The sequence below is a fragment of the Solanum stenotomum genome, chromosome 7 (assembly GCF_019186545.1).
Source record: "Solanum stenotomum isolate F172 chromosome 7, ASM1918654v1, whole genome shotgun sequence".
Taxonomy (NCBI): Eukaryota; Viridiplantae; Streptophyta; class Magnoliopsida; order Solanales; family Solanaceae; genus Solanum; species Solanum stenotomum.
The window spans coordinates 1-66,014 of NC_064288.1; the positions used below are offsets into that span (position 1 = coordinate 1).

The 66,014-nt window shown below is 32.7% G+C and overlaps 6 protein-coding genes across 7 annotated transcripts; 3 read left to right on the forward strand and 3 right to left on the reverse strand.

The window, feature by feature from the left end:
- Positions 1-7,161: 7,161 nt before the first annotated feature.
- LOC125871205 (uncharacterized) lies at positions 7,162-11,096 on the reverse strand. The gene is made up of 3 exons (XM_049551805.1): positions 10,854-11,096; positions 7,533-7,673; positions 7,162-7,459 (listed from the first exon to the last, which is right to left on the reverse strand). Exons 1-3 carry the CDS (start codon positions 11,094-11,096, stop codon positions 7,283-7,285), a joined length of 561 nt encoding a protein of 186 aa, XP_049407762.1. The 3' UTR covers positions 7,162-7,282.
- A 12,530-nt stretch (positions 11,097-23,626) lies between these two features.
- Positions 23,627-25,029, forward strand: LOC125871155 (transcription repressor OFP12). The gene has a single exon (XM_049551749.1). It carries the CDS (start codon positions 23,672-23,674, stop codon positions 24,332-24,334), a length of 663 nt encoding a protein of 220 aa, XP_049407706.1. The 5' UTR covers positions 23,627-23,671; the 3' UTR covers positions 24,335-25,029.
- Positions 25,030-36,414: 11,385 nt separating this feature from the next.
- LOC125870896 (preprotein translocase subunit SECE1) lies at positions 36,415-36,992 on the forward strand. Its single transcript, XM_049551445.1, has one exon. It carries the CDS (start codon positions 36,451-36,453, stop codon positions 36,988-36,990), a length of 540 nt encoding a protein of 179 aa, XP_049407402.1. The 5' UTR covers positions 36,415-36,450; the 3' UTR covers positions 36,991-36,992.
- Positions 36,993-37,476: 484 nt separating this feature from the next.
- Positions 37,477-42,977, reverse strand: LOC125870555 (cysteine synthase). 2 transcript variants are annotated; one of them, XM_049551011.1, is made up of 11 exons: positions 42,895-42,977; positions 42,222-42,278; positions 42,009-42,118; positions 41,798-41,855; positions 41,346-41,609; positions 41,135-41,272; positions 40,939-40,990; positions 39,239-39,318; positions 39,039-39,098; positions 38,758-38,838; positions 37,477-37,813 (listed from the first exon to the last, which is right to left on the reverse strand). In XM_049551011.1, exons 2-11 carry the CDS (start codon positions 42,261-42,263, stop codon positions 37,721-37,723), a joined length of 978 nt encoding a protein of 325 aa, XP_049406968.1. In that variant the 5' UTR covers positions 42,264-42,278; positions 42,895-42,977; the 3' UTR covers positions 37,477-37,720. The 2 variants fall into 2 exon arrangements, with proteins under 2 accessions (XP_049406968.1, XP_049406969.1); XM_049551012.1 differs by lacking the exon at positions 42,895-42,977 and adding an exon at positions 42,751-42,813.
- A 7,062-nt stretch (positions 42,978-50,039) lies between these two features.
- LOC125870652 (histone-lysine N-methyltransferase, H3 lysine-9 specific SUVH1-like) lies at positions 50,040-52,776 on the forward strand. The gene is made up of 2 exons (XM_049551135.1): positions 50,040-50,178; positions 50,405-52,776. Exon 2 carries the CDS (start codon positions 50,481-50,483, stop codon positions 52,494-52,496), a length of 2,016 nt encoding a protein of 671 aa, XP_049407092.1. The 5' UTR covers positions 50,040-50,178; positions 50,405-50,480; the 3' UTR covers positions 52,497-52,776.
- A 5,364-nt stretch (positions 52,777-58,140) lies between these two features.
- LOC125871951 (FRIGIDA-like protein 4a) lies at positions 58,141-61,622 on the reverse strand. Its single transcript, XM_049552669.1, has 3 exons — positions 60,653-61,622; positions 59,287-59,462; positions 58,141-58,727 (listed from the first exon to the last, which is right to left on the reverse strand). Exons 1-3 carry the CDS (start codon positions 61,554-61,556, stop codon positions 58,263-58,265), a joined length of 1,545 nt encoding a protein of 514 aa, XP_049408626.1. The 5' UTR covers positions 61,557-61,622; the 3' UTR covers positions 58,141-58,262.
- Between the last annotated feature and the right edge of the window lie 4,392 nt (positions 61,623-66,014).

Consider the following 66,014-nt stretch of genomic DNA (forward strand, 5'->3'; position numbering starts at 1 on the left):
AAGCTCATTCTACTATTTCATATCATGCCTTGGCAGGTGGTACTTCTCACGCTATCCCTCGTTTTAATGGCTATGCATGGGGTTCCCCTGTGCAATATTGGTTGATGGGGGAAGCACTGGTGCAAGCACGAGTTGCCAAATTTCTGAATCTGTCTTTTGAGCCCGCACCTCCTTTTTCGGTGATGGTTGGCAGTGGTCAGCATCTTCGCTGTGATGGGGTGGTACGACAAGTCCCTTTATCGATCCAAGGGTGTGATCTTGTGCTTGACTTATATGTTCTTTCACTACATGGTGCAGATATTGTTTTGTGGGTATCTTGGTTGAGTTCCGTGAGGCCAATTCTACAAGATTACTCTCGACGTCTATTTGAGTTCTCCCTTAAGGGACAAAAGTACAGCTGGATTGGAGAGCCTTATGATAAGGCTCAACATTTGCAATTACACATGTTACGACGACTTTCTAAAACTGAGGCGATGTCTTCTTACTTTTGCCTAAGACTGGTTACGCGTGAGAGTCCTGGTCCGCCTCCTTATCCTCCTGATATGGACTCCATTTTGGCTTCATATAAAGATGTGTTTTTTAAACCACAAGGTTTACCTCCAGCACGCGAGCTAGATCATGTTATCCATCTCAATCCAGGGTCAAGACCTGTTAATGTTAAACCCTACAGGTATCCCTATTTTCAAAAGAACATCATGGAACAATTGGTTGCTAATATGTTCACTGATGGAATAATTCAGCCTAGCACCGGTCCTTTTTCCTCACCTATTTTATTAGTTTGAGAGAAAGATGGCACATGGCGATTTTGTGTAGACTATCGTGCCTTGAACGTTATTACTGTGAGAGATCGATTCCCTATTCCAACTATTGACGAACTTTTTGATGAATTACATGGTGCAATTTTTTTTCTAAGCTAGATTTGCTCTCTCACTACCATCAGATACGTGTTCGTCCCGAGGATATGCCAAAAACGGCTTTTCGCACTCATAAAGGACATTATGAATTTCTTGTGATGCTATTTGGCTATAATGAATTCGATTTTTCGACCATTACTTCGTCGTTGTGTTTTGGTATTCTTTGATGATATCTTAGTTTATAGTCGGTCTTGGGGACATCATTTGCAGCACCTCACTCAAGTTTTCCATATTCTTCGTGAGCACAAATTTGTGGCTAGACATTCTAAATGCTTATTTGGGCAGCCTTAAATTGACTATCTTGGTCATGTCATTTCCAGCAAAGGGTTAGCAGTTGACCCTTCTAAAATATCAGCTATTCAGTAGAGGCCAATTCCAACAAATGTTAAGAGGGTACGGAGTTTCTTAGGGCTCACTGGTTATTATAGGTGCTTCATTAATAACTATGTCACAATTGCTAGTCCATTGACTGATTTACTCAAAAAAGTGTCTTTCAAGTTGGGAGATGCCGCACAGTTGGCATTTGAGACTTTGAAGAACAAGCTGAGTTGCACTCCAGTCTTGGTGTTACCAGACTTCACACAAGAATTTCACGTGGAGACTGATGTTTTGGGCGTCGGTGTGGTGGCTGTCTTGTCCCAGAGTAGCCATCCTATCGCATTTTATAGCTAGAAGTTGTGCCCTAGAATGCAAAAAACTTCAACCTACCATCGCGAGATGTATGCCATTACTCAAACAGTTGGTAAATGGCGGCAGTATTTACTAGGACGGCGTTTCACAATTGTTATTGACTAACAATCACTCAAAAATCTGACTGATCAAGTTATTCAGACACCTGACCAACAACAATGGCTAGGGATGTTGGTTGGGTTTGATTTGCATATTGTTTATCGCCCTGGGAAGCTTAACAAGTTTGCTGATGTGCTTTCTTGACCTGTTGAAGGGACTTTAAATGCCTTCTTTATTCGAACTTTTGACTAGATTAATGAAATTCGAATGGCCACTCAATCCTATCTAGAATTGCTTGCCATTAAACATGGCATTGAGCACCAGACTGCTACCGACTCCGATTATGTCCTTCGAGAAGGATTATTATTTTTCAAAGGAAAACTAGTTATCCCATCTGATTCCCCAGTATGCATCCGTCTATTACAGGAATTTCATTCTTCACCTATTGTGGGGCACGCCGAGATCGCTCGTACTTTTCATCGTCTCTCATCTAATTTTTATTGGCACCATATGCGGCGAGATGTGCGAGCTTTTGTTACTTCTTGTCAAGTGTGTCAACAAATGAAGGACGTGAATCGCATACCTGTCGGCCTGCTGCAACCATTGCCTATACCGTACGTGGTGTTTTAGGAGATCGCTATGGACTTCATCACTTGCCTTCCGAGTTCTAATGGAAAGGCGACAATCATGACTGTTGTGGACCGCTTGTCAAAATATGGGCATTTTATCCCATTGTCGTCCACGTTCACCGCGCATTCTGTTGCATTAGTTTTTGTAGCTAATGTCATTAAACTACATATCGTAACTGACAGGGATCTAAGATTTCTTCACTCTTTTTGGCAGGAAATTAATAGACTCCTAGGTACCTCTCTAGCTATGAGTACAGCGTATCACCCATAAACTGATGGCCAATCTAAAGCCTTGAACAAGTGCATTGAACAATATCTGAGGTGTTTTGTTTCGGAGAGTCCTCACGAATGGGTACCAATGCTACCTTGGGCTGAATTTTGGTACAACACTGCCTTTCATTCGTCTGTCGTAGTGACACCTTTTCAAGTATTGTATGGGCGGGAGCCTCCTACTATTTCTCGTTATGTGTTGGGCAGTGCTACAGATGATTTAGTCGAGAAGTACATGTTGAAGAGAGATGATGCTTTTGTGCTACTTAAGAACAACTTGTCGAAGGCTCAAATTCGTATGAAATTATATGACAATGCTCGTCGAACAGATTTGCAACTGGAAGTTGGTGATTGGGCATTTGTGAAGCTCAAGCCTTACATGCAGCTTTCTCTCCGTTTGCAGCACCACCACAAACTCAACCGGAAGAACTTTGGTCCTTATCGAGTGCTGAAACGAATTGGTTATGTTGCATACAAACTTGATTTGCCAACTGATGCACAAATTTACCCAGTCTTTCATATTTCTATGCTCAAGAAATGTGTGGGAACGTCTGCTGAGCAAGTGACACCTCTACTTCAAGTTCCTGTCGAAGATCAACACCCACTGAACCTTGAGGACAAGATTCTCGATTGGGAGGGAAGTATTGTTATGGATTAGCCAGCCCAAGTCAGTAGGGAAATTGAGAATGGGCCTGAGACAATTAGGAAAAGCCAACGAATTAAACAGCCTAACAAAAAGCTACAAGACTATATCCTAGGCATTATGCAAGGACAAGCACGTGAGAAAAGTTGTTCTATGCAGGAGTATGGCAGAGTAGTGGGGGAAAAAGAATGATAGCAACATTTTCTTAATTCACATCTTATTTCTTCTAAGTTCTCTCACCTCTTTCTATCTTATCGTTTAGTATTTTTCATACTGCAATTGCTGCTCCTTGAGAGCTGAACTACCAAATCTCACTACTGTAATTGTTCTTCTTGACTAATCAATTTAAGTGTTGCTACTGTTTCGTTATTTGGATTGAAAATTGTTCCAATTGGATACCCTCAACACACTGTAGCTCCAACCCTGCCTGTAAATATGATATTCCACTGCTAAAATTCACAAGAAAACCATAAATAAAATGAAAAGAAATCAACCGAAAACGAACAAGTCACAGCAATTTCCTAAGCAAACAAAAAGATCTTCCTTTACCTGAGTTGCCGATTTTTTTTGGATTTGGGTTTGTTTTGATTGTTACTTCAAATTATTGTATCACATCGTTTTCAAATTCATCGTTAGACAAGTTCTATTTTGTGTAACAAAAATCGATTTAGTTAGATTGCGTCATTAACTAATTAATAGTTTCTTCTTTATTTATTATTATTTAATAATTCTATTTTATCATATATCCTACCTTCTCATAATATTTCTACCCGAACTCTATTTTTCTTGCTGATTGATCGTTGTTAATAATTTAACAAGTTTTGTAAAAGAAAAAAAATATAAACTTATTTTTATAGGCGTAATTTTTTTCATTTTCGTGTCTGGTGCAGGGCCGACTCTATGCATACTTAAATAAGGCATTGGCCTTAGGCCCCCAATTTTAGGGGGCCTCAATTTTTTAGCAAGAATAAATTATGTGTTAATTTTGTATAGAAAAAACATTAATTATTTATGATAAAAAGTATATATTTGAAATTATTCTCTTAAACCCCATTCAAATAGAAGAAATCAAGAAAATATTGTTTTATTTTCTTACACTCTCCACTAATACTCACATTATTATATTCTTTTTAACTCCTTTTACACTCTCTTCTTTAAATTGTTGATAAGTTAGAGTAATATTCTATCAAAAATATCAATTAATAGTTGAAAAGTGTTGAACAAAGTGAATTGTAAATTATTTTTCCATTTCTTCTTAGATTTTCAAGCATTACAACAACCATAGTAAAATGTGGGGTAAACAAATTATCAACTTCATCAAAGCTATGGTTCTAACTCTTATATTTATTTGAAATTTGTCAACTTATTACTTGTAGAACTATGTTAACAATTCATATAATGATTGTCCGAGTAAAATAATATTTTTCAACGTTGAATTGATAAAATCTTATTTAAAACTAATAATTGAAAAAGAAATCGAATAAATCATTTATATATAAAAATATATTAAGTAATAATTTGTATTTAAAAATGTTAGAAAAATAAATTTTAAATAAATGCATGTGAATTTTATTTATATTTTAGGCCTCTAATTAAGATTTCGCTTTAGGCCTCCGATAACGTTGAGCCGCCCCTGGTCTGGTGCAGTTTTTAAAGGTATTGTTTATACTGCTTTTATCCATATTTATATCTAGTGCAAATTTGTTGCAATTTTTAAGATTCGACAAAATTTCATGATTATTCTGGTGAGTCTTGCCCGTTTTGCCATAGATTTCCAAGTAAAATTTGGGGGGAAATTTTGGCAAATAATGCTTATTCATACAATTTGTCATTATTTGGTAAATACTTTTGGCAAATAATTCAAATTCTTAATTCTAGAAAAAAATAGTATTTGGGCCAAATCTCATTATTTGGGAAGTTTTAATAATTCAAATTCTAAACTAAACTTTTATCTTTTACAAGAACACCTCTATAGTTGTGTGCGTTGTTTTACATAATCTTTTACATGAACATCAAAGTACTGATGGAATATACAGTGAATGTGAAAGTGATGGTATAATTGTTGATGAAAATGATAACAATCGACTTAGGGTAACAAAGTCATATGTTATGTTATACAAACATATGGTTAGTTTTGATAGTTTTTAAAACTTATGGGGTATAAATCATATTTCTGAAAAAAGTGAAATATATTTCCCAAATACTATGGACGAACACATGGTGAAATTTCACCCAAATAATATTTGGAAATTTATGGACAAACGCTAGCTTATAAATTCACAAGTCAACAGATCTTAATATTTTTGGGAATTTTACGCAAATTTCATAGTGTTAAGAGTTAATTATATCCTGATTCTATTTTTATTTTATTTTTCCAAATTACCAAAATTCCTTAAATTTCGTGGAATCGGGATACATCCCAAACGTCGTGATACATCACGTCTCAATTTCAGGTACATCACTCAACATCTCGCTACATCGCGTATGGTGATGTATTCGACTGATACATCGCGTAAAGTGATGTATTACGTCCCGATACATCGTGTATAGTGATGTATCCGATCGATACATTGCGTAAAGTGATGTATTTGATAATAGGTCGGGAGAGAGTAGAGATTTTTGTAATTTTTTTCAAATGGTAGAAAATTTTAAAGAATATGACAAAATAAGTTGTGTATATAGATAATTTTTCATATATTTATGTGGTTTATAGGTTGAAGACACCAGAGATTTCTAGAAATTCGAATAGTCTTATTTTTTTATGACTATTATATTTGCTAAGAAATGAAAGCTACTTATACAATCGTTATGACCCACTATTTTATAATTTGATTGAACATGAAATTTAAAAATTATAAGAAGATTTTCAAAACCATCCAAAAAGAGAATGAATATTTTTATAGAAGAGTAATTTTTTTGCCAAATAAGTATGACTCAACATAGTGTCACCAAGTTTTTGTCAACTAAAAAAATGTGTCGCGTACGAAAAAAGATTTTGTCTTGATTTACTATCCTTCTGGATAACTCATCCTCATCATTTTGACTATATCCAGCCCTGATGCAAACGGATTTTATCTGTTCTCTTTGCAAGAATGCTTCAAAACAAAATTAACTCTTGACAATGTGACATTGATGTACCATAATAAATATATACCACATATTTTATTTTATTATGTAATTTTTTCTATAATAAAAACAAGTATTTTTCAAATTTAGGAGTTGAATGATTCTTAGTCCATCCAAAGTTAGTATTAAGTAAAATTGGGAAAAAACACAAATATCATCTCAAATTATATTTAAAATTTCAATGACACACTTAAACTTTTTTTACGGGAGTCATATTATCCCTTAAAATTTAAAAATAATAGATTCTTCGTAAAATTTAAGTGTGCCATTAAAATTTCGAATATAGTTTAAGGCGATATTTGTGCCTTATTGCAATAAAATTTTAAATGAGCTTTTGGACAAAAAGTCTAATGAAAAAAAAAGTAGTATACGGCAAATGAAATTTCTACACTAACCACTTGAAAGTCAAATCAAGCATCTAACTTGTAAGAATCTACAGTTTAATAAGCTGTATGTGTTACTGTCCACATTTTTTAAATTTATGTATATTCTATTTGATGTTATATTATCTAAAATAATACATAAAAGATTATAATATTAGCATTGCAAGAAATTTTAATTTAGGCATAAATATGGATAAGGAAATAATTGTTCCTCAAAACATTTTCCTCATCCTTTTTCTTGTATTTGAAAAAGATATTTCTATAAACAAATATTTTTTTATTAAAATATGCAATACATGTTATTTTTAATACACTGAACCAAACAAAACAGGAAATAATCTCAACATAATTAATATAAACATAACCAATATTTAAATTACTAATTTAAGCATTAATAATATACTCTATTCAGCGCTAGAGCTATTACAAGTCAAAAACATAAAAATAAATATCGTGTACACTGCCAATAAAAATGTCAATAGCAGATAAGATAACCAATAATACTAGAGTTATACATAATTACTTAAGTAATAGAAAGCATTTGGGGGTGCAAAAGGCACAGGTAACTACAAATATTTCTGCAACAAGTTATTCCTTGCGCCTGCAAATTGGAAATTTGATTGCTCCCCCAATCGGGAGTTGCACCTTAGCTTGAAAAGTTTCTTCCTTTCCCTCATTATTAATTTTAAAGGTAATGTAGTAGGTAGCATCCCGAGGACCACCTGCATTTATCTTCACAATCTCCTCAACTTTGCGTTCCTTCCCCTGCAGTTAATAATAGATAAAATTAATACATTGCGCAACAGAAAATGGGCAAATAACAAGATATAGATCATACATCATTGTCAAAATAATACTTGATCGCCATTGAAGCATAACCCTTGATTTCATCAGCAAACTTAGGTAATCCTTCAAATTTTAGAAGAGGGCGGATGGGAGTATACATGGACGGCCCAGGGTATTCATCAAAGTCAAAACCCTATTAAGATACATACAAACAAAGAGATGAGAACTAATCAGAGTCAAAAGATTTATATTTTAAGGCATAAGCCAGCATTTGAATTTTGAGTAAAATATAATCACAAATTCGATAGTTACTTGTACAACAACAGAATGTGTGTTGTTTATGGATCAGATTTTGTCATATACAAAAGTTATGCATGCACTATGTGAATTTCCAACCTTTTAGTTGTTACACAAAAAAAGACACTTCCAATTGTAGTGGATAATTGGTGGGTGAGGGGTGACATGAAAATGTATTTAAAATCAAAAGGAAAAGTCCATGAAAACAATATAATCATTTTTCCATTCAAACCCAAACCATATCATAGAGGGCACCCAGAAGAAAGAAAAAAAGAAAAAGAAAAAGAAAAATTGTATAGACAAGCTGTAACTTAGTCTTTGCAACATCAATTCTAGAAAGTATAGAATTCTTTTCCCATTTGTTTAGGAAAACTAAGTGAGTGCTTTGCAAATTAGTATAACCCATTAGGTTTAGAGTTTAAACAAGGCAAACATGAAGTACAAAACATGAAAAGCAAGCACACGGAACTTTAAACATACAAGAAGAGTATTAACTTCAATCCCATCTCTACAATCAATTTTTGGTACAGTGTACAAGTGCGGAGTGTGATGATGACATATTAGGTTGTCGATCACGTAAATGAATTTGTATGCAAGTCATTTCCTATCAATATTGCAAAACAAACTATCTGAGCAGATTCTGGTTTTGGTATCTAGTTTTACTGTCCTTCAAGTCCGCTAGAACAATTAGTGTTGTGTATTTATCAAACTGAGCTTGCACAAACTGAAATTCTTACTCGATTTTGTACAGTAGCTGTTGAATTAATGAGTAATTGGTTTAGACTTTTCGTAAAGCACACTCGAGATCTGTATCCTTTGCTCAATAAATATTTTCTCTTGTCAATGAGATGATATAATTTGAGTTTAGCATTTTAGCCCATCCAAAGAAAAATCTCATGCAAGTTTTTGATATATTTGCTTTGAGAAAAAGAACAACTTTGCCCCCAAGGCCTAGCTTGAGTGGCAAAAGGTGGAGGATTTGTGGCTTAGGTTGCAGGTTCAAGCCCCACACCATGCAAAGCAAAGCCCGGTATTTAAGTGGAGAAGGGTAGAGGGGCGGACCCATTATCCACCGAGTTTAGAAGGCTGTGATTGGTCCAAAGGGCGGGTCACAGACGAATTTCTCGGTTATCAAAAAAAAGAAAAAAAAAGAACAGCTTTTTTTTGGTTGACTACAACAGGTGGTGCTGGTTGATGGAACTTGTGTGCACAATAAAGCAAAATGGGTAAGATTTTTGTGTGAAGACAGATGGAATTCTGCAGGTATTTTCTTGTATTGATTTGACTCAAGGGGAAAGAAAAGAGAAGAAACAAAGAAAAGAGAAAGGGGTAGCGAGCAGAATGAAATGCATCGGAGAGGGAATAGGGAGGGAAAGAGAAAAGAAACGGTCAACCTTCAAAAAATATTCTGAATCCTTTTACTTAAGTTTTCCGTTAATCATGGGTCTTATTGATCCAATTGTGTAACGGTGAGGGTAATTTTGCACCCAAACTCAAACAGAGGGTATAACGGCTCCATTTCCAATAGTTGGAGGTTATTTTAGGCACGTTTTCCTAAATTATATTTCCTTCAAATTTCAAACACACATATTTAGGCCTAAAAGTTCCTTACCAGTCAGTCATGTATTCAACTCAAGAGAATGTATGTCAAACATACACAACTTTGATCTTTCCACAAGCTTCAAAATAATACCTCCCCTTCTTGAAGCTTAACTAAAGAAAATAACTCTACTTATGCCTAAAGAACTAAGGGAACACATGAAACCAAAATGCATACAGCTATGCAAGGTGCCTTGCATTTAACAGAAGGTCAAAATGTAAATGGCCATGTGAACCTGCCTAATGTCTCTTTAAACAGTGCTCTTCCAAACACTGTTAAAAGAGACCGAGTTCAAATGTGATGACTAAGTGGTGAGAATGATTCACCATCTTATGTCATAGAGTGTAGTGTCTCAATTAAGCACACCTAACATGCATTTTTATTGGATAGAGTATACACAGTATCAGGTTTATACGAATGTGATAATTGGAAAAAAAGGATCTAAAATCCACATCTATTAAAACCCTACACTATCCACTCCCAACCCATAAAAAACTAGTTGAGTTTAACCAGCTTTACCACACATAGATGCTAAAATGATGCAGAAAGGAGGAATGTGTTATTGGAATGTTAGTACATAAAATTCTATAGTGTCTTGAGCCATATACAGAAAAAAGAAGAAGTGCATATTGAAAAAGGGATTCATGTATAACACACGAACATCTCTAGGCACTAACTGAACTACACAAAATGATAGTACAATAATAAAAAGCATATTCAACATAAAGTTTAAAAAGAACAAAGAGATGGATAGAAATCAGGAAACCTATTTTTACATCACCTGGAGTCCCATGTAAATAGAAAGAAAAGACCATACAACTTCAGTTTCATATTTAGTATCAAATAAATCCATTTCATCGGACCAAGAAAAACAAAAACTTCCGTTTCAACCCGCACCCACCTCATAAGAATTGAACAAAATCTGTTTCAACCTGCCCTGCACCCACAATCATGTTCCCTGCCATGCACCCGCATAGGCTTAACCCGCCCTTCCCCGTTGCTATTCCTAGTTCTATGAACTTTTAACGTCTTCTCTCTCTATTTTCTTCGTGACAGGGAACTCAATTGCATGATTTTACAGTATCTCCAAGCTAGAAACACATGATCTAAATTCAATTCTAGCAGTCATAGTTAAATTTAAAGGAACAAACAAATTAGTTACAACAAATATCACAATTAAGGGATAGTACATTTACAAGTCAACAAATAGCTCATGACTACGCACAAATTAAGGCATAGTAGATTAAATTATTGGTGTGGACAAAATATACAATAAATTTGTTTTTTTCAGTAAGTTGTATTTCCTCTTTCGACCTGCTTTAAAATGTTTTTCCTTGAGAAGATGGTCTATTCGAAACAACATTCGAGGGTAAGGTATGATATATGTACACTCTAACTTTAACTTACTACATACAATTTTCTCATGGCAATTGTGATAAGTGTAATAAGGAAAAGGAATGGTAAGAATGAACATACATCGCTCTCGTTTACTTGTTGAAAGTACTTGATAAAGGCGTCCTTATTTGGCAATGTAGTCCAATCATCGGAATCATAGCCGGAAGACTCTTCATTCCCGTTTTGGTCTTCATCCTCAAACTTCAAATCAGATCCGGTCTCATCCTTCGCCTCCGCCTCCGCCTCCGCCTCCGCCTCCGATTTCAATTTCTTCTTGGGTGGCGATTCCTTCTCACCCCTTCCACAATCACACGGCATAGACATCGTTGTAGAAACCTAACTTAGATGAATTTTTTGTTGAAGTGAACTATTTTGTGTTTCTTCTCGTGCTTGGTGTAATGGACGTATTTTGGGGAATTTGAGTAATATATTTGATTTATGTGGGCCCAATAGACTAATTTCGTGAGATAAAATTTCACAAATAACCCAATGAGGCTCCGAAGCAAAATTTTGTGGAATTGGGGTAGTATAACTGATTTATGCGGGTCCAATATACTAATTTGGTGAGATAAAATTTCATAAATAACCCAATGAGGCTCCTAAGCTAAATTTTGGGGAATTGGGGGTTACATATTGTCATATTTGATTTATGTGGGTCAAATATACTAATTTGGTAAGATAAAATTTCATAAATAACCCAATGAGGCTCCTAAGCTAAATTTTGTCTAATTACTAGTTATAGTTTGTGTAGCTATTTAGATCTTGTTTATATTGAAATTTAACTATTTATACAAATATAAGAATCTTAACTTAATTTATGAAATATGCAATAATTTCGATTATTAAATGGAAAACAGTCTCACAGATCACATATATGTATCGGATTAGAGTTTCTCACCAAATTGAATTGTTGAAGCTCAGAACGTCTGCCTTGAGATGAAGAACTTCATCCAATGGGTTTCATGAGAACGAAAAAGCTTGATAAATTGAAAAAACTCGTTTGATTTCTTCATCCATTATACTACACATATTAGCTTATTTAAAACACTAAATTTGATTCCGTTCATCCTTTCTAATTATCCGAATAAAAAAAGTTTTTATTTCAAAGCATGAATTCTAAAAGTTGATTTTTCATAGATTTGCTGGTTAAATCTTCTTTTAAATTTTGATTTATGTTTGTATTTATGAAATTTTATTGAATTGTATTTGTATCAATTGATTAATTTGGTTTGTATTTATTTATTTGTTTCAAAATTACATGAAGATCTGATTGAATTGTATATGTATATATCGATTGATGCAATTAACCAATCGGATGGTAGTGTCATAAAATGGTCATTGTAGTGCACTAGTATTACTAATAAACTTGTCGTCTTTCTTTTTATGACAAGAGAAATTCACAGCCGCTGTCTTTTGAGTGTGCACGGGATAAAACATTTGCTCCTATGACTTATGGTGGTGGTTCATTAAGAGAGAACATGCAATCTCTTGAGTTTGAAGTACCCAAAGACTTAGTAATTTCTGCTTATCATTTCACTGAATGTCAATAACACTAAATACAACACTAGTGGATTAATCACACATCTAAAAACAAGGAAGTAACTTCCTACTACAACTAAAATGAAAAAGTGGAGAAATAACCTCCTTACTACAACAACTGCTACATAGAAGTAAGAAAAATAAGTTGTAATTGTCACGCCCCGAGCCTACACCCTGAACGTGGCCGACACCCGGAGACCATTGCTAGCCCCAAGTGAACCCTTGGCCTGGCTTTCTTAACTCAGGGGAAACCTAACTCAACATAATAACTCAATGCAATGCAATGTTATAAAACAACTTAACTGATAAAATCTGACCAAAAAGGCAACTTGAGTCTCAAAATAGAATATTTACATATATACATAGATGAGAGACTCAATACTAACTGACTGACTGTCTATGAAGCCTCTAAAATACTGAGATGGATGTTGGGACAAACCCCACAACATCCTAACAAAAACAAAACTTAAGAACACAAAATAACCAAGTCCTCCGAAAAACAAGGAGGCTCACCATTGACTCTGAAGCGCTCAGCTGGATCAACGGCGTGCTAGATGCTGATCCGAGGTACCTCTGTCTGCATCGTCATAAGATGCAGGTCAACTGGTATCAGTACATTGAATGTACGAGTATGCGAGATGGAAGGTTAAAACAACAACTCAAGCTTGAAAGGAGTACAAGAGAACACTTACCTTGGCGCTGCTCGACTCATGAATAACCGAACTCAATATAAAGCAGTAAGACACAGGCAATATATATATATATATAAAGCTTTTAAAACATTGTAAACAACTTAGTTCGTTAAAGATAAAACCATAACAAACTCAACTTTACTTGTATAAAAGTAATATAACTTTGGTGGGAGATTCTTTAACCGACAACCACCACTATGAGCCCTAGTGATGATACAACGTTTTACCTCACGTTGCCCAAGGACCATCCTATACCTTGCCGTGATATAGGACCTTACTTAACTTAGTGGATCCACTAGCTTAACTTACGTGATCATCTAAAAAGAATGACCCGTTAAATTTCATGTTTGGCTACATGGTTCTTATGGAGAGTTGAGTAACTATGAACTCGAGTCCCCAATTCGGTGCTCAATACTACTCCCAAAATACTTTAGCTCGTAAGTGTTTTAAACACAACTTTCTTTAGTTTGAGATAATTGCTCAAAATCTAGCCCAAAGGCTCACTTGGAATCAATGTTCCTCTTTCTTGAAAACTAGCCCAAAGGCTCACTTGGAAATCATAGTTTCTTTCTTACTCAAATGTAAAAACATTTAAAAACTTCTTTGGGAATACATAGTTCCCTAATAACTTGCGAAAAGAACTCAACTTTTTACTCTTTACTTGACTTGAAACTCAATACTCTTTACTTGAATTGAAACTCAACACTATTTACTTGACTTGAAACTTGAGCCTTAAAATGAAGTTAAAACGTTCAATAAAGACTCTTGAAAGGCTTTAAAGACTTGCTTTGACTTACTTCTTAACTTCTAAGCTTGACTCTAACTTCACTTGACTTTGATCATAACTTTCTTGAATTGAATTATGGATTCAAGGATTCAAGATTTGTGTTTAGAAAGACCTTATGATGTTTAGGGATGATTTAGGACAGCTAAACTTAAGAAAAATTACGAAAATTTCTTTTTGAAACAGTGAAGTCTGCGTCCTGTCAGCGACGCGGAGCAGATTTTGTTCACAGAGGAAACAAGTCTGCGACGCAGACTTGCTTCATGCAAGCTGCCCGACTTTCCTCCTTCACGCTACCAACTCTTAACCCTCTTAACTTCAAAGGTTCCAGCCCCAAACACTTAGAATCATAAACCCCTCAACATACAATAGATTTCAACTCAAAAACCCAACCGAAAACATGTCCCAAATCAACAAGAACTTCAACACAATCACAACCAACAACTTCAACAAATACAACCAACAACTTCAACAAACATAATCAATCTTTTCTCAAAATTAAACGAGTTTGGCGTGTGGGGGAAAGAACTATCCCAACACTATGAACTCACATACCTATTAGGGATCACCCCCGACAATTTCCACGATGATCTTTGACGAAACCTTGTTCCTTCTTCTCTTTCTCCTCTTCTTTCTCTCTTCTCTCAAAATCCCTAACTTTCACTCTTTAAAATGGAACAAACTGATCTAAAATCAGTCTAACACTTTAACACAACCAAAATAATTGATTAGGGAAAAGACCAAAATACCCTTAAAATTTCCGGACGGACTTCCCTGCCAACTACCCAACTTCCAAAGGGCATAACTCACTCATACGAACTCGAAATCGAGCAAACTCGGTGGCGTTGGAAATATCATTCCACGAGCTTCCCAAACATAACTGGAACTACTCCTAACTCGTCATGACCTAGGAGTTATGACTGCTCAAAGTTGGCCAAAAACTCACCTTTTTTCCATACTTAGCAAATTTCTAGATTTCCAAATTCTTTCCAAAAAAAAAAGAAAATCCCAATTTTTAAGCTTCTTCCTAGTTATCGACTTGCAAGATGTCACAGTAATAATCTACTGCAAACACTGCAATACAGAAATAAAAAATAAATAAAAGTAATCTACTTTCTAATTTCCCTAAATCTTCCATGTGTAAACCATTGGTAGACCAAAAGGGTGCTAACATTACTCCCCCTCTCCAAATCGCGCTTGCCCTCAAGCGCTAAGTGCGGAAAGTATTAGTATTTCCCTCGTTTCCAACAAATTTTTCCTCATCGTATATAGAGTCAATCCAAAATAACTTCTTGCACTGATGACCTCGAGTGAATGGTTCATCACAATTGAGACAAATTAAAGTCTCTTAAGTCGTCTTTCCTCCATTTCAGATCTGGTCAGTTTCTTCACAAATCTGACATATTGTTGAGGTGAGAAATCTGTTGTCTTTGATTTGCAAGCATCTAACAATTGTGAACAAATGGGTTGTTCCTTGCGTTCATAAAGTCGGGATAAACTCATATCCGTAGCCAAATCTAGAGGATTATGCAACTCAACATCCATCGCTACGTAATCAGTAAGATCGCAGATATAAAGTTTAATTTTTTGTGACTGTGTAAGTGTACCAGCCCGCGAAATTAACTGCTCAAATATTTCTTGGTAATCTGCCACAGACTCGATCTGGTGTAACTTAGCCAATTCTCCCAATTTCTAACTTCTGATTGGTGCCCCAAAACGAAGGTTACAATAACGTTTGAACTTATCCCAAGACGGTTCAGGCATATCTGTCTCTAATTGAAGAAACCAAAGTTGTGCATTCCCCTCCAAATAAAAAGAAGCTAGTCTAACTTTTTCTTCATCTGGAGTCTATTGGTGTCGAAAGAATTGGGCACATCTATTCAGCCATCCCAAAGGGTCTCCTTGGCCAGTAAACCGTATGGAAAATCCAACTTTGTATACCTAGGAGTGATGGAACTTCCTCCTGCATCTGATTTTAACCCTCCTGTCACTCCACGTTTACCCTTCCAACCCTGATTCTGACTGGTATGTTCAGTTGATTCAGAATCAACCTTCGAATTCGCTAGATCCTTTGTGAGTGCATCTAAGCGAGAATTTATTGCTTCTTGTCTCGCTATATTGGTTGCACGTTCTTCTTGAAATAAGTTCACCAATTGTGCCAGTTGATATTGAATTTGATCTCACATAACACTCGTCTCTAATACCAAGTTGTTATGATCCCTTGACATGGATCTGATTATGGGGAGTTGTAGTATGAAACTGAATGTTTTCTTCTTACGACCTATGGCTCTGGTTCGTTAAGAGAGAACCTGCAATCTCTTGAGTTTGAAGTACTCAAAGACTTAGTAATTTCTGCTTATCATTTCACTGAGTACCAATAACACTAAATACAACATTAGTGGATTAACCACACATCTTAAAACAAGGAAGTAACTTTCTACTATAACTGAAATAAGAAAGTGGAGAAATAACCTCTTTACTGCTATTGTATATGTATATACTGAATTGTATATGTATATATCGATTGATGCAATTAACCAATCGGATGGTAGTGTCATAAAATGGTCATTGTAGTGCAGTAGTATTACTAATAAACTTGTCGTCTTTCTTTTTTATGACAAGAGAAATTGATAACCGCTATCTTTTGAGTGTGCACAGGATAAAACCTCTACTCCCATGCAATAGCTCACAAACTAAGGAGTGGTAAACCGCTACTAATAAACTTGTCTTACGAAACGAAAAAAGAAAAAAAGATTGATGCAGTTTGTAGCTATAAACATGGAGTCATTACATTTTGATAGAGAGCCATTAGAAGTCACAAACATCAAAAATAAATATTGTGTACACTAACAATAAAGATGTCAATGGCAGATAAGAATAGAGAGCAAAACTGTCGTATATGAGAGGGGCCAAAAGACACGGTTCACTGCAAACAAGTTAAACCTTGCATCTGCAAATTGGAATCTCTATTATTTTTGCAATTGTGCGTAATCAGAGGCGTATCCAGAATTTCGGCTAGATGGGTGCACGATTACGAAAAAATGTATCTTAAATATAAATTTGATCGATTTGACTTTTAGTTTGTAATATGAACCATTAAAGTTTAAAAATTATAGGTCCAAAATATAGAAGACTACTAGTTTTAAATTTTAATATACACATTTGATTTAATTATATAAAAAATTTACAATGCTAAATTTTTTAGGAATTCTCGATGTAACACACTTGAAAATTTTGAAAGAATAAAGGAAAAAAACAAAACAAAAATTAGTTGAAACGACAAAAGTGTAACTGATAACCACTTGGAAAAGTGTTACTCAAAGAGACAAGATAGCTATAAGATTTAAATTTTTATCTCTCACTTAGAGAAGTGCACCCAATCATTATCGCATTATTATATGATACTTTGAACATGAGTTCACACATCTATATTTAAATATTTTTAAAAATATATAACACTACTATATATGATCTAGTATAGAGAGGGGAGCATGGGTTCACGTGAACCCACGGCACCCCCTCTAGATACGCCTCTGTGTGCGTTCCACCGTAGCTTGAAAAATTTCTTCCTTCCCCGCATTATCAATTTTAAAGGAAATTTAGTAGGCAAAGTCACGAGGACAACCTGCATTTAGCTTCAGAATTTTTGTAACATTGCGTTCATTCCCCTGTAGTTAATAATAGGTAAAAAAAATCAATATATTGCACAATAGAAAATGGGGAAATAACAAGGTATAGATCATACATCATTGCCAAAGCGTTGTATGGGGTAGATGGGAGCAAACAAGCAATTCCCAGGGTATTCATCGAAATGATCAAAACCCTGAATGTTGTGTATGTGATGAGAAAGTAATGGAGACCAATGTTCACTTATTCGATAAATGCAAATGGATATCAACTGTGTGGCAAGCAATGCATCACTGGACTGATTGGTATCATGAAAATCCTGGAATATATATATAGAAGGGAAACACTGGAAGCTATTTCAAAAAGAGATCATGGCTGCTATATGTGGAGCAATCATTTACCACACTTGGCGTGCCAGGAATTGGAGATGGTACAAAGGCAAATATGTACAGAAAGAAGAGGCAGTTGCACAGATAAAGAAGGAAATCATTGAAAGGTTACAGTTACTTAGTAGTTCAATGAAAACAAAGAAGTGTAGGAATTTTATTCAGCATTTAATATGTAATTAGTTTCTTATGTTTTGGTAGGAGCTAGGCCTGCTCTTTGTTATCAGAGAAAGTTGCTCTTCATTTGTAATTGTTCTTTTTGTTGGTTATGGTAAAATATTTTACGGTTGTTACCAAAAAATAATAATTTACGACTAATGAGGAAACATTTGTTGATTTGCTAGCAACAAAACTTAGCAAAAATTGGTTCAAATGAGGCCTTAGCGCTTTCATTGATATTTGTCCAGTAAAATTAATGCCCCATAACCACTGGGATTGGTTATCGGTATCAATGTCTCCATAAGTGCAGTAGTATTACTAATAAACTTGTCTTATGAAACAATAAAAGAAAGAGCACTGCATCATAGTCATAAACATGGAGCCATTACATTTAGATAGATCCATTACAAGTCGCAAACAGTTTTTGCAAAAAGACAAGGGTCATTGCAGGTATTTCAGCAACAAATTAAACCTTGCGCCTGCAAATTGGAACTTCTAATGTTCTTTCAATCGTGCGTTCCACCTTAGTTTGAAAAGTTTCTTCCTTCCCCTCATTATCAATTTTAAAGGTAATGTAGTCACGAGGACAACCTGCATATATTTAGCTTCAAAATCTCCGTAACAGTGCGTTCCTTTCCCTGCAGATAATAATAAGTAAAAATCAATACATTGCACAATAGAAAATGGGCAAATACCATGGTATAAAAAATCATACATCATTCCCAAAGTATTGCTTGATTGCCAGTGAAGCATAACCCTTGATCCTATCCACAAACTTTGGAAATAGTTCAAATTCCAGAATGGGGTAAATGGGAGTAAACATGCAAATAAATTAAGAGATGAGAACTTGTTAGATTAGGTCTTAGGCCTAACTCACACCCCAAAAGCTAGCTCAAAGGGAGGAGGATTGTCCAAGCCTTATAAGGAGTCCACCCATCTCATTAATCACCGATGTGAGACTTTTGTCATTCTTTAACAGAACTACTGGGCATAATTCAGCATTTGACTTATGACTGATCTAACAAGAAGGGTAAAATATAATGACAAATTCAACAGTTGAAAACTTGTACCACAATACAATGTGTGTTTGTTCATAGAGTAGAAATAATGCATGCACATTTATATGTGTGTGCAGAGAAGTCGTTAGGTTTAATAAGGCAAAAATGCACAACATAATATGAAAAGCAAGCACAGGAAACTTCCAACATAGAGTGTATCGAAAACAACTGGGTAAGGTTTGTGTATGCTCTACCTCCCCACCCCCAGACCCAGATCCAGATCCAGAACATACAATCATACAATTTTTCATGCTATTCTTATGCAATTGTGATAAATTGGAAAAAAAAAAATGATGGAATAAGGAAAAGGAATAAACCTACATCGCTCTCGTCTAGCTGTTGATAGTACTGATAAAAACATCCCTATCTGACCAAGTTCGCCAATCATCGGAATCATACTCAGGCTCTCCATCCGATCCGGTTTCAATTTCTTTTCATCCCTTCCGCATCCACACGATCCACACGGCAACGACATACTTGTGTACGTACGTGAAACACTAAACCATATGAATTATGGTTATTGTGTGTTTCTTGTCATATTACTATATATAAAAAGAGTTTTTTTTGTCCCCATTATATCATTAAAACAATATATTTTCATCTATCAGGTGTATAATATATATCATATCATATATATAATTTTTCATATGGGGCCAGTGCCCTTTATATCACCCAAAAAGAATTACACAAATATACTATTTTCATCTAAAGAAAGTGAAAAAAAAAATAATCTTTTTATTTTAAAAAAATTATATAAGAAGTATATTTAAGCCTTCTCATACATGATATTTTTTTTTTACTTCTTTGAACGGTTAATTTAAATTTATTATTTTGATGATAAAATATTCACGACATCCTTAATACTTGTATAAAACTATAATAAAATAAATTTATACTTTATGTGGGTTTTTCAAAAAACTACCTCGTCAATACATATTAATGAAGCCAAAAATGAGTATGATCCGGTGTATGTAGTAACTTATGGGAAAACAAATTTGTATAGTCAATAGTTTAATTTAATTACTAGGCTTTTTTTTTGACGATAAGGGAACCCGCAACACTTACCGTTAGGTGGGCTTAGGGTAAACCGTTGTAGACTGCAATAGCTTACAACTAACATAAAAGAGGTAATTAAATCACACTAAGTAAGTTTCGTGTGAGTTGTGACAAGTTCAACCCACAAACCTTGTTTTCGTAGGCATAAGGCTTTGAAGTTGAGACCTAATCTATTAGGCCTTAGTTTGTGCATATTGTCACGAGCTATTTTTTTACTTGTAAATATACTTGATCAACACCATTCTCTTGTTTGTATCCTTTTACCACCAAATGCACCTTGTTGACACTCATCAGACTTATTGAGTTTGGTTTTATAAATCCATTTAAAGTCTGTTTCGATCGACTTATTTTAAGTGTATTTAAGAAAATAGTCTATATTCAGATAAACTTGTACACATCTTACAAATTTCTTGTTTTTTTTTTCTTTTTTCATGTACAATTTTGCTATTTTATAACTCTAAACTCAATACAACAATTAACAATAATAATAACATACTTAGTATAATCTTAATGGATAATATTAATATACACAAATCACCAACTTGGAATTTTCCTAAACGAATGGGAAAGGAATTCATGTAAATGATGGATACCTTGTTATTTTTCCATTGCATGCTATATATCCTGCGCTTCCTTCATATTTCGATTCTACGTTAATTAGATACTCCCTCCTTTTTGTATTGGTTGTTCACTTTTTTTCTTTACACGTATATTAACAAATCACAAATAAGGATAAGTTTACTAATTTACCCTTTAAATTTATTTATTTATTGGATTTTTACAAATTCGTTTACCTTTGTAATTAATTGCAGAGGTAAAATGAGTAAAATTTAACTAATTTCATCTTGATTTTGTAAACTGTCAAGTATTTTGAGACAACTATTTATAATAATGTGGACAACTAATTCACGACGACAAATTTTATTTTTACAAAAAAAAAAAGAAAAAAAAGGTATCTAGATATATCTTTTAATTTGGATGACTCGTCGCATCCTGTTGCCATCCCTAAAGACAATGCATGTGAATAACAAAGTAAGCTAATTCTAGTTAGTTTATGGCTTATTTATTGATTTGAGGATGATACACATGTATACAAGTTATTAGTTAAACCTCAAATCAATAACAATATGGGCTAAAAGCTATATCTAGTTAGCTAGGTGCAAGATAACTAGTAACTACAACAACTAAAGCACTAGCACCTAAATGGAATAATGGGCTAAAAGTTAAAGGTGTCCTTGCCCCAGCTGATCATATGGGCCAATCTAGTGGCCTAGCCCGTACATCAAATCCACTCTCAGATACTATGCTTCACTTTATCCTAATGTATTTTTATGAGTACTATAAGTTATTAGGTGTAATTTGTTTCAGATATGCTGTATTTGAGCATGATTCACATGTATTTGGGATATACTGACCCTCTCGCTCGGCTCTCTCTATGTATTAGTATTATCAAAGATACATGCATGTTACTCTCTTGCTCGACTCTCTTCCTATATATGTATAGGTATTTCAGAATGTATATGGTATCAAGGATACATATATCTACCATAAAAAAATGATAATTTATTTGAAATCTAGTGCAAAATTACTAATTAGTGAGACAATATGTAATTATTTCAAACTATATAGAGTGGAGTATTATAAATGATATTAATGTTTGTGTAATTAGATAGTTTTTCCCTTTTATTATCATTTTTTCTTATTTTTGCTTTAGGCGCTCTATTAAGGGCGGGCCATTCATTTCACACATCCTTTTGTTGGTATTCATTTCCATCTAAGATGTACACGAACGATTCACTATTTCGATAAACTTATGAACCAAAACAATAATTATTACTATATTCCAATCCAAAACAAGTTAGGTCAACTATAGTATTTCATTTAAGTTCAGTTCATCATCATCGTACCTAAACTTTTAAGAAGAACATGTTTCACAAACAGATTCACAACTATATACCAAAATCCACAATGTTCGAAATATTATGGCCACAAACAATTTCTAGCTTAATGTTGTTTTTGAAGGAATGACATGAAAATATACCCAGTGGACCTATTGATTGAAACATATCTATAAAATCATGGTGATGAAGTTGGCGTTTAGTAAGTTTGATGCACATTGGAACAAAGTTAAAATGGACAAATATAATAGCTACGCTTAGAATAGGATTCCCCTTTCAATTTGTGCCTTTTTAAGTTGGCTTGGTTATACCTTTGATTGGAGTGGAATCTCTACAATTTTCTTAGATGTTTTCAGGTTATCGTGTTTAATTTGGATATGAACTTCACTTAAAAGGAAAAAAAATGGTGTATTGCGAGTGGAAATTAAAGGTGTATTCAGATTTTTAGAGTTTGTAGGTCTCTACAATGATGTCACGATAATATAAGCATTACATACATATTTTTTGAGCAAAAGTTATTAGGTTCACGTGAACTCGTAACACATACGCTAGGTCCACCTCCGTTGAAAATCAATACTTAACTTAACTTGAAATAGTTTTTCAACTCCAAATTTTCTATCTCAAGTTATATAATCGAATAATAGACAAAGTAGAAGAGACATTGATTTGCAAATAACGTCTCAACATTAATGAAATGATAATCTCAAAGGGCTGTACTATGCATAAATGAAAAAGTAGAGAATAATAATGTATACAATAATGAATTGATGAATAGTTACCTTTTTTTAGCCCCTTTCTAAGAGTTTCCATTTTGTTTGATCTTTTTATGCAAATCTATCATTTTAGGTACTTTTGACATAATTCTAAGAGCTTGTTTGATTGAAAATAAGTTATTTTAAAATTAATTATTTTAATATTTTTATTTTATCTTCAATATGAATAAAATAACATTACAATTCAGAATAATTAATTTCAAAAAAAATTTATTGTTCCAATAATAAATAAGATAAATTGATCCTAAAAATAATTTTGGAATTAATCATTCTTTATCCCTTTTATCAAACGAGTCCAATGAGTTTTCATCTTATCTTTTTGCTTTTTGCTCTTTTACTTGTTTAAACCGACAATTTTAGAATGAAAGAAATATAACAAAACACTAATAAATTCATTGCGAATTATTAGTTTCATTCTCGAATTATTGATTGTCTTAAAAAATTCTTTTACTTCACTAATTAAACTTAAATACACTTCCAATCTCGTAACATGAGTGAAATATACCCCTAAATTCTCGTCAAGTTTAGCGGTATTTTCAATACTTCTCTCGACTTTTTATTAAGATCCTCATACTCCTATAAGAGTTTGAGACTACTTGTTATGTCATGTGGCAGATCGAGGGTATATCTAAGATTGATTAGTAAAATAAAAGGGTATTTTCAAGACTGTCGATAATTCAAACACGAAACTAACAATTTAGGTCAAGTTCGTGCTCAGGGTTTGCCAAGCACCTGAGCAAACCCCTCTTGTGGTGAGTAGCAATTAACACACATATATAAGCACTTATATATGCATGTGCTCTTCAATCACAATCTATCTTCTTTCTCCTCCATCACCTACCCCCTACTCTCTCTCCTCCCCAGCCCACGGCGGCGCCACCACCGCCATCGCCGCCACCGCCGTCAACATCTGACCAGCTAAACAAAATGCCAAGAATTCTACAAAAAAAATTCTACCATTGCCTCCCTAGTTTCAAATGCCTTCCCACAACTCTCTCTCTTCCTTTTGAAGAAACAGAGGAAGAAAAAACAGAGCAAAAAAAAACCAAAAATTTCAACTCTGTTTTCGACATTCCCAGCTCTGATTCCGCTACCACTTCTAAATCACTCACTAATTCCTCCATCGCAACTACAGAAGAAGAGGATAACAACACTAATTACATTTTCACTTCTTTCGAAGATTCCGATTACACTAATACTCCAGATTTCTCAAATATCTTCGCTTCTCAACGATTCTTCTTCTCTTCACCCGGTAACTCCAATTCCATAATCGATTTTCCGGTGGAAAATCCCAAAGAAGTTGTCACCGGCGGCGTTGCTGTACAAACGTATTCGCCCGACCCGTATGCGGATTTTCGAAGATCAATGCAGGAAATGGTGGAAGCTCATGAGTTGACGAACGGGAAAGCAAATTGGGAATTTTTGCATGAACTTTTGTTATGTTATTTGAATCTTAACCCGAAACATACTCATAAGTATATTATTGGTGCTTATTCGGATCTTGTTGTTTCTCTTATGTCTATCGACGATTCGGAAAAAAAGACGGAAGGTACAGCTAGGCCGTGTGAACAGACAACTATCCTACTGTAAAAAAGTTTGATGGAGTTGATATGTATGTATTTATTAGGGCATGATCATTCTATTGATTAAATTCATCGAGTTGTTTAGAATGATCAAAAGTCGTGGATTTGTATTTTCAAGAGAAGAAGAAGAAATGATGGTATCGGGAGAATAAGCATCAACTAACAACTTTAATCCATGAGGATCGCCCCAATAATGATATGATATCAAAATTCAGAAGTTGATTTAGAGTTTTGAGTTTATAGATTCTGAATTTTGATAGATGCAGAGCTTATTGGATTCTCGATAAATTATTTATACATATTAAGTGAATTTCTTAACAGAAAAGTACTCTAGATATTGTCCTAAGCTACTAATTACTACTATAGGGTTCTGTTGAAGCTGTAACTGGAACTCTAACTCCGTCCCTGTCCAAAGCTACTATAGGGTTATGTTGAAGCTGTAACTGGAATTCTAGCTCCTTCCTTGTATCAAATCATCGTTGGGTTAACTTTTTTTTCCTTTTTTTCTTTTAACTTTCTAAATATGTTTTTGAAAGTTATATTTAGTTTTGTGTATTTTTCTTGAAAAGTTTTGTCTTTGGTGTGACAAAGTTGGACATGTTTTCTTCTAAGAAGACAAAGTAGGAAAAATCAAAATCAAAATTTATAAGAAACCAAGTAAAGCGTGGTACGTTAATATTATTAGTGCCTCGATGCATGTAATATTTCTAACGTCTTATATTGTAAAAAATAAAAATATTCTAGTAAAAGAATGTTTTTTTTCCTCGTTTCAGTGAATGTTTTTTTGAATCATATTGGGAAATGTTATATGGATTCTTGATTATTATTTTTAATTGGCTGTTTGATTAAATTATGTAGAAAAAATATTTATTGTGTTTGGAGAAAGTGAATGGACAAAAGAACAGCTTCTTATGTAAATGCTGTCTTAAAAAACTTACTTTGTGGTCCATATAAATTTTTGGAATTTATTAAGCTTTTTAGTACACAAAGTCACAAGCAATTTCTGGCTTTCATTTGTCATTTAGACAGAGCTAACAAGTACTGCTAGCTACTGGACTTCTAGTTTGCCAGAAAAAAATAATATTTTTGATCAGTGACATATTGTCGTCTTGGGAAATCTTATTAGCTCTTTGGTTAGCTACATGAACTCTCACTTTATTGGTGAGGGTTCGATTGTCCACGTAATCCCCTACCCATTTCCTATTTCCATACACCCAATTTTTTTAAAAAAAAAAATTGTCTTTTTGGGGATTTTTAATTTTCTCTAATTAAGAAATAAAGTAAAGTATAAATATTTCTAAATTAAGAGAGATGCAGAAGAAGATGTCCTCCTTAACTGGTCAAAGGTCTCATTCATAACTATGAGTACAAAATGGTTAATAATATCAGTTGTTATCACAAAAATATATTAATAGCGTGAAATAAATGTATATGGTTAGTATATATAATTTAAATCCTCTGTAAAGGAGAAAATTAATGATTATGTAGTTGTTTTTTTAAACATTTTATCTTTGTTTTTTGTTCCTCAATTATCATTTCATGGTTTATCTGATGAGAAAATGGCAAAAAAATGGATTGTTATCTTTCATAGTAAGTTCAAAACGGTCTCTTAAGTATCAATTAAGTAGTTTTGATTCTTTAAATTTATCAAAAATGAGTACTTTGATTTTCGGTGTCTACTTAACTCTGATTATAAAATTAAATCCAAATTGTGGAATTATTTTTAACCACAAACACTGGAAATTTTCGTCAAAATTAAAAAAATTGCAGCATAAGAAACTAACCATGCACAAAAATAAATAGACCAAAATAACAGAAGTAGCACTAGACTCTTTGAAATAGACCAAAAAAAAACCTAAACTATGAAACTTATACTTCTTAATGTGAATTCCTATTAATTATTTTCTATTTTTCACAATTTATGTCAAATCCAACAACCAGAGTTTGATAAATATCTGACGGTGTTATTAAAATGCTCACTTTCAATAAATATAAAGAACTAAAACTGTGTAAGTGATATTTAAGTAACCATTTTAAATTTATTATATATACCCAAGATAAGGGACCATATATTTTTGTTCTTTTCTCTATTTCTGACTGTGTTTTGCTTCTTTTTTTCTGTGTGTGTTTTCTATCATCTTCAAAGCCTACTATATGATTCAATTTGTTCTCATTTTCTATTTTTTTAAAAAAAAAAAAGAGAGAATTAAGGAGGTAGAGTGGAAGGATATATTATTTTCTTTACCCTTCTAATTTATTTATTTTTTAAGAAAAAAGAATCTTGATAAATTAGCCAAACAAGTCAACCACAAGCAGACAAACTCTAACAAACAATTTTATTACTGCTATCATATAGTATCATGGTTTAAATAATTATAAGGCGCCAAAAGATAAATAAATAAGGTGCCAATAAATAAAACAAAATAAAAAAAGGTGCGTGATTTTGGGCATGAAATGAGTATTGCAGCATTATAGAGTGAACCACCAACTTTCTATAATATATATGGTATCCTACTAGCCAAGAGCTAATTAATTAATGAATCATAAGTCTTATCATCTTGGAAAATTAATTAAATATTCCTTTTAGCCAAATTTAAGGGTGACAATCCAGGATAATTATTTTAGTTCTGCAAGTAATTAAATAGACAACTATTTTGCTGAAATAAGTAAGTAAATAGTTGATGTGTTGAGCCAATAAGAAGAATGAAGTAACCATAAATAGAAGGCTTACAATGTATGCCAATAAATGTGATTTAATAAATAGAGGTACAATGGTATTTTCCTTGTTTTAATGAGAGAAAGAGTGATGGATGCAAGACTATAATTTATAGAAAGATCCAATATAATACTAACTCGTAACCATCTAGACACATTAACTCGTTTTTATTGTAACAATTGAAAACTTCAATTTATAAAATAATTCTCTAGACATGCTTTTAAAATTTATATGTCATGTTAGCGTCGAGTGTCTACGAGACACAATGAGGACGAGTTAGAATGTTTACTTGTTAATTGAGACCAAGTTAATGTGTTTTGATGTGCGTACTCTCAAAATTGAAGAGTTTACTTGCCAACTAAAGCTAAATTTGAGTGTCTGTTTATATATTTATGCCAAAATTTAAATATGTGACATTAAACCTATCGTAATTATAATAAAACCTTCTCATTAAAGATAAATGAGAATTCTTTTTGGAACTTATTTAGAAAAAAGTGTGTCACATTAACATTTGATACAACTTAAGGTTCTCTCACTCTGCTAACTATATATGTGTACTCTTCACATCAAATTAAATATCGCACCATGATATATATATATATATATATCTTGTGGATAATGGATAAATAATTTAATGATTTAAAATTTTATAATAGCATATTTTTAAAATATAATATATATTAATGTAGTTTGTTTGCCCCTTAGACCTTAGTCAGGTACTCCCTCTATCCCTAATTACTTGTCCACTTTTGAATTGACACACCTATTAAGAAAACAATTATTGACATAGTGAGTTTACCATTTTACCCCTATTAATTATGAAGTGGATGGATTAAAAATTTAAGATTTTCAAGAAATTGTATCTTTTTCAAAGTAATTAATTGAGGGTATAATATGTAAAATTATTGTCCTTTCTTGATTTGTCAAAATGGACAAGTAATTAGGAACAACTATAAAAGAAAAAGTGGACAAGTAATTAGGGACAGAGGGAGTATCATTTTTTGCCAGATCAACATCTCTATTAGGCAATATTATCATAGAGGTTTCTATAATTACCTATTAATTATTTAAAACTTTTTTACACCATCAATGCAAGAACTTAAACTCGTAATTAAGAAGTTAAACTAGCTAGATTATGATTATGAGTTTGGCTACGTCAGAAAGAAGGGTATCCAAGGAGGATTAGTAACTGTCCCTATCAGTAATGAAAATTATTAATATAAATGAGTTTTAGGTAAGTGACAGCATATAACTACTTTCGAACAACTTTATTAATTAGGCATATTAAACGTGCATTATTTATAAATATTTTGTGGGATTTGAAATGACACGAATTAATTAGTTCTCTAAACAGTTTTTTTCCCGACCTGTTTTGAACGGTGAGCTTAAACAACATATTCAGTGAAATTTCACTTTGTGGGATCTGGGGAGGGTAGAGTGTACGTAGACCTTATCACTACCTTGTGGAGATAGAAAGACTGTTTTTGTATAATTGTTTAAAGTTCATATGTTTATGTTTGTATCAATTTGTTATTTCAAGTTTATCGTATTTGTATAATTCCAGACTTTATATTACTCAATTATACAAAAATACGTGAATGATACAAACGTAGCCGCGACTTATACAAATCATCGCCCTCTCTCCTCCCTCTCCCAATCTCGCTTGCCATATATACAAATGCATATGTATAATATACAATTATCTCACCGATATACATATACAATTCACCTCTCTCCCACTCTCTACCCTCTCTCGCTCGCCTCTCTCCTCCCTCTCCCATTCTCGCTCGCCTCTCTCCCCCCTCTCCCAATCTCGCTTGCCATATATACAAATACATATGTATAATATACAATTTCTAACCGATATACATATACAAATCACCTCTCTCTCACTCTCTACCCTCTCTCGCTCGCCTCTCTGCTCTCTCTCAATCACGCTCGCCTCTCTCCTCCCTATAACATGTAGCTACGAATCATACTTATCAAACTATAGCTATGGAGAGTAATTAGGCTATTTTTGAGGGGTATATGCGAAAATCCCTCAGTAAAATAATCCTTTTTTAAGTTAACAGTAGATTTTATTTTCTTAGGAAGAGAAACCCCCAAAAAAAAATGATAATCACTAAAAATGCTGGGGAGATTTCATTTCTATTGTAAAAATAAATAAAGGCTGAGAATTGAGAATATAATTAAGAGTGTAAATTGTTAGATAGAGATAGTCACATGTTTTAATAAGGTACATTTTCTTCCAGCACTATATCAAAATGATTTTTAGTGGTAATTAATTAACGATAATAACTTAATTGTCACTAAATATATATTTGACATTCTTTATAGATGTTCATAAAGCCTATATTGACATTAAATATAATGGCAATTAACTAATGGTGATAAAAATTTTATCAATATTCTTCTTTAATGTGTATATTTATTGCGGCTAAAAATTATTTTTGTTATAGTGAAGATTTATTAGTTATAATAATTAATTAGATCCAACGTACCAAATCTCTAGGAAAATGACACTTGATTTTGAGTGCTTTTATTTCTTTGGCTGCTGGAAGTTTTAGGAGAAATAAAGTGCGTTTAATTAATTAATACCATCCTTTTCAATCACCTAATTACACGTGAAAATTCCAGATTATATCACCAAGTCTCCAACGTAAGTATTAAGGAAGAGCTACTGCAGTTTGACAAATGAAAATCAAACGAGAGTATATATATATACTAGTGAAATTATTCGCGCTTCGTGTGGCTATATGAAATATTATAAGATAATAACATGAAATATGTAATATTTAGGTTAGTATCGAATATATAGATAATATTAATATTTCTCTTCATCTGCGATATCATAGGTTTTTTCATTTTTTTTAAACATATAAAATATAAAAAAAATTTATATGTATATAGTAGAACAAAATATTCACCGTGGTGAAGTAAATGGAATAAGTGATAATATGTTGAAATAACAATATATTTATTACGTTGAAAATATTTTATATGTTTTAGTTTTCTCTATCTTTTGTAGGAGTACTAATTTTCTATTCAAATTTGATTTCGTCAAAACAAAATTGTTTTTTTTATTATGTCCTTATTATTATATTTACTTATTATAATTTTTTAAACATTAATTAAATATTTATAAGATTTATGAAAAATGAAACATACAAAAGTTATGAATAATATTTAATATTAAAAGTTACAAGTAGATGAAGAGACATGAGTTATAAATAATTCAAATGTATAATTTTATTAGACATTAAAATGTATTACTAATTATGCATTAATTTTATTTGTAAAATAAATAAACAAAAATAAGGGGTGAAAATACAAAAAATGAATAGAGAAACTATAAAAATTGGTGACTACATAAAAATTAGGGATAAGGGTCTGAAAAATACCCCAACTTTGGTCAAATTTGCTGTTGCGATACTGAACTTTCATGAGGACCTATTACCTTCGTAGACTATTTAATACCGTATTTTTTACCTCCTGAACTATTTAATAGTGTATTTTAAAGGTATATATGTGTCCACGTGGACACATGACTATTTATAATTTTGCATTATTTTTTATGTCCACGTGAGCAAATATATATGTTTAAAATACGGTATTAAATAGTCTAGGGAGGTAATAGGTCCTCGTGAAAGTTTAGTATTGCAATAGCAAATTCGACCAAAGTTGAAATATTTTTCAGACCCTTATCCCTAAAAATTATAAATACATTTCAAAGCAAAAAGAATGGTGACGAAAACAGATTGTTACATACGCAAAAAATGGCATCATGAAAATATTGTTTTTTTTTTCAATTACTTTTTTATAATTATAATAAAAATTAAACTCCTAATCATCATAATTTTTTTGGTTGTTGTTAAAAGGAGATAATTATATTAATTTTGCTTCATAACAAAGAAAAAGTAGAATAATAAAGGATCAAATGATTAGCATTGACAATATAATACATTTAGCTAAATTATTTATACAAATCAAAATTTAGAAAATTCTAGCAAAAGTAACTAAGTTGCTAATACAATTCAAAGTGAAAAAATAATCTCTAATTATGCTTCATTTTTTTTCCTACTATCATCTTCATTTGCAAGTAGATCCGTCATCATGTTTTGATCCATATGTCAAACTCTTCATTATATGCAACCAACTGAATAAAAAAAATATCATATACCAATTAAAAATAATTATGTCAAAAGAAAGAACGAAATTTAAACTATATGTAATATATTTGTATATTATCTTTTCAATAGTACTAACAATACTAAATAATAATTATTTCTTGAAATCTAACAAATATTATAATCAAACTATATTATATTCGGAAAACTAACTATTAGAAAGAGCAAGTTGCATACAGACAAAACATTGTTAAGAATTACAGAGATTTTTTTTAATCATATTTGCTTGATGATTGATAATACAAACATTAAAATATTAAGAAAGCATGTCTAAGTACATAAAAATAAAAAGAAAGACTTGAGAATGACTTTGTATGTGAATCTTCATGAAAATAAATATGAATATATAGACAAAATAAAGGAAATGAAAAAAATAAGGACTTAAGAATGATATATTTATTAACTTCATGTACTTTTTTTTGTTACATGTTAGTTTCATTCACAAACCAAATACAAATTTATATAGACAAAAATAGAGAAAATAAAAAATAAAAATTTGCAATGAAATATTTCTTACCTTCATGTACTTCTTTTTTGTTACAAACCACACCAATATGATGAAAAGAGAAAGGATAATTGTGACTGTGAATCTTCATGAAACTAATATAAATTTATAAGCAAAATAAAGGAATATCATAAGACATCATAAACTTACAAATTTAAGTTTGGAGGTTATGGACATAAAAATTATGAGAGTTATGAATATTATTAAAAGTAAAAATTAAAGAGTGGCAAGTCATGGGTAGTAACTCCTCGTGAATAAATTTAAAAATAAAGATAAAAATACTTAAAATGTAAAAAAAATCATTATCATTTCATGATTTGAAGTGATAAAAAAATAGAAAAAAGAATGTGGAGAGTTTTTTGTTGTAAATGTTCCTACATTAATAAAATATTATTTGTATAAATTAAGTAATATATTTTTACAATACAATAATTAATTTGAATTAAAAAAAAGTCAAAAAAGGATAAATTATGTTTCTCCTTTTATTATAAGTGAGACAAATAAATATAAAAAGAATATGAAGAGTTTTTGTTATAAATGTTCCTCCATCAATAAAATATTTATTTGTAATAAATTTAAGTAATTTATTTTTATAATATAATAATTAATTTATTTTTAAAAAAAGCCAAAAAAAGAAGAAAAAAGCTAAATGCAAATGGAAGCCATAGAGAGGTGTTACATCACCTTGTCTATGCATGGTCCTCCTTTATATATATATATATATATATATATATATATATATATATTGATTGGGCTCTTTAAATATATCAAATATGCGTGTTGAATCCTTTAAAAGTAGTATATTTTGGAGGAATCAAAATGAATGCGATAATATTTTTAGAGAGTTCAAACAATATAGCTATAACATTTTTTTTATTATCAGAAGACAAATGTAATGATGAGTTCATCTGAACTTAGTAACTTGAGCTCAAATTTTATATGTATGTTAAGAATTAACTTAATAAGTATAAATAATAAATTTTAAACTAACAAATTAAATATTGACTTTCGAACTCAGACACATAATATTTAAATTTTGAATTCATCTATATATATTATTTACATATTTATTATGTATATATGTATTGAGTAAACCATCAAAATATATACATCAAATGAGCTTATATTAACATATCTTCACATTAAACTTAAAATCTTTTTGGTGATCGATATACATTGTTTTATTAGAGAGACAGATAAGACATTCCTGGATATCGAAATTTAAATTTTTATTATAAGTAGAATTTTTTCTGTAGAACTACGTTTTTTTAATTTTTTTTTTTTGTCAATTCTCTTATTTGTTTCTATTGTGTACAGATCTGTTTGAGATTCATGTCGGGTCATTTGCACGTTTGTCTCATTATTTGATTAATCTTTAATTTTTATTTTCAAGGTAAATAATATTTTACGAGGCATGCAAATACAAGGGGAAAAAGGATAAATATATCTCCGAACTATCGTAAATGGTATGCAAATACCCTCCGTCATATTTTTGGGACATTGGTGCCCTTGCTGTCCAAAAACTAGAGCATATATGCCCTTCACTCTAACGGAAGACTAAATAGGGACATGTGGCACAATCTTATCCATTGATAAATGTCGGATCGGTGGATAAGATATGACACGTGTGTGTCTATTAGTATAAAGGGTATATATGCTCTAGTTTTTGGACGACAGGGGCACCAATGTCCCAAAAGCATGACAAATGGTATTTGCATACCATTTATGATAGTTCGGAGGTATATTTATCCCTTTTCCCTTTATATTTTTATATTAAAATATTTCATAATTTATGCATCTCACTTTCAAAGAATTGGACATTTGCACAAATTATATGCTATATTTTGGAGTGATCTTTAATTTTTATTCCTTAAAATTATGTTCTTTAACTTTTGCGCCTAAGCACTATAAGTAACAAAGACATGACCGAAAATATCCTTGATATTGAAAAAAAAGAAGAAAAACAATCACACGGCAAACAAAATTCTGAAGGCATTCTTACGAACTTATGTCGATAGACGCTAAGTTCTCTAAACTTATATCGGATAAGCTCTAAACTTTTGTCTTGCGAATGACATAACACAACTTATGTCGAATAACGCAAAAGTTAAAGTTCGTCAATTAGGTTATAATTACGAATACTTTGGCCATAAATTTTTATTAAATGAGAAATAGGGATAAATAAAAGTAAAAATCACTAATTTGATTGACGAAAATTGAAGACCATCCTATAAAAATTCATACAAAACTTTGTTTTTTAAATATAAAAATTAAAAATCAAACAATTTGAAGCGGTAAAATTGAATTATTCAGATTTGACATCAAATAATTGGATTGGAAGTGGCCATGCCATGCAAATTAAAGAAGATTATTTATTTGCATATTGAGGTGTCATTTCAATCAATTCTAAGTCCTATTTTTATCCTTTTCACATATGCCTTTCGAATATTTTTACAGTGAATATACACATATATGGAGTACTAGTTTAAAGTAAATAAAAAGTTCTAAATTTAAATATCTATAACAGAAAGGTGGATGTGATATATTAGTCAAACTTGGTTGTAGCCTGCAGGCAGCAGAAGTACTATCCCTCCATTATTATTATTTTGGAAAAATTATGTCACACATTTAGGCTCTATATTTACTCGAAATAGTGGTAATTTAAAAAATTAGCTCATAAAATCATAATCAACTCAATACGTTCAAGTTGGAGTTGATTATGAATCTGCTCATTTATTAGCTTAGCTTATTTTAGTCCATCAAAGTTGTTTGACGATTATTTTGGAACTGTAAGATAATCTAATGAGACACTCACTTTCACATGGATTGATATTTATGTTAAACAAAATACATATACATAAATATGGTGTTAGAAAAATATTTATTTTTTTCTTTGGTATCTTGAAAGGAAATTAATTACTCCATCTCTTGGATTAAAAAGAGCTCTCCTTTACATTTAATAAGGAAGTACTACTTGAAAAGATCTAGCAAAATAGACCCTAGAATAAAAATAATTTTTAGCGATAATAAACACATATTAATAAAGAGTAAAGATCATTTTTGATGTAGTGAGAGTGGCTCGCACACATGAGAAGAAATCTTGAAAGTGAAAGAGGTGGATTTTCCCTGAGCAAGAGAAATATGTGTATATTTATTATATTGATAATCATGTTGTCTGAGTCAATTTATGCACACCTCAATTAATTTAGTTGAATATCTGTTACTTCTCATCAGCAACAAGTATCAGGTAACTCTACTTACCAAAACTAGGACAGCTGGAAAGAAATCATCTTGTGTTTGTCTCTGTTGAAATTTAAATTTAAGACCAACTTATTTTCACCTACTTCATTAACCACTAGGTCACACTCTTTTTACTTTTACTGTGAGTGAGAGTTATATATACGTGAGACCTAATCCAATTTTGATGTAATATTTTGAATATCTCACCAATACTATATAATATATATATTCTTGACTATAACAATTACCATTGAAAGAACCAACCACTCGTCACAAAATAGTAGTGTAGGCCAAGTCAATCTATGATCTATTAGGTTTTAGTTGAAGTCGTCTAGTCACAAGAAATTTATCTCACAAATTAAAATGATCTCCTTGAATAGCTTCACCTGTGATTGGATTACACAAGAGATCTTAAAAATGATATTTGATTCTCTAATATATATTTTTAGATTACTTAGCAAATAAAAGAAGTGTTTGAAAAAGGAAAATAAAATTTAGGAAAAACTAGAGGCAAATATCGTTTAGATATCTGGTTTACAAAATATGTATACAATGTATATGTGTATAATTTTTACTAAATATACATATAATATACATAAATATATAGCTAAAGTGTATTGATAAGGTATACTTCGGCCATGTTAATAAACTAGATCGCCAAAGAGTACACTTGCATAAGTTACCCTACAATTTGTTGATATTGTTAGTTTTCAACTCAACTTAGCAATTTGTAAAGGCCCATATAGCTATAATCAGTTGGAGAAGACTTGTGTACAAGCCCAAGTCTAGATAAATCCTTCAAAAAACAAAAACTATTTGAAGATATAAATGGTGGACGACAAAGGAAAAAAGGAGCAACTAAAATATTTTGATGGGATGAATACAATTTCTTAATCTTTAATTAAATGTCTAAAGTTTGAACTTTGAAATGAAAAAATTCTTACAGAATAGTGCTTTCATCTTTTAATGTCAACATATTTTTCTTTTCACTTGGCTAGTTGATGTATATTTCGCCTAATTTATTTCATGTAATTATGATAAAATACATCAATGTAGTGTAAATGCAAGAAACTTTAACCTCTCAAGCTAAAGAATGAGCAAGTCAATAAATAACATAAAATTAATCAATTTAAATCTTTTTAACAAATACTCATTATTGGATGTAATTTGTCAATGTTAGAGTAGAACTCTCTACTAAGAAAGGTAAAAAGTTCCGCCAACCAACTGATATATTAAGATCTTCCTTCGCATTTTTCCTTATTCCCGACCCCAATTTTGGTTTTTTTAAAAATAAAAAATAGGTGTAATTTGCAAGAAAATAAAGTGGGACCCAACATCCTACTTGTCCACTTTTAAAAAAGTGTCACACAATAGTGTAAGTTGTATAACACACAAAATAATACATTTTCATTACTCATCCTTTACAAATTTTTTCTCAATATTCACTAATTAGCAAAGCTCATAACTCTGCAACAATGGCGCATCCCCTTTCCATCTCACAATCCCCACTTCCACTTCCTTCTTCCGCTTCGAAATTCCTCCGCCACAGCACCACCTTCTCAATCAAATCCACGCCCATTTTGCCCCATCTCAAAAGACCCACAATTTTCACTTCAATTTCCAAAAAACCCAATTCCTTCACTATCCGAAGGGCCGCTCAAGAATCGAACTCCAATAGCTCCTCCTCGGAATCCGAGCAAAACCCACCACCGGAAACTGAAACAGAAGCCGGAGATCAAGGCGCCGGCGGGGATGAGGTGTTGTCGGATGTGGGGTCGGAGCTAAAGAAGCTGATGAAGGAGAGAGAACAGAAAGAGCCGGATTTTTGGAGTGGTGTGGCGGAGGAGATAAGGGAAATTGAATGGCCAGCTTTTGGTAAGGTGTTGAGTACTACTGGGGTTGTAATTGGGGTCATTGCTGGGTCCAGTGTCGTTTTGCTAACTGTTAATGCCGTTTTGGCTGAACTTTCCGATCGAGTTTTCGCCGGAAAAGGTGTACAAGATTTCTTTGGTTGATTGATTATGAAGATAACGGCCTTTTTTTTTCTTGTACTAATTTTCAACAATTTTCCCCTTTTGTTGTTACAAATCTGAATTGAGAATGCTGGAATATATGAAAATCTGAAAGTGAAGTTTTTAGAACTCGGTTGATACGAAGGATAAGGGATAACTTATAGTAATAAAAATTCCTGTTTAAAATAGAAGGTTGGTAGTTAGTTGAACGTTGTGATAGTTTGATGCACCATATCTATGTCCATTCATACCAGTTATAGTAGCATTATCCTCGTAGTTTCTTGTCGTACAACTTATACTACTATTTATGCTTTGGTTATCACATTAATAGCCTCCTTTAATATGATTTTTTTTTTTTGGCTATTCTTATTGTTTCTACGCAGACCTTACTTATACCTTTGTGGTATGGGATGAATATGTTGTTTCGATAGACCCTCGACTTGTTGTCAACGTAAAACCAAGTAAAAATATGCAACAAGAAGCAAAACCTTCATGAACAAGAAGCAACACCTCTTTAAATTTCAAATGTTGTAGAAACAGTAGAATTACAAAAGCACTAAAATATACTTGAATGGTTTCTTTACTTTAAAGAACATAGCCAATAAAGGAAAGAAAAGGCCTTATTTTCCAGCAGTTTCAGCAAAATAGAAAGGGGAAGGTTCAGACAAGAACATTCTGCTTTCATCGGAAGCCCACTTCGCGACTATGATGTGGTAATCGAAGGGCAAAAAGTTCAAGGTTCCACAGTCATGTTCTCTGCTTCTCGTCTGACAGTTTCGAAGAGTACAGAGGAAAGATATCGCTCTCCAAAGCTTGGGAAAATAACCTGCATACCAGATTAAGTTAGCTACTAAGTAGAAGCAAAACAAAGCTCACTGAGGTTGAGAATGTTATTTCATCATGTAAATGACTAAGATTGGTGAAAACATTCCCCACGTTGAGACAATACATCAACTCGATACATGTATAGTTAAAGCAAGGAATGATTATTATGTACCCAAAACTTTCAAACTAAACATGCTACTAAAACAATAAAACACTAATGGCAGGAAGCACAAGATGGATCGATAAAGTCGTACATTGAGCAAGTTCCAAAATTAGTTGAAAATCAATGTCACACAATTAAATGAGTGAGGTAATTGTCTTAGGAACATCAATAAAACTACTCATTTTTGTGTACGCTCATTTTACAAGTAAGCGGACAACAATAGAGGAGTTAATCAGCAGTAGCAGTAGGCACAAATATCTTGAGCTTTATAGCACTAATGACAATCGAATTATTGATCTTTCAGGTCCCAAGCGCTGCCAATGAAGTAACTTACCCCAACTGTTGTCAAATTTCGGACCTTCCACACTTACATATCAAGCATTTAAACCCACACAACCAAAAAAAAACAGATGTAGCTGCGGAACAGAAGAAACACACAACAGAATAGAGGTGAATTGTTTTCACCATATTGGGTCATCTAATGTTAATGCAGAAAACAAGAACTTTTTGACAACTATGCAGAAAACAAGATATTTGGGACAACAAATTTTAAATGAAGCACTTCCTACCTAAATAAGATGAACAGGTTAAAAAACATTTCACGATGACAATCACTTAGATGCCTACAAATAACTAAATTCCACGAGTCCATCAAGATACTGATGCATCTTTTATTTTTTTGTTTTGGTCCCATACGACACTACAATTTTCAGATAACATAGCTTATCAGCTTTGGCTTATCATGATTTGTCTTGCCTTCATAAAAAGTGATAGATACTTACAACAATGAGCTTCCCAGCATTTTCAGGGCGCTTAGCAACTTTAATTGCCGCCGCCGCAGCAGCACCAGATGAAATTCCCACCTGTGAAATGCATATTTTCATATCCAAACATGTAGGACACTAGGAGTGTGCAAAACTGGAACATTACTATTGCGATATTAATAGTTCTTGCACACCGTTTTTTTCTTTATTTTTCCCGTGGGAGTTTTTTTTTTCTTTTTTCTTTTTTTGTGAAAGCTGCAAGGGGGAAGGGGGAGCACAGTTAAAACAGTCAAACTTACTAGCAATCCTTCCTTCAATGCCAGAAGCTTAGCCATTTCTATGGATTCTTCACTTGAAACCTGATTTTATCATTACGAATAAATTCTGTCACATGCCTAGCAAGCACAAGATCAGTAAGATAGAGCAAAAACTGAGATTCACTTCTTCACATTGTTCAATAACTTTGTAGAACAGATTTTCTCGAAAGTAAATATCTTACCTGAACTACATCATCAATAAGGTTAACTTCCAAAACACCAGGAATGAAACCAGCACCAATCCCCTGAATCTTATGTGGACCTAATGCATCAAAGGCAACTTGTAAGTCAAACTGAATAATATAACAATGGCATCTTAAATTGTTTACAGAGCGGAACTTTCAACATGGTCATAATGACTTCTTTGCTACAGTTTGTATATTGCTCATGCACTAAAAGTGCTGGGAAAATGTTTAAACAGCAGATTAGCATTTCTTTGTAGATAGACTTTTACGGTTTTGCATGCTAAAATATTACTCTAGGGTGGAACCTGTTTCTAAGAAGGGGATTAAATGATTGGGAGATGACAACCATAGCAAGATTTCATGATACAATGCAAATGGCTACCAATCTGACAGGAGAGGAAGATAGACTAGTATGGAATGGGGAGAGAGGGGGAGAGTTCACTGTAAAATCAGCATACAGAGAACTCAGGTCTATGGAGGAGCAGCATGCAGGATGGCCCTGGAGGATGATCTGGAGAACAGAAATTCCCTACAAGGTNGTGCTGGGAAAATGTTTAAACAGCAGATTAGCATTTCTTTGTAGATAGGCTTTTACGGTTTTGCATGCTAAAATATTACTCCAGTAAAACAACAGCGACACTGAAATATAGCTAAAATAGATTGTTAAAAAACAAGCAAAGCAATCTTCTTCTTCTTTTTTTTTTACCTTCTTTTGCTTTTCCAAACTAACTTTAGCATAATTTAGAGAACCCCCATTTTCAGTATACTGTTGATTGTAATCTTCAGTTCACTTAAGTTTAACGGTTAAGTTAAAAGGTAAAAAGGAAGTCCTGAAACATTTACCATATAGCTCATTTTCCATTGGTTTTGCAATAGGCAAAGTAAGGGCTAATAAGCTTCCTAGGACTAGGAAAAGGTTATGGTCCAAATCAGCAGTCGGACTGTGGACGAGACTTGATTATTGACCTCCTTCAACATAATGCTGTCGCAGCTCTCCAGAAAAGTATTAACAAATAAAAGCTGATTCCGTGCCAATATATCATGCAAGCAAAGTGACTACTAAGACGCCAAGACATGCTCATCAGCGACCAAGAAGGCCAAATAAATCCTAAACCTTTAACAAGTAATGTTTTCGGAGAGGTAAAGGAACACCAAGATCAACCAATACATGCATGAAATTCCTATATATTACTGAGATGGATCACGGGAATTTCGCCTTCCAGGCGCTGCCTACTCTTCTGAATTAATTTTACAAATCCCACCTACTCATTTACTTTGAGATATCATTTAAAACTCAAAATTTCAGCAATATCAGCCTTTAGGTTTTGCGTGAAATGTAGCATTAGTTACACAAATAGATACTGTTACAATACTAAATGACCTTAGGTACTACAAGAAGAACACTAATAATACTGGAGCCAGTTAGTAGCACATGTACTGCTGCTCATTCGGCTCAATTATTTACTCCACCGTAACTTCTGCTGGCTTTATACCACTTTATAAGAATGCTAGTTAGATGTGGCTCAAGGTGTTGAAAACCAGAAATAATGTTAACTGCAGTAAATTAAGATAGTAGACCCAATAACTGATGAAGAAAGATCATTTATTATAAGATTCTCCCTACTTAGTTCTCTGAAACCTGCACCAAGTAGAAAAAGGGAAAAACCATAACGGTTGAGAAAGAAGAAAAAGCTCACCAGGCTTTCCACCAGAAAGGATAGCACTTTCAACTGGTTCCACGCCATACAGCTATCATCCAATTGTAAAAAGGAACCATTTTTACAAGTCATGACATTGAAAATTCAGCATATAGACAGAAGTCAATTACTAATCAAAACTGAATCAAATGTTTTGTACTACCAAGTCATTAGCCCGATTCTTAAAGAATCTTACCTTAACGTTGGGGTTCTGCTCTCTCAAATACTTGCCTGAACCAGTTATCGTGCCTCCTGTTCCAATTCCAGAGACTAGAGCATCCACTTTCCCATTTGAGCCTTTCCAGATCTCAGGACCAGTGGTCTCATAGTGTATCTACATTATGGTAATATTTGAGTTAGCCATATCTGCACCAGAGAAAGTAAACTTGGCTTGGGAAGAAGAGTACCTTTGGGTTAGCAGGGTTTTCAAATTGCTGAAGAATATAGGAGTTGGGTGTTTTGGCCTTTATCTCTTCAGCCTTTGAAATAGCACCCTTCATCCCTTTTGCTGGATCAGTAAGCACCAACTCAGCACCGAAAGCACGCAGAATAATTCTTCTCTCAAGACTCATTGAAGAAGGCATAGTAATGATGAGTTTGTAGCCTTTAGCAGCAGCCATGAATGCCAATCCTACACCGGTGTTTCCACTCGTAGGTTCGATGAGGACACTCTTCACAAAGAATGAAAATACTAAGTCAGATTCGATTTGCTAAACAAGTTAGTGATCAAATCTTCGATACAAATGGCTTCATTCCTCCTTGGAGACAATCATCACGTCCACCAAATTGCAAAACCACTTCAATCCACAAACAAGAAACAAGCATTGCAAACTTATTTCTGGAAATAAGGGTAACTAACCTCGCCAGGTTTGATGAGACCCTTCTCCTCAGCATCTGTAATCATACTATAACCGATCCTGAGAGTAGTAATAACAACAGATAAGTAAAGCACAGTCATCCTTAATAAAAACATAGCTCCAAAACATTCAAGGAGCCAAGTGATTATTGTAAAACATGAAATGTAACATATAATTCGTGTGAAGGTATCCACACGCAAAATGAAGTTTTACCTATCCTTAACACTAGAGCATGGCTCCATGCTTTCCAGCTTGGCAGCAACACGTGCAACACACCCATCCACAACATTATTCAGGTAAACCAAAGGAGTGTTACCAATCAACTGTGGGTCAAAACCACAAATTAATACAATCTACGCAGTATACAAAATTCAGAAGTAAAGCAATACCCCGAAAGGAACCAGATACAACAGGTAGTCAACTTACTTCAGTTACATCCTTGGCAATTCCAATCTTTTCCCCCGCCATATTATCAGGTTAATTCTGCAATGATTTATAGCAAAACTAAGTGAAACCTTATATAATCAAAAACACATTTCATCAAATCAGCTACTCATTTAACTATTCCACTCCACACCGGTAGTTCCGTTCCTTACAATATATAACCAGCTTTCAATATTCAGAAAGGGAAAAAAAACACTGAAATAAACATCAGTTTCTTCTTAATTCTTTTCCTTTTCCAACTTCCACCAATCACAACCATTTGCCAGCTAAATTAGGGGGAAAACACCAAAAAGCTCAAAACTTTGCATACAAACAAATTCAAAGAAGAACATGAGCATCTTTTATCTTATCCCTAATAATTAAAGATCCCATTTTTATTCAATCAACACCAAGAATCCATCATCCCCAGTTCATACAATCTCAAAAAAACAAAACCCCATTTCTCAGAATCACTTTTTATCCCATAATTTTTTTAAAAAAAATCGAAATTTTCCATCTCACTCTCTAATACCTTTACAAGTAAAACCCACAAATCTAGAGTAAAAATCTGATCAGATTGAAGAAAAAAAACAGTAATCTTGGCAAATGAACAGAGAACTAATTATCCATAAAAGGCAATCAAGAACAAAAACTATTAAGGGCAGAGAAAAATTACCTACGATTTGACAAAAGACGAGAAATGAAATCTACTGTGACTGTGTTAGGGAGAGTAATGAATAGCCTTGTATATAGATAGTGATCTGTAAATTTTCCTATCAATAATTTACTAAAATTTGTCTTGTTTGACTTGCCTTATCGTGCAAATTTGGGAATCTTACTTTTTTGTTCTTGTTTCAAACTTTGTTGTTACCTTTTTGTTATTTTCAAACTTTTAGGGGTCTGTTTTGAAAGTCAAATAAAAATTAATTATAAAAACTTGAAGTTAATAATATTTGATAAATGCATATCTTTATAAATAATAGTATTAAATTAAATATTTAAGATATATATTATTTTTTAGAATATATCAATAAATAAATAAAATATTTGTAACTAATAAATAATCGTGGCACAATGAATTCATATTTAGATGGTGTTTGGCTTAAGGTGTTGATTAAATTGGTTTATAGGCAATTTTTAATTTATTTACGTATTTGATAAATATTAAAGTGTTGATAAGTGAAGTATTTATATGTTAAAATCAATCAAAAGCTCTAAATTGGTGGTTCCTAATTTATACTAGATTTCTTTAGCTTACAGTATACATTTCGTTTGATCAAATATTATATTTTTTATTCTTAATATTTTTCTAATTCACATCATGTTTTTCGCAAAATAAAATTCATAACGTTTGCTTCAGTGTATATTTGTTATTCCTCGTTTTGTTTATACAAATACTTTGAATTTATACTTTTTAATTAATTTTTAAAAAAATGTTTAGTTATTCTAATAAAATAACAACTTAATAACACTTTTTATATCAAATACATTAATGTAACAATTTCAGCACTTTCACTCATATGTTTACTTTTAAAAATAATTTCAACATTTAATTTTTTTAAAAATATATTTATTCATTACTTACATTCAGCTAACTAAACAGATTCTTAGTGCCAACATTTATTCACGTAAGCATTGGAGATAAATTGAAATATATATATTTTTTATAGATAAAGTTAAAAAATCATATTTAGAATGTGACGTGTCCTTTCTGATTTGTTTCAATCTACAGTGACCATTTTTTAAAAAAGATTTTCCTTTAGAATAAATAAGATTTTATCTTAAAACTCAAATTATATCAAGAGAACAATTAGATAGTAATATATTTTTCTGTTATTGTATATGCATAATTAATTAATTATAATGTACATTCAACATTCCTTCGAGACCACTTCAGTAGTTAAAATACCATAATTCAAATTCAAATTGAATTTAACATCATGTTAAATTAGGTCTTAGGCCTAACTCACACCCTAAAACCTAGCTCAAAGGGAGGAGGACTATCCAAGCCTTATAAGGAGTCCACTCATCTCATTAACCACCGATGTGAGACTTTTGTCATTCTTTAACACCCCACCTCACGCCCAGTGCTTAGCATCTGGTGCATGGGCAATTTTTTATTTTGGGAGCCCCAACATCGGGTGAGACGGGCCCTGCTCTGCAACCATATTAAATTAGGTCTTAGGCCTAACTCACACCCTAAAAGCTAGCTCAAAGGGAGGAGAATTACCCAATCCTTATAAGGAGTCCACCCATCTCATTAATCACCGACGTGGGACTTTTGTCATTCTTTAACACATCAACTTCTTTTTTTATTCAGTATTTGATATTCGTATTGAGATTCGATTAATATGAATTTTCGTATTGCAGAATTTATTTTTGAGGGTGGTGCTCTCAACAAGATTTTTCTCATTCACATAATCAACTCGAATCCTAGACCTCTAATAAAGAATGAAGAAATCTCAATTATTCCATCACAATCGGTATGGATAGTAACATTAGTTTTGATTCAACAAGCTTTAGTATTAAACTTTGTAAAAGAAAAAAAAAACATAATTATTGAATAAATTACTATATACGAAGAGGGAATAAGTATTCATCACAAATCAACATGTGTTCTAATAAGAAGAGGGAATAACCAATATATTTATAAAAAAAAAAGACATATAAAATAAAATGGAGAGAGTATTGGTTTTTCAAAATGGAAAAGGACAAAACACATATAAAATTAAAAGACATATAAAAAAAAGTTAGTTTAACTCGGATTAAATTAATTACCTGTGAAACTATATATTATTTTCTTAAATTTATTTTGTAGCTTATTAGCCGACGGTTCACGACTCAAAAAGTTTCTGACCGTGTCATGGGGAAAAGGTTTTTTTTTCTTCTTATATGTATATGGTTATAGCTTGGGTTTTGATTGACTTCCTCACTGAAAATTAGGGTCAAACTCCAGGAACCATGGCAACTTGAATTAAAAATATTCTGTGCTAATAGTTCCTCTACTAAAACAGGAGAGCATCTACCTCTACACAATTACATATAGTATTCTTGAGGGCAAATTTTAGAGGGGCGATGTAATAGTTGAGATTTCGGCCCTTTCTTATATAGATATTGTATCGTGAAAATAAATTATTTTTTGATAAAATCAAAGATGATATTGTGATAAAATACTCATGTCAATCATTATTTTTGAAGAGGGTTCAAATTCTAAATTTGGACAAGTAAAAGTAAAAGACGGAAATATAGTAATTAATTAGTGGCATGAGTTTTTGGACCTATACAATCTTTAAAAGCAAGTTGTTCATAATCATTAATCAAGAAATACAGCTGAGGTAGAATTGACTTTTGGACAGGTCTCAACTCTTACCCAGAAATGAACTGAAGTTGCTTAAGAAAAACACCTTCTTTTGCTTGTTTCTAAAATCTGTTGAGGTGTTCCTTGTTTTCTGTTACTTAATTAGTTTGATAAAAAATAAGGCATGAAATTAATAAGTTAATTAGTTTGATAAAAAATAAAATAAAATAAGGCATGAAATTATTGGATACTTTTATATATTCTATAATAAATATGATCGGCCGGTTATGAATTATGATTGCACCTGACAAGCTTAGAAAGAAAATTGATTAAATATAGAAACGAATATATATATCCCTACAACAAATTATTCATCATTTCTTGGTAATTAGTATATTAGTTTATTACCACTATTTATTATTATTTTTATAATATAAAGTTTCAGTCTAATTGGCCCTTGAAGGTTCTGAAGGGTCAAATTACCACTATTTACTTTAATTGCTGGTCTATGGTGAACGAGCAAGACCGGCAGAGAGCAAGTCAACTAATAAAACATCAAAAAATATCAAAATTGTTTGGAAATCCTAGTCCTTTGAATTCTCATCCTAATATGTTGTATTTCATCAGTTTTAATTTATATGACATATTTTTTAAGTTTATTTTTTTAAAAAAATTATATTTTTATAATTAGTAAGAACTTAAATATACATATTTCTTTTTTATAAAACTTAAAACTTTTAATTTTTTAAAAAGTTTTATATCTTATGTCATATAAATTAAGCCGGGTGCAATAATTTCAAGGTCTTGTTAGTGTTGATGACTTGGAATGTCTCCAAAAAGGCAAGAATATAGAAACAAAAGAAAGAACAAGTCCATTAACAAGCAATCATTTGAAGAAAAAAATCACTAGTCCTATTCTTTTTATATTGCAATATGAGTAAAAACATTGAATTCATTTGACATCATAAAATAGGTTTTTGCGTAGATTGAACTTCCATCCTAATTTTTTTTTTTCCTCTCAAAAAGTAATGTATTACTTTCGAGACTTTCTGAAACAAACTCAATTCCAATACAAACACTATTATATATAATTATTGTTGAATACAAGTTACTACTAGAATACACACAACAAAGTAATTATATATTAACTAAGAAGAGATTAACATAGAAGGAGGTAACCAGAAAGGGATGAAATACAAGAACAAAGAAAGGAGATGATAGGATCAGAAAACCAAAGCTTCGACATAATAATTTGCATAACTGTTCTTCTAACTCCTAGTCCTTTTTAAAAAAGTGTAAATGGGCTTAGATTCCAAATAAAACTCTCTAATAGCCTGTAGGTCCTTACGGGCTAGTTTGGTTCACAACACTTTCTAAACAACTTAAGCATATACTTTTTCGTTTTTTATTTATTCATAGTATCTCATTTGCACTCATATTATTCATTGAGTACATATATCTCTATACATGTGGCAGACACAAGATTTTCATTAAGGAGTGTCAATGGTTATAGTAAAAAAAATTATAATGAGGCTAGTGGGCTTGAACACATGACCTCATGGAGTGTTTGCAAGCCCCTAACCAATAGATTAAACCTTCAACTTGATTCAAGAGGTGTCAATTTATGTATATATATTTATTAAACTAAAATTTGATCACTATATACAACGTAATTTTCCGACGAAGGGGTGTCGCTCGACACCCCTTCACCAAGGGTAGGTTCGCCACTGCAGTGATGTGTATACTATATGTATTGAAAGGTTTTATCGAAGTTATATTGTTAAAGAATGGCAAAAGTCTCACATTGGTGATTAATGAGATAAGTGGACTCCTTATAATTCTTGGGCAGTCCTCCACCCTTTAAGCTAGCTTTTGGGTGTGAGTTAGGCTCAAGACATAATTTCACATGGTATCAAAGCAGAACCCGTCTCACCCAATGTTGGGCCTCCGAAATAAAAAATTGTCAACACACCAGATGCTAAACACTAAGCGCAAGATGGGTGTTGAAGAATGACAAAAGTTCATATTGATGGTTAATGAGATAAGTGGACTTTCCTCCATTTAAGCTAGCTTTTGGGGTTGAGTTAGGTCAAGTGACAACTGACATATCTTTACCGGTAGATGAAAAGAATCACTAAAGTTTTCATTTTTATTGAAATTTGATTTCTAGTTTTCCATTAACTTCATTTGGGTTCATTGTCCATCAGACCACATTCTAGATTCAGAAAAGAAATTAATTATTTTTTTAAATTGCGGGTAGTCTCGCTATTTTCCTATCTACCTCTTTTACTTGCTCATTCATAATTATTATTACAAGAAATCGTCTTTATCTTCTAAAGAAGCTTATACAGTACTCCATATATTAGTATACGTATTGAAATTCAACTAATAAGTCTGTATATATATTCTAAATTGTCTAAACATTCTATCCCACGAGTATACCTCATACTATGATAAAGTTAACTAATCAACAATTTGGTAGAGTGGTGAGTACTTCGTCATCCTTAATCAGAGGTTTTGAGTTCGAGTCTTCTGGGTACGGAGTTGCCTNCCCCCCCCCCCCCCTCAATATAAGATTTTCTTATGCGAATCCAAATTTAATAGGGCTCAAATGTGAATATCGAACCTCGAGTAAGAAACAAAGAAAGAAAGAAAAAGCTCCCTAACCCATAGATTAGTTTGGATGTATATATGCAAACCCAAAAATCCGACCAACCAACCAACCTTAACTTTAAGCCCAATAACAAAATTCCTTCAGAGCTAGGAGTCCAATCCATCACTATTGGGTTCCTGCTTTGCGAGTCCGCACGAGAATAATTTTGGGGAAAATGCAGATAAACATATGATGTATGTATTTACTATACATAATTATAATTTAAAAGAATTACGACTCGTAATTATAATTAGGATTTATAGCAACCTCCTCTCTCTTCCTCTCCTCTCTCTCCTCGCCCTCTCTCTCTCTGCAATACCCATACGATGATAGCACTCAATGATACAAATACAAAATGGTAACACATAAATACAATATACAAGGAAATAGATGAATACAATTAATACAATTTGTTACGAATTATAACAACAATACAATTATCAATCAGATATACAAATTGATGATATCTCTCTCAGATCTCGCTCGCATCTCTCCCCTTTCACATTCTTGCTCGCCTTAGCTACGGATCATAATTAGAGAAACATTAGCTAAGGAGCCTGATTATGTCTTTTAGTGTTAGTTACTTCTTAAATTTTCTCAATAATTTTTCAATTTATCCGGAAGTTGAGTTTAGAAAACACTTTTGAGAATAAAATTATAATTTTTTTAAAAAAAGGGGAAAAAGGTGAGGAGAAATTTGGCCATATTCCATTGTGAAAACTGAAAATAATAATAATTTAGTCCGAAGTAAAAAGTAACACTTAGAAATTGGTCAAATAAAATGAAAAAGAAAATCCGAAGAATGGTAAAAATTCTCATGGTTATATGGATCCTATTAGTCCATGTACTCAGACCTAAATACCAATTACTCCCCCGGTTTTTATTTACTTATCCATTTTTGACTTAACACCTCTATTAAGAAAATAATGATTGATATAGTGAGTTTATCATTTTATATTAATTGATAGAATTTCAAAATCACTAATTAAAGTACCTTTTTCAAAAAATTAACTCTCTAAATAAATTAAAGGTATAATAGTTAAAAAATAATCTTTTCTTGTCAAAAATAATAATTAAAAAATTAAAATTAGACAAATAAAAAAGGACGGAGAGTATTTTGAACATGAGAGGACAGTGGTTTGTACAAACTTTAATACACAGAGTATGACACACACATGCTTGCACTAACTTTTTATTTTTCGAAGTCTATGTGATCCTACAACTCACTTGGACAAAGTATACATTGTCAGTTAGGAAGTGTCTATGTCCTTTTCATTTATTATCTCACATTCCAAGTCTATGTAATCTAATAACTCACTTTCATCCCCTCCCTCTCATACCAAGTACAAGTAAAAAAAGTCAGTTTTATTTTTTACAAGGTCATGGAAGATGAAAAAGGAGAAAATATTTACATTTAATTGTTTATGGTTTAAATGTGTTGATTGTTAAATTTTTTATTTTTTTAAATGAATTAATTTTTAATTTTTATTCTTAGCAATCAAATTTATGCATAGTAGGACATAAGTATTTTAAAGGCACATGATATATAACTTATCCTTCCTCTATTCTAAGCTATGTAACATATTTTTATTTATTCCGCTTTCGAAAGAATGTCACATTTCTATTGTTGAAATCAATTCAATTTTAAATTTTTTATTTTTGTCACTAGTAGGTAGGTACAAAAATCAATGAATATTTTAGACCACTATTTTAAAAGTTTCCTTTTATATATTTTATGCCAAGTTAAATAATGATACATAAATTAAAATAAAACAATTAAGATACTATATTATAAAAAATATAAATTTATACAGCATAGAAAAAAATCATTTATGATGGACAAAAGTGCAAATGAAAAGTATTTTTTGATTTTCTAGTTTCTTCCCCTAGAATGTATACTTTTTGCTATGCCCTAAAAAGCCCTATACAGTATTTTTCACCCCAATGCTAAATTTCATTTCTGTCTTTTTTTGACTTTCTAAATCTCACACTTCTCTCGAATTTCTCAGGTATTTCTCAGTTTCTTCAATTTCTTATGCATCTATGTTTTCCAGTGAACTTTGTTTTATTTAGCTCAAATACTATATAAATTTGAATCTTAAACTTCATTTCTAAGGATCAGCTGCTTTAATTAGGTGTTTTTGCATGTGAAATTCATCAAGTGTTTTTGCTGATTTTTGATTTGTTTTAATGGGTTTTGAGTTTTAACTCTGAAATTGTTGCTTGTGTTGGTAGGTCAATGATTGAAAAGGGAATTTCATAAGCAGTTTGAAGTTGATTGATTTTGTTTGGTGGTTGAATTTGATTAATAATGGAACAAGGTTTTGGTTCTGATCCAAGTGGGTCTACCATTGATAAAACTAGGGTTTTAAATGTGAAGCCTTTGAGATGTCTTTCCCCTGTATTTCCATCCGCAAGTGAAATGTCATCTATTATGACTCCACAACCCTCACCTTTTGTGTGTATTACTCCCACTGGTCCGTTCCCGGCTGGGGTTACTCCAATTTTCCCTTTTTTAACTCCGGATGAGTCGGGAAGGATGGGTGAAAGTAGTCAACAAACTCCAAATCGGGTGCCGAATCAGGGGACTTTTGGTTTTGGGCAACCTATATCTCCAATTCCTGTTAATTCATTTGGAAATCCAACTGCAAATGGAAATAGTGGACATGTTAATAGTGCAGGAGACACCGGTAGTGGAAAGAAAAAGGGAGGACCAAAAAAGCCTCGAAAAGTTCCCCCGGAGAATGTTGTGGAAGTGGATGTTGAACCTTTGTTAAATCAATTGCTAATGTCTTTTAAACTTGTTGAGTTGGATCAGGCTAAGAAAGCGGATGGTGACAAGGAGGTAGTGAGGAGAATACTACTAGTTTTTGACTTGTTCAGAAGAAGGATGACTCAAATTGACGAACCGAGGTATGGTGCAGGTTCTGGTAGAAGGCCAGACTTAAAAGCTTCTAAGATGATGATGACAAAGGGAATGCGTACAAACCAAACAAAGAGGATTGGAAATGTACCTGGGATTGAAGTTGGTGACATTTTCTTCTTCAGGATGGAATTATGCGTAGTGGGCTTGCATGCACCAACTATGTCTGGGATCGATTATATGAGTGTCAAACTAACAAAGGATGAAGAACCTCTTGCAGTCAGCATAGTGTCTTCTGGAGGATATGACGATGATGGAGGTGACGGAGATCTGTTAATTTACACTGGCCAAGGCGGAGTCCAGAGGAAGGATGGGCAAATGTTTGATCAGAAACTTGAGAAGGGAAATCTTGCTTTGGAAAAGAGTGTGCATCGTGCCAATGATGTAAGAGTAATTAGGGGTGTTAAGGATGTTGCAAATCCAACTGGGAAGATCTATATTTTTGACGGACTTTATAAGATTCAGGGATCATGGGAAGAGAAAAGCAAGTCGGGCTGCAATGTTTTCAAGTACAAACTTCTGAGAGTACCTGGGCAGCCTGAAGCATTTAAAGTATGGAAGTCAATTCAGCAATGGAGGGATGGTGTGGTGTCACGTGTTGGAGTCATCTTACCAGACCTGACATCTGGTGCTGAGAGTCAGGCAGTTTGTCTTGTAAATGATGTAGATGATGAGAAAGGACCGGCCTATTTCACATATATTCCTAGTCTGAAGTACTCAAAACCTTTCTTAACGCCTAGACCCTCTCTGGGTTGTCAGTGCCTCGGTGGCTGCCAACCAGATGACACCAATTGTCCTTGTATTCAGAGGAATCAAGGCCTTTTGCCTTATAGTTCACTTGGGGTTCTCATGACTTACAAAAACTTGATACATGAGTGTGGTTCTGCTTGTTCTTGCCCTCCTAATTGCCGAAATCGCATGTCTCAAGGAGGTCCTAAAGTTCGTATGGAGGTCTTTAAAACAAAAAATAAAGGTTGGGGACTCAGGTCTTGGGATCCTATACGAGGAGGCTGTTTTATTTGTGAATATGCTGGAGAGGTCAGTGACCTTGGTTATGACAGGGATGACAATTATATTTTTGATGCAACCCGTATATATGAGCCACTAGAAGCCGTGCATGATTATAATGATGAATCTCGGAAAGTCCCTTTTCCCCTTGTAATAAGTGCCAAAAATGGTGGAAATATTGCTCGATTTATGAATCATAGTTGTTCACCTAATGTATACTGGCAGCTTGTTGTTCGAGAAAGTAACAATGAAGCATATTATCATATTGCTTTTTTTGCCATTAGACATATTCCTCCCCTACAAGAGTTGACCTTTGATTATGGTATGGACCAAGCAGATCATAGGAGAAAGAAGTGTTTATGTGGCGCATTCAAATGTAGAGGTTACTTTTACTAGTGTTCAAGTTGCCATGACGCAAAGAGAGTTAGTTGCTTAGGCACAAATCTGCTGGATCAGGTTATGTTTCCTTTGTTCAACAGTCAAAATTCTCATTGTAACAAATCATTTTTCCTTTTCAAGGCATGGTTGGTTAGTTATTATCAAGTGAACTTTGTTATTTAAAGTAATGTTAATGTACTTTATGTAAGTCGGTGAATATTTAAAGTTATGTGAACATTTTAAATAATTTGTTGAATATTTTGTAGTAGTTACCAATAATGATTAGGTTGTCAAAGTATCTTGCCATGTTTTATAGAGTTTGACCTCAAAATCAAACTGTGTCACACAAAATTGTTCATATGTCATTTATATTCTTTGATACATGAGTGGATAGCCTTACAATAGTTGTTAAAACGTGATTTTAATTGGATTTCTGGCTTAAATTTGAACTGTTAGATGAATTTTTGAGTTTTGAAACTTGGATGAAAGATGTGTGCATATTAATTTTTCATGTGCAAGTTTCCCTGCATGTGGAAGGCAAATGAATTTGGAGGAAAAGACAAGACATGATTTTTGTCTTGATGAAGTGTAGAACGGTGTTGCCTTATACACGGACTTCTGAGAGGATACCCTGTTTAAGCAGCAGGCAAGGCGCCAAGACCCTTTGTTGACAAGTCTGATCTGATCACAATTCTAGCTACCATCACTTGTAGTAGTAGATACCATAGTGACTTGGCTTTGGGGTGGTTCTACATGGACATGGACAAGGCTACCTTATATCATTTTTCTGTCTTAATCACGTAATCCACTTTATTTTAGTAGCCTCTAGTCTTAAGTAGAGGACCCTTTAATTGACGATGTGTTCTGTTGTCAGTGAGTGGTGCCCCACAATGCCCCTTTCCTAAATCTCTAGGGTAAAAAGTTGTGAAACTTACTGTTTCACAGAAAATCCTTGACCTGATCAATTCTTGATAAATTTTATGTTTTCAAAGATAGGTGGAGAAACTGATGATTTATAGTTCCCTTTGTTAGAGATTCTGTTAAGATTACTGAGAGATGTTAATTTACCATACTTGGTTGTCCTTAGGATGAAACATCTTCACTGCAATCCTTAACGTATCAGTTCAAGTTTTTAATAAAGAAGACAAAACATGTGGGAGAGATGGCATGATTTGCAAAGTTAGTAATTCTGTTAGTTTCTGTTTGCATCCATTCTATCACTTGTTCTGGACGTTTTAAATTTGTGTTTTTGCAAAAATAATTTCCTTCCTCCCTTCTGCATGATTGGTTTTGCTGAAGGTTTCCTATTCCTTAACATCAGCTAAATATCTTAACAAGTTGCTTTCCTACTTTCAGGTAACTTGATATTTTAAAGCCAAAAGCTAAGTGTACTGTAGCCGGGTTAGAAACTATAGTCTCTAGTAAATTTATTATTGGATGGTAAGTTGTCATTAGTGTGCTGGCTATTGTTGCTCTAGAGGTGTGTTGGGAGATAGATCACGGGGAATGGAGCTTGTCCTTCAGACCATTCCTGTTCCTCTTCTTGCATGAACTCTGCATAATTTATGAGGTGTTTCATGCCAGAACTCTTTAACCTTCTTCTTCTTCACGGGAGTCATTCCCCAAACAGATAATAAACAGTCTAGCACAGATTTTGGCATTCCTATTTTATTCAGGGAGGCAAAAATATATTCCAGCTCTTGCTACTTCACAATAAAGTAGNATCTGTGTGCCATTTCTAAAGTGGACAACTAAAAAGGGACGGAGGGAGTAATAAACAGTCTACCACAGATTTTGGCATTCCTATTTTATTCAGGGAGGCAAAAATATATTCCAGCTCTTGCTACTTCACAATAAAGTAGTAGGTGGGTTTTGATTCTTCAGCAACTTCACACACAAAAGACATTTGTTAAGCTATGCTTTTCCTCCACCTTGTCCAAACAATATTTGTTTAAAATGCCTTGTTTGCCCCAGGGCTTTGGTCGGTAACTGGTAAGAGCGCAACACGTGATCTGCAGGTTAGACGGATGTCACAGGTTTGAATCCAGCCGTGGACTGATCATTATGGTTTTGAGGTGAGTCATTAGAGTTGAACTGATCGAGTCAAGCTGATGTTAAGATGATACAAGTATCAGGAATCCTTCTGTACAAAACAAAAAAAGAAGGATTTCAGGATAGACCTAAACTTGTAAGGATTCAATTCTAACATATTCTCTTCATCCTGTAAATTACACCAAAAGCCATAAACATCTGCATTTAAGCTGCTGTAACCTAGTTGTCTTTCCTTCAAAACATCCGCCATTTCTTAACTGTGGATGGTTATCTTGATTCTTGAACCAGATTAAAGGGAAGAGCCCACATTTGATCAGTCACTTGACACTGCAAAAAAGGATGACTGGCTCACTATTACGCGTGAAGCATCTGTTGAATATCATAACTCCTCTTTTCTGTAGGTTATCGTGTGTGAGTCATGCATCACAAGCCAACAACCACATAAAACAGTTAACTTTGTAAGGTGTTTTAGACTTCCATAGTTGTTTTCATGGCTAACTGGTAGAGTATGTCGTCTGCATAGAGAAGATCGAGATTTCAACCCCATTATTCCTTAACGTGCCTGACCAGAAGCCTTTGAACCGTCCTAAATACAGATTTACAAAGCATTGAACTTAGGCCCATTCATTTCAATCTGTTGGGGCTTATTATTGTGATAACCTCATTTATTTGTTGTTTTCATGTTCTATCATCATCCCAGTTTACGTATTTTACTTAATCCTATGGTTTTAAAAAGTATAATTCTAGTGGTGTAGTCACAGATATCGAAGCAAGTGAGGGCATGATCCCAGTTTACGTCTTTTCAATATGCTTTTGTTAACTTGCATTATACACAGTTGTAGCTTAGTGTAATGTAGTTCAATAGTTTCTCGGATTAGCTTTAGCTGTATGGAGCTTATTGCAGTGAGTAAATTAAAGCCTTGGAAGGAAGCTACTACTACTTCATTGATTGGTTACCTAAGCTATAGCTCAACCCCGTTTATCCTGTGTGACGATCAATGTGAAACTCTTTTCTTTTTGGTGGAGTAGCAGCTTCTACTTTCACAATGTTGTATTATCACTATGAGCTAAACTGGTTGAACCAGATTGTTGTGTTCAGTCCTTTAAACTTGTCAAAACATTTCATTTAGACACTCTAATTAAGTCATGTTTCAATTCAACATTCCAACTCCTAATAAAGTGTTTCAATCATTAACTTTAGATTGTTTTTTATGTCTGTTATTGTTTTTATTTCTTTAATTTTATGCATTTGCTTTAATTGTGTTTACAATTGAAAAGAAATCCCTATATTTATAGGACAATAGACTTGGCCTCCAAGTTCATAAAAGAAAAAACTACAACAAAATTAAATTTGTTAGTCATAAATTGGTTTTGTTGGAACCAAACGATTTCATAAGTGTGCCTAATTGGGACGGAACTCACAAATAAGAAGATTATGCAACTTTGGACCTATCATTCTCGTCTTTTACTTTATTTTCTTTTTTTACATTAAGCAAGATTTGTTAGAAAAAAAAATGAGAATAATATAAATTTATTTTGAAATATTTGATATTTAATATATGAATAAATTATATTCATCATTATGCGTGATTAAAATGACGAGTCTTGGAAAGACCTTTTCCCTTGTAATAAGTGTTATCAATAATAAAAATATTACTCATTTTATGAACGGTAGTTGTTCACCTATTGTATGACATATAACAATAAAACATATAATTCTTTCTATGTAAATATTTGCAAGCATCCACTTGGGAGTCGCAAGTACGATCATCCAAAGGAGAAGATGTATCTTGATATGAGGAATCATCTAGAGGAGAAGATGTATCTTGAGAGGAGGTAGCAACAATGTCGACATCCGCAAGAGAGGCGCTATCTAATTCTTCTACCACGACAGGCAAAACTCACTGTATTACTCAACTTGTTCACTTTGGCATCCAAAACATCCAATCTTTTTATTTATCTTTTCCGTCCCACTAGACACCTCTTTACATAATTTAATAGCGTCTGAATTTTTTTCACTCAAATGCATGTTATGATATGTATCAACCACATGCCTTGGTGGTTGTCTACTGTGAAGTTTTTATCATACATAGTTCCTACAATGATGTCTGCCCAGGTTACATTGGCCGCATACGTACAATGTTTTAAGTCAATACAACATGATAATAGTGACTTTAAGTGTATAGATCATTGAGGTATTTCTTTTACCGCACCAAGAGTACTCAAAACCTCATAACTTTATATCATTATATAATTAGTTGTTCATACGTGTTTATAGTTTATAGGTATCAATGCAATGAGTTAATATCTTATTATATAACTTGGGAAAGATACTTTGAAGATGACAAATGTATACATTTGTTGCAATACAATACATTAGTTTTGGTTCTCAAAATTTTTGTTGGTAGATAATGAGCTTTGAGTAGTTTGATTTGAAGTTCTAAAATATAAAACAAAGTTCCTACTTTCATTTAACTCGTAACATAAATTGAATATTTCTTTTAATTACAATTTTGATGGTGACGATTGTATAAGAAAATAATTAGCTGTAATACATTGAGAGAGGAATAGTATTTTTCTTGTAATTATAAGAAGATTTTGATTAAAGAATTAAAGTTGGAAAAAATAAACTGTAACTTGAAATATTGAAATAAAAACTTGATAATATAGAAAGAAGATTTAATGAATTCTTATATACTATATACAAGAAAATTACAATTTTTTTTATATTAAAACATTAAAATGGTATTCTACCCTATATAATATATAGTTAGATCTTAAAGGAAAGAACCAGAAGAAGAAAAAAACCCGTATAAAATGTTGGTTGAAAATTATCAGATCTTCCTTTAGACATTGTTTAAAGATTGACAATGCATAATTATGAAAGCTTATAAGTTTCATGTATAAACTTTGTAGGTGGACAGTAAGAGCACAACATGTTATGTTGGAGTTAGACGCACATGTACCCATGATATGAGAGTTAAAACATGTTGTGAGTTAGACGCACATACACGTGAGTCAAAACATGTTATAAATTAGACGCACGTACACGTAATATGAGAGTCAAATCAAGCCATGGACTGATCATTGTTGTTTGAGTCATTTGAGGAGTTGAACTGTTTTTGAAGATCAATTTTGATTAAGATGATATTTTCCTCTCACATGGAGGCTCGAAATAAACCCAAGATAATCAAACATATTTCCCATGTTTCAAACTTGACAAGCATACGGACCAAAGAAGCAAGATCATTATCACAGAAAATTATTATCAACGAGTTCATAAGAAGTGATCCCGTTCTTCTCATCCAAGATGGATTTTGAAGATTCAAAAATAAGATTCAGCAGTAGGACTGGAGGAGGCAATAACAAACCAATCTATCCAACAGAGAAACTATAACACTTCTAAACACATTTTGTTCTCAGATATTATCGTCGGACAGCAATGAACAAATTCACCAGTCATTCCCGTGAGCCAAGCACCAAATAGTCATTGTTAAGCATATTGATTACTTTTCACAACCACCTAGTACTACACATTCAATTAACATCAGAAATACAGCCTGCTGTGCAGTATTGCAGAGCAAGACAGCAGGATAAAAGTCAGAATTAGGAATTAACACACACATAAAGCTACCATTAAAGGTTAGTGATTACTGATTACAAGCCATATAAAGAAAGAAATTTAGATTGGGTCATCATATCAGTTGTCACCAGTTTAGATTCATGTTATGTCTATCGGTAGTAAGCTTGCTGGTAAGCTGGGGCCATTCCATTGCAGTAGCCTCCATATGGAGAGTAGTTCACTGGGGTGCCTGGATAGGGGGCAGCTTCTGGAGAGTAAGGGTAAGGTGGGCTCCTGCTACCGTAGATGGCTGGTGGTGAGGCATATGCTGGAACTGCTTGAGGGTATTGGGTGTGTGGTGGAGACCTAACAAACGCTGGAGCTACAGGGAAAGATGAAACATAGGCATTTGTTGAACGGCCTGCCTTAGCAGGAGGCATAGGACCACCATTATTGGCTCTCGTTCTTTTGTTTGCTGGTACAGCAGCTGGCCTCTTCTTCTCATTCTTGGGCTTCTCCAATTGCTCAAGCTGCTTCTTAAGGTTGTCTGGTGGAAATTCAGCTTCAAGCTTGTATTCTTCAATGCACTTGAGAACAGAACGAATTGCTGATTGCTCTTTCTTAGCAGCAAAATGCTGTAAAACATGAAAAAACAACAAATGAGTAAATTCGAATAAACAAACATCCATAAATAACCCCCATGTTTCAGTTGTCGTCGTAATCTTAAATGCACTGGAAAGACATACACCACAAATCGTTAAAGTTTCACAAGAACCTTTGAGCTTAGAGCTCAATGGCATCAAATGTGAAGCATATCAGGACAGACATGCTGTGAGGGGAGCTAAGATTTCTTCCATTATTACATCAACAAGTTAGGCAACACTTCACTGACTATGTCTAGACCCTCTAGTTTCTACAAAAGAACAAACAGAAGTATGCAGAACTTGGCAAAGCTGAACACCTAATATTTTTTTTCCAAGAATAAGAAAGAGTATAGTTACTATGAGTTATGACTGAACCTGATGGCATTATTGGCAGGGAGAGAATAGCAGAAAGAGACAGAGACAGTGACAAACATAGCAAACTACCACTACTGTCGAACAAGATAACTGGGACAATCTGGAAAACAGGTTTAAACAAGATACAGGAAAGCTAGATGAGATATATAACAGGAGAAAAAGAATTGGATCATACCGCAGCTCGACCAAAATTATTTGGATCTTCCAGAATTGCAGCAGCAGCCTTTTTCGCATCTTTTAGAAAAGCTTTCAGAAGAGGAACAGGAGGGAACTTATCTGCAAGTCCAACTTCATAAGTGAAATGTACGGCATCAACTTGCTGTCCCCGGCTGATCAGTTCTTCAATCATTTCTGCAGACAAAAATAACAGTATGATTACATACCAAGAATCATTCCTTGGAGTAACAGAAAAAAAATGAAATTGTAAGCATATATAAGGTGAAGTGACAATCCTCAAACCTATTACCTCACCACATACCTACAGCCAAACAAACCCCATTAAGATGATATATAAATATGAAAGCATCTAGATCGGAAAAAAAGAGGGATGCTCTGGAGATCCCAAAGTAGCAGGTTTCATGTGCATAAGCACAAATTACTTGCCCTCAAAAACTACCTTAGATCCTGCTGTCAACAAGTACTCATTGGGTTCCTTTCAACAGTTCAATACAAAAATGGAGGACTAAAGAATAATATTTGATGCATCATACTTTACAAATTCATCACTTTATAGACATAGCACTTCCACATAAGAAGCAAAGGGAATGCATGTTTTTATAACCAATCAAGATCGGAGGAGAAAAAGCTGGACCTCGGTGCACATGCTTTAGATGTTTATTTTGAAAATACAGAATTCAAACTCAACCACAAACAAAGCATTTGAAGTCACCAGGCAAATTTTCCACAACAAGGAGACAACCAACTAGGACGGAACAACTAAATACCACATGGGACTCTCATCAGTAGTGAAGATAAGATCTATCTCATAGAACTCCTAATCTACTCCACTACACAAGTAAGAATGCTCTCAAATTACAACAGTTTAGCTGAACATCATAACATAAAATGGCAGGCTGAAAAAAATACTAGCATAAATTAATAGACTATTCCCGAGACTAGCTAGGAGACGCCTCAGAAGCTGCTCCACCATTCAAACAACTACTACAAAAATCCCCTTGCAAAGACCCACTTCTCTGGTCTGATAATAGCCCTTATAAAGTAAGATTTCCTAATACCAACAGTAGATCTCAGTAAATAGCCTAATTTGGCTTTGAGAAAACATCCCATAAGGAATCCCAGCTCAAGAAATGGAAAAACAAGGGGCAAAATGACAATATAGCACCACATGGTCACTCAATCAAAGCTGCTAAGCTAAATTTCCTAATTAACAAGACCTTATCAACTCAGAACAGAAGACAACTAAATTCCAAGCCACTTTGCTTAATTTAGACCCATTTCACCATGGAAGACAAATTACTCCTATATTTCAAGCCAAAGCAACAACATAAACAACATGGTATAACATAAACACAAAAGATTACCAGGCATTTTATCACCAAGTCCAAGTGAGATAGCCAGTTTAGGCATCTGTTTCCTCCAAGCAGACCCAACAACAAGCTTCCTATACAAATCAAAGTCCTCATTCTTCACAACTCCAAAAGTCACCAAATGCTGCAAGAAAGTATGCACATCTGGTGTCTTCACATTCTCAATCCCACCTCTTTCATCCAAACTCCTCTTCCAAATCTCCGCAATCTCATTAGCCTTATCCTTCACACTTGGAGTCACCAATTTCCTCTCATTCCCCAAAACAGGATCCATCATCACCGGAATCAACGATTCCAACATCAAAACACAAGCCCATCCCAAATCATTGTTCCTTTCATTCCTCTCTTCCCTCTTATCCTCCGGAAACACCTCCGATATCGATTCCAACACAAACCTAGGCGGATCCACACATTCCCCCAACGCTTTCGGGATTTCAACCCTAAGCGAATCCAAATCCTTCTTCTTCGCCGTCAGAAAGTTCCAGAAACTTCTAGAATCCATCTTAACACAAAAACTCTTCAATTTTAACAACAATCCAGTAGAATCATCCACTTCTGGTTGCTCCACACCCTCATCAAAAGCCAAAATAGCAGCTTTTTTGTTCTCAACAACTTTCTGCAAAGCAATTGAAAGTGAAACATTCATTGAAGTCTCACGCTGTTCCAGAACTTCAAGAGATGCTTTGGTTTCGGAATCCAAAGTTTGGATTTTAGCTTTCAAAGCTTCCGACTTTTTGAGGATATCTTGTTCAAGTGAAGTGAAATGATCGGAAAGTTCCTTCCAGAGAAGAGTACAACTTGTCATTAGAGAAGTTTGTCGCTGGAACTCATCGAAACTCGGCTGCTGCTGCGGCGGCTCCACGGAGTCGAGTTCGCCGGGATCGGCGAGTGAACCCATAGTTGAATTATTGGGAATAGGAAACCCTAAAAATTTGAAAAGGGAGAATTGGGGAAGGGGACAAAGTGTTTTTGGGGGGGTTTGGTGGGTGATGATAAAGTTAAGGTTAAGAGGGGAATAGTAGAAGATAATGACGTGGACGAAATGTTTGTTGGCACGTGTGTTTCTGTCTGCCGTGAGGATTTAGGAAGTTTCTATATTTCAACTAGAGGGAAAAATACAAATAATTCATTTAAATATAGAGTCGTTGTTTTTAGAGAGCCTTATATTTATGATAATCAAATTTTCAATATAAATATCAAACATTAAATTTTTAAAAAGTAATTAATTTAATATTGAAAATAATTTATAAGGAAGGTTAGTTAATGCATAGTTCAAATTTTGGTGGACAATGAATTGTTCCTTTATTTTTTATTTATTTTTACTTAAATATCATTTTTAAGTTTTATCTACTTTCTGATAATAATAAAAACACTAACAAATTTAAAATTTTCACTAAAGAGTTTGAAAAATAAAAAATATAATGTTTTAGATTCAAACTTAAAATTTTAAGGTGAATTTTACCTTTCAATCACTAAGTCAGATTTTAATCTAATATTCAAGAGGTTCAATATATATATATATATATATATATATATATATATATATATATATATATATATATTGAAATATACCTTATATATGATGGTAATTTTTTACCGAATAGGTTTCAGTGAATCTGTTGCTACCCTCTAGATTTGTCGTGGATAAAAGTATATGCTTTTATAATTAGATCAAAAGTCCCGAGGATTAAAAAGTTAAAACATTTAAAACTATGATTTTAATGATAAAAAATTTATGAGTCAAGATTTTACATTTCATTAGTGGAAAGAAGTTTGTAAATTAAATAATTGAAAAAATATCAACAAATAATTTTTCTTAAAATTAAATAATTCCTTATTTATTTATTTTTGAAATTACTCGCATGCTCTTGAGGAATGTAGGTGGAGTGTTGCTTAAGTTAAGGATTATGATTCATGTGGTTTTGTTTTGTTATTTGGTTATTTGTCTGTTTCATTGAGATTTAACAATTGATTATATAAGTATGTTTTTGTTTATATTATGTCTTTTCTTTATCTCAATCAACGATTAAGACAAATGTCAGTATATTTACGTGTCAACCATAAGTCAAATTGTTGAGATTATGAATTCTAATTTCAACGTTTATTTATCAAAAAATCTAACACCTTGTTTGTTACGAGACGAAAAAAGAAAAGATTTATGGAATTCGATAACATTGTGATAAATATTTAAAACTTATGTTTGTTTTTTTTGTAAATTTAACTTTATTATAAGTTATAAACTCTCACATTAATAGATATCAAACATGAAAAAATGATGAAAAAGATATCGATATAAAATATATGATTCAAGGTTGATAAATTGATACTAATCTTACTTTTTCTCTAATGTCCTTTTTAGTTATGTAAATTCGATTAAAAAATAAGTGTTGCTATAAGAAATCAAAAAGATATTTATTTTTTCAAATCAATTATTTTTCCAATGAATGATTTATCCAAATTTGTTTTAAGAATCTTAATATTTTACACATGCTGAAAAAAGATAAATGAAAATTATTTAAAATCCTTATAACTAATGCTATGAATTTTATTTTATTTTCACATTAAACTTTGTATGATATTTAAAATGAATAAAAAAAAAGTACGTCATTATTAAATCTCTCTTATAATTTACTAAGAACCTTTGAATATAGTTTTTTTTTTCTTTTTGAAAAATATATAATTGAAAACATTTTGATATTATACATTAAGTTGTTTTTTCAAGTAAAATTTCTTTTTCATTTATAAAACTTTAATTTTTTATCAGGCGAAATGCATATTTAAAAATAACTTTTCAATATATCATATTCTTAACTTTAACTTTACAAACTCTTTTTCCCAAGGTTCAATTAAATTAATGTCTAAATACTTGCTTAAACATGACCTGACATAAAATATTCATTTTAAAATCTAATTTATTTAAAATTACATAAAAACTATCATATATTTTTTTATATATATAAAAGATACTCTATTAAAACGATTCAATTTTTATAATTTGAATCTAAAATCTCTAATAAATAATAACTCCTCCACCACCACACTCTTGAGCAATCAAATATATTCACCACTCTCTTGAGAAATAGTTTACTAAAAGAAGAAGGAGATGAAATGAAATGACTAGTAGAGACCAATCACATAATACCTTACACAAAAATGCAAAAAATGTTACAGGAGGCCGAAGTAATATCGGGTCGGAATCAAGTAGGATCAAGAATTAATTTGAATTTTTTTCGATAGAAAATAATATTATTTATAGAGTTAATAATAAGATAGTATTAAATTTCTTTCAATTATTCATTTTTTTAGTATTTGAAATTTTTAATTGCGTCATTGGATAAGATTAGTGTTCTTTTATGTAGGGAGTTTGGAGGTTAAAACAAGCATGTCTTCATTAATGTGACTGCTTCAGCAATGACATTTTGCGAAAAAACTTAAGCTTTTGTTTGGATTCTATTTAATATTCTTAAGTCGTAGATTTATTACTTTAAGTGTTATTAATATTTGTGTAAAGTTTATAATTATTTTAAGTAAAAAATTGACGGTCGATGAAGAATATTTCAATTATGAACCATAAGGAGACTCTTCATATTAAATTTGTGTGAAAGAGAAATGAGATGATTCACTACCACATAAATATATATTAAAGTATATTTATCGAGATCAATTTAATATTATTTAATTAGCACCATTTAAAAAATAAATCTATAAATAAATATTAAATCCGTGCCTAGCATGATCAATTTTTCATAACTAGTAGTAATATATGTAGCTAGATAGGATAAGAGAGAGTATGATTGTGTCTGGTGACGAAAATTAAAGAGACCTGTTTGGATAGTGGATGAATGAAGAAGAAGGAATTTTCCAAGATACCGAATAGTGATTTCTAATTGCATAAATATGGAGTACTTCTTTCGTTCTATTTTATGTATCACTTTTCGAATTTTGAAATTTAAATAAATTTATTTTTAATCGTAAATTTTTCATAGATTTTTAAATATTTTGAATTTATTAATTATTGTAACTTACAATACTTTTTACGTAGTTTACAAATATATAAATTTCATTTCAAAAAAATTGAAGATTTCATCGGTAATTTCCCGATCAAACTTAAACTGTTTGACTCTCGAAAAATAAAAAAATGTCATATAAATTGATAAAGAGAGTAACTTATTTTATACTGTAAAAGTAAAAAACAAAGTTATTTTTTCTTCAATTCTGTATAGAGTTAAACTAATTCATATAAATTAAGACGAATAAAGTATTAATTAATGTGAGCATGTGAGGAATGAGAATGACGTGAGGAGAGACCTGTTTGGATAAAGAATTTTCCCAAAAACCAAAGAATGAGGAAAAAAAGCAAAAGAAAAGAAAGAAAAGAAAAAGCTGAGAAAGTGGGGGTGGGGTCCAATTAAATGTGAACCTCCTCACATGGGTTCAGTCAGATAAAGTAAAGTTATTTGCTGGCCTTCAGGCACTACAAACACTACTCTACTCTTATCCTCTTTCACTTAGGCTAGCTATTTACCTTGTTTCTATAGTTTTTTTTTTAATTTGATATTAGGTATTTATATTAGAGCTTGATTATTTTTAATATATACAATATAAGATTCTATTTAGCGGAAAATTTTTTGTATCAAAGATTCTTTCAAACACAAAATCATTTATTAAGAAAAAATAGTCTCATCTGTTGCACTGTATCGGTTGATGTTCTATCGTTTCTTTTCGTCACGACCTAACCCATCGAATCGTGCTGGCACCCACTCTAATACCTAAGTAGGAGAACCCTTATATCCCAATAGTTAAACATGCGGAAAATTTAAAGAAAACAGAGATAAATATAATAATATGATTTTTAAAAATAATATCCTTAGACACAGTTTTAGTTAAAATTTGTAAAGTAATTTAATAACTCCCAAGGATCTAGTCTAAATTGATACAAGAGCTACTAAGAGTACAACTGGACAAAATAAATAAAAGAGACAACCCCTACTATGTGGAAGGAAGAATAAAAGCTGCTGGAGAATTTCTTCGTCTTCACCTAATGAAACATCACCAACCTGCATCCAGACTATGTCAAAAGACATAACAAGAGTAGTATCAGTACAAACACACGTACTGGTAGGCATCATCGGTCAATCCGACGCCCACCGCATAATATAAAAGAACAACTAGTAAGGTCATGCAATAAAACACTCGTTTCTCCACCTTCACTCTCTCTTGAAATACCTTCGATATACACTAGTACTCCGACTACTAACATCCTTCTCAATCAACCTACCTAGCAGGTACTTGATCATAGCCCAATCGTTCTGACACATTAGCAAATCTCCAATTACACCTACCAGCATTCCAATTA

What these genes read in the sequence shown, in the direction of transcription:
- LOC125871205 (XM_049551805.1), bottom strand. Translation starts at nt 11,096, where the DNA reads ATGTCTATGCCGTGTGATTGTGGAAGGGGTGAGAAGGAATCGCCACCC. An exon ending in AACAAGTAAACGAGAGCGAT is followed by an intron (nt 7,674 to 10,853) that starts GTATGTTCATTC and finishes GTATCTTAATAG; the next exon opens with GGTTTTGACTTTGATGAATA. An exon ending in AGTATTATTTTGACAATGAT is followed by an intron (nt 7,460 to 7,532) that starts GTATGATCTATA and finishes TATTAACTGCAG; the next exon opens with GGGAAGGAACGCAAAGTTGA.
- LOC125871155 (XM_049551749.1), top strand. Translation starts at nt 23,672, where the DNA reads ATGCCAAGAATTCTACAAAAAAAATTCTACCATTGCCTCCCTAGTTTC.
- LOC125870896 (XM_049551445.1), top strand. Translation starts at nt 36,451, where the DNA reads ATGGCGCATCCCCTTTCCATCTCACAATCCCCACTTCCACTTCCTTCT.
- LOC125870555 (XM_049551011.1), bottom strand. Translation starts at nt 42,263, where the DNA reads ATGGCGGGGGAAAAGATTGGAATTGCCAAGGATGTAACTGAA. An exon ending in TGCTCTAGTGTTAAGGATAG is followed by an intron (nt 41,856 to 42,008) that starts GTAAAACTTCAT and finishes TACTACTCTCAG; the next exon opens with GATCGGTTATAGTATGATTA. An exon ending in AGCAGAACCCCAACGTTAAG is followed by an intron (nt 40,991 to 41,134) that starts GTAAGATTCTTT and finishes ATTGGATGATAG; the next exon opens with CTGTATGGCGTGGAACCAGT.
- LOC125870652 (XM_049551135.1), top strand. Translation starts at nt 50,481, where the DNA reads ATGGAACAAGGTTTTGGTTCTGATCCAAGTGGGTCTACCATTGATAAA.
- LOC125871951 (XM_049552669.1), bottom strand. Translation starts at nt 61,556, where the DNA reads ATGGGTTCACTCGCCGATCCCGGCGAACTCGACTCCGTGGAGCCGCCG. An exon ending in ACTTGGTGATAAAATGCCTG is followed by an intron (nt 59,463 to 60,652) that starts GTAATCTTTTGT and finishes TTTTGTCTGCAG; the next exon opens with AAATGATTGAAGAACTGATC. An exon ending in ATAATTTTGGTCGAGCTGCG is followed by an intron (nt 58,728 to 59,286) that starts GTATGATCCAAT and finishes CATGTTTTACAG; the next exon opens with CATTTTGCTGCTAAGAAAGA.